The sequence below is a fragment of the Panicum virgatum genome, chromosome 8K (genome assembly GCF_016808335.1).
Source record: "Panicum virgatum strain AP13 chromosome 8K, P.virgatum_v5, whole genome shotgun sequence".
Classification (NCBI taxonomy): domain Eukaryota; kingdom Viridiplantae; phylum Streptophyta; class Magnoliopsida; order Poales; family Poaceae; genus Panicum; species Panicum virgatum.
Genome location: NC_053143.1, coordinates 15,070,657 through 15,142,185, shown reverse-complemented (window position 1 = coordinate 15,142,185; position 71,529 = coordinate 15,070,657). Strand labels below are relative to the sequence as shown.

Here is a 71,529-nt window from a genome sequence, read left to right as displayed (position 1 = left end):
TCTTTTATGAAGTAAAGTGAATTTAATAACTACTCTATAAACGATTGCCCAGAAAATAAAGTTAAATAAGACCACCACAACAAACACATGCTATATCGGACTACAACTTTATAGAGAAGGAAAGAAATATGTTTATATCATGTTGTAACAATATCATTTCTGCATGCATATAGAAACGGTAAATCTACTCGGCGGTGATTACGAGTTGGTGCCCGCGAATACTACCACTCCGGAGAGTGTCTCCCTTAGTTGTACTGGCTTGAATCAAGACCCGAACCAATGTTCGGAAGAGCCCAAGGCTACCTTTGAACAGTGCCCAAGAAGGCAAGCCCCGGTGCATAATCCCATTATTTTACACATTATCTTCATCTCACTATTTGTATATGTTGTAATAATTTTTATTGCGCATTTATGTTTTCTAGGAGTTGATCGAAAACCTTAGGTGCATGATCCCTAGGTACCTATGTTTGTTATCCGGATCTTTTTCTCGACTAGTTGCCCCGCTAACTAGGTACGGTAAAAGTCGAGAGGTTTCCTGCCTTTCGCGAGATTATAGGAGTTGACTTACTTTAATTCCTGCTGAAATATAAGGACAACGGGCGGGGTTGTGTAGTTGCGATACCCCGCTGGTGTAGTCAAAAATGGCTAAGGTCGCGGGGTGTGGCTCATTTCGTTAAGCGTTTGAAAGTACTAGCCACATGCCGAGAAATATGGTAATCGGTAAGCAGAAGTACCTGATTGGACCAGCGAGTGGAACGATCTCGCACCCTCTTGGTAGAAGTAGGTTTTATTTTTTGTCCGGATGTACGGGTGCAGAGACGTCGGGCTCTGTAGTCGGGGAGGGTGTTCCGGATCCACGGACTGGAAAGAAAGGGGAAATGTTGTGTGGGTGACTTGGTTCCCATACGTGTGGTCTAGGTTCCCCTGGCCAGGTTGAAATCCGATTCAGAATCGTCCGCCTCTCACGGCATGAGACTGCTTAATGTTTTCGGTCACACAGAGTAACAAGTGGAACATGATGATGATAATACTGCTGGTTGATTAAATGATTGTTCTACCATGTTTGTGTAGAGTTAGTTGCAAATTAGAATGGTTAATCCAACTAGAAGATGGCTAGATAAAATCTGAAAATAAGGACCAACTCTTAGTGGCATTTTTGGCAAACAAACCCCACAAACCAAAAAGCCTTGTATGTCTAGTTATCGGACTATGTTATATCCGGTGACGGGTCAGTCTTGCTGAGTATTAGTATACTCAGCCTTGCTTGTGGCACTGTTTTTCAGGTACTAACTTCGAAGATCTGTTTGCAAGTCTTACTTGGCCGTGTACCTTGCCTCCGGGCTGGTCTGTTGAGTGGGATGGCCCTTCAGCTGGTGCTGACCACCCTCCCACTGAGTGACGCTTTTCGTATGGGCTTTATTGATACGTCACTCCTTTCGTTAGATGTTTTATTGCTTCCGCTGAGACTATAACACTTGAATAATTTGTGTAGTTCGGACTTCTGTAGTACTTTGCTACTCTGAACATGGTTTGTAATAAATTTTCCTTTCCGCTCCAAACTCTGAGATGTATGAAATGTTCTGTGTTGTAATCTCTGGGCTCAACCTCGTGTGAGTGTTGTCTGCTGATCCTGGAATAGCGTGGCTTTTATCGAGGCTTCACTCGAGGAACTACCGGTGAGTGCCAATTTGGGTCAGAGTTGCTTAGCAACAAAGATCAGTGCACCCGGGCCCAGTAGTTTTGGGTGGTTCCGCCACAGTCCAGCTGAGAAACCTTTGTATGGCCGTGAAGTGGTTTCTGTGCCGCCTCCAACATCTCGTAATACGCCTTTGCGGATGCCTCTGGCTCCTCCTCCTGCGGTCCTTCACCGAAATGTGCTTCATGATAGTCATGTAACATGTCTCCAACCCCACCATCAGCATCACAATCACTGATGTGTTGCCTCACGACCGCGTCCCTCATACGGTGGGTTTCACCATGGAAGGTCCAACAGGTATAGTCCGGCGTAAATCCATACTTGCAAAGATGTTGGCCCATAACCTTCTTCGTTTTCCGTTTCTTATTTCCACACCTGTTGCACGAACACCACAAGAAACTTGATCCTTCAGCCTGACTCCACGCAGCTTCCAAAAAATCGTTGGTCTTTTGAATCCATTCATCGGTTATCGTAGCCTGACTTGGACGGCCCGTGTACATCCAATGACGGTCATCCATCCTCTAGACCGGAGTGAGTACAATAAAAATCAAATGCATCTACGTGTTGTCCCTACATTCTAATAGGTGAAGGTAGGTCCTAATCCCACCCGAGGATATATAGATACGGTCAGTTTTCATGATCCACTACCATCCGAGACAAAATTTCGGCAGCACCTCCCCGCTGTTCTAGAAATACACGTCCCGGAAGGGAGATTGTGTATCCGGAGAACATTGGGGAGGTGATGCTGAGACTCTTCTCGGATAGGAGTGGACCATGAAAACTAACCGTATTTACGTATCCTCGGGCTATCCAAAAAATGTGGACAATTCAGAAAAGAAACAATTATAGATATGTAAAGATCTGCATATCTTCAATTGTATCTCTTCCAAACGGGAGACACCTAACTGGGTTGCGGTTGCATGATCTATGAACATTATCAATAACGGGGGCGGTTGCTTTGCTTACCGAGGGTCGGCGGTGTAGTTGTGGCCGGCGTGGAGTGGACTTGTGGTTCCGGCTTTTTGCCGAACCCGTCACGGGCGGCACCGGGGGCCGGGACGGGCGCCGGTACCGGCACGGGCGGCCTCCAGCGGCGGGCGGCTGGGCCCCGTGGCGTGGACAGCCGCCGAGAGCTGCGATGGGGCCGGGAGTCGGGCCGCCGGTGCTGGCTCCTGGGCGGGGGCGGGCGCTGGGGGCAGGGACCGGCCACTCTGGGGGCGGGGGCGGCTGCCGGGGGCGAGGACCGGCCGCTCTGGCCGCTTCGAGGGTGGGGGCGCGCGCCGGGGGCGGGGACCGGCCGCACCGGGGCACTCCGGGGGCGGGGTCGCACGCCAGGGGCTGGGGCGGGGACCAGCCGCGGCGGTGGCGGGGCGCGCTCCGGGGGCGGGGACTCGGCGCTCCGGGGGCGGAGCAGGGCCGGGGGCGGGGACGGGGGACGGGGGCCGGGCTCCGGGTCCGGGCCGAGCTCCTCCTCCTCCGGTGGCGCGGCGGCGTGGAGGCGGCGGCGCGATGGCGTGCGTGCGTGTGTTGGGTGTGTGCATGAGTTGTGTGTGTGCGCACGGCTAAGGGTTTTGGTGGGGGGGACAACGAATGTTTGCCGAGTGCCAGATCTGGGCACTCGGCAAACTCACAACATCTTTGCCAAGTGCCCAGATCTGGCACTCGGCAAACTCACAACCGCTTTTGCCGAGTGCCCTGGTCCGGTGCTCAGCAAAGTCAGGATTTCATTTCTTCAATTCCTTTCAATTCAAAATTTATTTAAACATATTTTTTTAATATAATTCAACATTTCATTACTAAATTTATATTTCATGCAAAAAAATTTATATCATGCTTCAACGAAAAATATTATATTATTTCAATCACTTTTAGCTATATTTCAATTTGTATGAACTAATTCTCTAGATTATAAAAAAAATAAAAAATATGAAATAAATTCGAAAAATAACCAAAATTTAACATAGACCAATTTATGAGGTCTATTGCGTATATAAAAAAATTAACATACTTTAGCCAAAAAATTCCATTATTTCATGCAGTATAAGCTCAAAATCAATTTACATAGTAGTTAAAAATTAATATTATCAAATGGGCTCAAAAAATAAAAAAAATAACCATAAACCAATCCATCATGACCATTACCTACACAAAAATTTTGAAGTCATATCTCAATTTGATGGTCCGTTGGACTGAAAAACTTAACTGACTCATTCACATGTCTCTGGAACTTCTTCGGGATTCCTCATCCTGTAACCAACATATGTGATAACTTTTGCGAAATCTTCTCATTTTTTTCCACAACCTTGACTTATGATATCATGCTTTCACTACAAATTTCATAATTTTCAGACTTTGTTTGAGTTTTATAGAATATAAAATCTATTCGGCCACAAATTTCGTTACTATGTTTCCTGAATAAGATGTTCGATTTTTTCTTTAAATTCTTGGACAAAGCCTCAAATTTGACTCAATAACATGAATATAATTTTTCCATTAATTATCCACAAATCGCACAACATTTTGCAGTTCAAATTTGAATTATCCACAAAATATTTTGTTAATGAAATAAATAATCTAAATATAGTAAACATAAAGGATAATTTGCCAAATTTAAATATGATGTCCTTCATATAGTATAAAAATAAAAGAAAAAGTTTGGAGGTTGTTGGAGAAAGTTTTTGTCTTTGTTTGCCGAGTGCCAGAGCAGACACTCGGCAAAGTTTCCTGAATGCCGAGTGCCCGGGACATTACACTCAGCACTCAAAGACCTTTGTTGAGTACCCCTAGCTAGAACTCGGCAAAGCAAGGTTTGCCGAGTGTCACCTAGCTGGCACTCGACAAACAATAACGGTAACGGTTGTGGTAACGTGGGAACGTTCATGGCAACGGGGTAACAGTCATGGCAATGGGAGTGTGCGGTGCATGTGACGGTGTTTGCCGAGTGTCCCCTAGTCGGCACTCGGCAAACAAAAACGACCGTGAAGGCCACCCCACGGTAACGGTCGTGTGCGGGCGTGTGCGGTGCACGTGATGCTATTTTCCGAGTGTCTTTTTTAGACACTCGGCAAAGATGGGCTTTGCCGAGTGCCGACAGGCCATCACTCGGCAAAGAGGGGCTTTGCCGAGTGCCAACTGGCCGGCACTCGGCAAAGATTTATTCCACCGAGTGTCAGTTGTTCACCGAGTGCTTTTTGGTAGGCACTCGGTAAATAGTACATTTGCCGAATGCTCGAGATGCTGCACTCGGCAAAGACCCTGGCACTCGGCATACGTCGGTTTTCTGGTAGTGCTTCAGCCCGCATCGAAACAAAGGAGTCATTGACAACCATATAAGACCATGATGCCGCTGCAGCAACTCCAAAGCTTGCATTCCATAATTCCCCCATAGTTCCTCTACTTACAAGTTCCGAATGGGATCTTAATCTATCTTGCACGGTCAACATGCTCTTCAATTCCATCATGGCCAACAAATTGAACTACAATAATGAAACTTTAAAAAAATTCAAAGAATGAACATACTAGAGCTCATATATATGAAACTAAAAGGAGAACCAAGCACAGAGCACATGGCCAGCCGGGCCGTGGAAAAAGCGTTTCTGCTCCCATTCAACACCGGGAAGCTAGCAAGCGTCCCCAGCTCGCACTGAACCATCATACTAGGGTCCTGTGTGTTAAAATCTTTAGATCGCCTAGGAGTAGATCAGTGGGAGTATTCTCTGGTTCTTGAAGAACATACCATCAATGGTCGAAGACGAACCCGACGGCAATGTCCAGAACGCCGGCAGCGGAGTCGTGGACGAGCCGGAGAGGTTTGAAGTGCCTTTCAAGCTTGCTGTTTCCATGGTGTGGCCTCGTTCGTCGATGGAGGCAGCGCACAGGCAGCGACAGGCTCGCGGTAGCGCTAGTGGCGGCTTCCCGTCGCTTCAGCGCCTCCCTCTCGATCGGACTTGGGTTAGAACGGTGGGACACTGTGGCAGCGACGAACCTCGTGTATTGTGCCATAGTCCCCACCTCCTCTATATATGGCACTGCGCGACGGGGGCCCACCAGCCATCTATTGGGCTGGGCGTCGCTGATCCGGGCGCGAGTCAAGGGCCCAGTTGTCGTTGGGCCAACTGGTGGAGATCAATACTAACATTCTCCCCATTGATCTCACCTTACACTTTTAAAACTTTACAACTTGATGTAACCCTTTTTACTTTCTCTTTAGTTGCTTTGCTATTGGCCTCATCTTATTACAGATCAGTACGTAGAGCGTGCCTCATCATGACGGTTATTAGTTACCGTCAGATTTAACAGCCACAATGTACCTTTTTGTATTGAAACAAGACCTTAACCTTCCTTTGGGCCCTTTAGTAATCCAGAAATCATAGGCCTTCCGTAAAACCCATGTCGACTTGGGTGGTAGGCCTTTGGTAAGCGGATCCGCAAGCACTTGCTTGATATTTTGATGCTCAATGATTTCATATGATTCTGGATTTTCTCCTTTGCAACATATATAACTCCCCGTCAAAGTGTTTGACAGCACACTTGACATGTTGCCATAGGAGTGAAAACATTCGAATGGTATACTGTTGTTGTCTACCATTATCAATTCCGGGTAACGGTTTCCTCAACCATTTTGCCTGCCCTGTAGCCTCATATCATGCTAAACTTTGGGTACACAACCCATGATATCACAACTATTTTGCTTTTGGAGCTTTTCCACAATAAAACTCCAAGCGCGAGTGTTAGCTACTACTGTGGGCTTCACTAAACATCTCACCAAAACTTAATTCTATTTACTCACAACCTTTTGAGAGTACATGTTCCTTTCTTACTTAGCATGAGGCTGATAATATTTTGCAAAATTGCAAAACATTCTATAACTCCATTCTAGTGATCTATTGTTGGACTGGACTTCTGCCAAAATGTCCCGGATACTTGCGCTATGTCAGGGTAAATTCTTTTGAGCACTAATTTTGCTTCCAACAGTTGAAGCACATGGAACCTTTTCCTCTTGATCGATCATATAACGGTTCCTGGAATCCTGAAAATTCCAAAACTATTACCCTTGACAATAGGACAGGCGTAGGCTTACTCGCATGCATACTATATATCTTTCAGAACTCTTTTCTAAGTATGCTCTCTGCTATAATCCTTAATACCCCCCTACTTTTATCCCAGTGAATTTCCATTTCTAGAGCGAATGGTTTTTCACCGAGAATATTTTATCAAAACTAGAGGTCATAATAACATTCATTGAACTTTGTAGGAAAATAATTTCCCATCTTCAAACTTGGCATATTTGCAATTTGTCGTCTTGACCTTTGATTAAAACCCAAAACTTTCTTTGTTCTCATAAAACTTTAGATACCACTATTCTGATTTCATCAGATGGTATTCGGATGTTCTTTTCTTTCCACAACAAAACCATTTGGTTATGTCATATATATACACTTTCTCGTACAAATCGTCATTGGAAGATATTTCACCAACATCCATCTAATGCAATTCTAAAAGTAGTGTGCACCAATGTCACTATGATTCTAAAAGAATCCTTTCATGAGATGGTACAAAATGTCTCATTAGAACTTATCCTTTGTCTTTGCATAAATCTTTTGGCCACAAGTCGTGCTTAGTGACTTTCCATGTTCCCTCTTAAGTCACATTTAATCTTGTAGACCCATTATAACCTACTGTCTTGGCTCCGTTAGGAACTTATTCTATGTTCCAAAATAAATTGAAACTTCTAGGTCTCATGACATCTTTTATGGCTTCTTGCCACCTCGATGAATGAGACACCTCAATTTCTGTCATTCAATCAACACCTCAACATATGATGAGACAATTGTAGTGCTTGAATCATAGGAGTGAACATACAGTCTCACTTCTCTTCAAGTCTTAGTTCTTGACATACTTACTCCCCCAGATTATCCCATCTATTGTAAAGATGTAATATCTTCGAGCTTGTGTTTGGGTTCAGTCTTTACAAGCCTCGGTTCAGTCTTTACAAGCCTTATAGGGTGCTTCAAGCAACACCTTTTCTTTTCGGTTGATTTGAGGCTTAAATATCTTTTTGTCCTATTTGGAGCTGAAAACTCCAAAAATTTACTTGTTTTTGTAATTGGGATATCATTGTTATGACCGTTGTACTCCCTTTTCGGTCATATTCTTCTTTAATAGATCATTCTTACTTTAAAAAATGCATCGCATTTAACTTTGCGGGGAAATTCTCTCTAAATCTTAATCTTTCTTGTCTTTCTAATCTTCCCCCCCCCTTGAAATATGGCACAAACTTTATTGCCATAATTTCGAAACTATTTTTTTAACACTTGTGAACGAGGAGCCTTTCATTACTAGAACTTTATTCATATGACCAAGTCATACAAAATAATGGGAGCACTATTTTCTCGTTCCTTTTCAAGAGCTCCTCATAGTTCTTGATTTGTTGCACTTTCAAGAACTCATCAAGTTCTTCATTTTGCTATACTTTTGCAAGTCATGCTTGCAATCTTGGTTCGCATACAACTTTCTTTTTATCCTTCGATTCTTTTCAAGTCACTGTCCAACAATAGTGCATGTGAATTGCTGGGATAACTTTAAAAATTCCCCCAGAGTTCTTTACTTTTATGTGATACTCAAGTAGCATATGGGCCATCACAACTTTTCCTGTCATGCAGGATATAAGTGACACAAGTGCCAAAAACTTTCCCGACATACGGTATAAAACTTTAAATGTATTAGTGATATATGTTTAATTCAACATTGGTCAAACTGAACATGCATCAAACTCATTTCAACCATTATCTTTACTGTTGTTGAAGGACGAAGAAACTTTGGTCACAATGACTAAAACATGCATATATACTTTATTTTCTGATTAAATCTTTCCGTTGGTTCCAATTTAATCAGAAAATTTAACGAATTACAATATTCGCAAAACTTTAGTGAGAGAAACCAAAAACTTTTCAAAAACAGTTGCATCTCTTTTCCATATCAACTAAAAGTCAGAATGGAACAAGCACTTTTCTTTCTTAACCTCAACTATACAGCTGAGTAACCTCTAAACTTTATCTGTAGCGTTGATCAGAATCAACTTTTGTCCATTAATTTCTCTCTACTTGGGAAGAATTGTATGTCTTAATTTAACGTTTGTCAAAATTAAAACATACAACTTTCCTTTACTTTCAATTCTATATCACCGTATGGGCAGAAATAGAACACATGACTGGAATAAAAATTATAATATTGCCAACATCAACTTTGGTCAGAAAATGACAACATCATAATAAACTTTAAATTTCTTTTCTTCTAAGAGCAAGCTAATGCTCAACTTGATACTTACAATGGCAAAATGGTGCCAAAACATTCTTTCTTTGATATACAACAGCGGAAGCTTTTCTTAACCTTAAACATAGAGGCTCCTTTTTCCCATAGGGAAAAACTCATCTGAGTCTATCTTTCTTTATTGCAGCGGAAAACATTTCTTTCTTTTCAGAAACAATTCTTTGTCTTTCTCTTTTCTCTGAAAAATTGATCATTCTGAGGCAAAAAGTCAGAGATTTATCATTGAACTTAAAATTATAATATTGTTATCATCAACGTTGGTCAGAAAATAACAATATCATAAATTAACTTTAAACAAATATCTTTCTACTCCTCTATTTAAATTTTCCCATTGGTTTTAATTTAAATAGAGGATGAAACATCAATAAAAGGCTCCTGAAAAGAACAAAATCATAAACTTTTCTCTACTGTGCTTGCGGCCCATGCACAAAATAGGCCCGCTAGCGACTCGGTCCCCTCCTCTGGGCCCGGAGCCCAACAGCCAACGGCCAGGCCGCCGAAACGGCCCGCCGCGACGTCTCCCTTCTCGCCCGCCTGGGCCGGAAAACAGCCCGTTAGCCGCCCGGGCGTTCTTGGTCGTCGGATACGATCCGACAGCCCTCCGTCATCCTCGCGGAATCAAAACGCGGCAGCCGGCGGCACCCACGCAAAACCCTAGCTCATTTCTCTGCCTCCCACGTTTTCCTTTGGCCTGACCGGCGACGCCGCCGACGGCGCTCCTGCCGCCGCGCCGTTCGGTCCAGGCGGAGGCGCCATGGCGTGCTGTGGTCGCGCGGCCCCGAGCCCAGTCTTTCTCTCCTCCCCTTCTTTCTCTTGCTTTTGCCCCATGCCGCAGCGGCCATGGATGGCCGGGGAAGGAGGTGACAGCGCCATTGTGGCGTCCCTCGCCGGTGCATGCGTGCAGCCGGAGCCGCGCGTGGCGCCGTCGAGCAGCACCTCGGTGGTGCCCTTTGGGGGGCCCGTGCGCGCGCGCTCAGAGGCGGCGGCTCGGCTTTCCATCGCAACTGCGGTGGTGCGCCGGAGATTCGGCGCCTCTGGGGCGTTCGCTGGCGGCCACGGCCGGCGGTATTGCCAGCGGCGAGGCCCAGGTAGGTCACCGCTGCCTTTTTCTTTTAGGGTTAGGGTTAGCTTTCAAAACCCGATCTGTGTCTTTTGATCTGTTCTTTGATTCTCTCGATTCGAGTTCGAATCACTCTCTCCCAACTCAATCTACTCACTAGAGAAGGCTCTTGATACCATTGTTAAAATCTTTAGATCGCCTAGGAGTAGATCAGTGGGAGTATTCTCTGGTTCTTGAAGAACATACCATCAATGGTCGAAGACGAACCCGACGGCAATGTCCAGAACGCCGGCGGCGGAGTCGTGGACGAGCCGGAGGGGTTCGAAGTGCCTTTCAAGCTTGCTGTTTCCATGGTGTGGCCTCGTTCGTCGATGGAGGCAGCGCACAGGCGGCGACTGGCTCGCGGTAGCGCTAGTGGCGGCTTCCCGTCGGTTCAGCGCCTCCCTCTCGATCGGACTAGGGTTAGGACGGTGGGACACTGTGGCAGCGACGAACCTCGTGTATTGTGTCGTAGTCCCCACCTCCTCTATATATGGCACTGCGCGATGGGGGCCCACCAGCCGTCTATTGGGCTGGGCGTCCCCGATCAGGGCGCGAGTCAAGGGCCTAGTTGCCGTTGGGCCAACTGGTGGAGATCAATACTAACACTGTGCACCCTCTTCTGTGGTAGATGTACATGAACAGTCCCCAGGCATGGGAAAACCAAAACCCTCGATCTTTACCGACCTTTCCCATCGATTGTTAGTTCGTTACAGGCGAGCACTGTAACCACGCATTGTATCACTCCTTTCTACTTTAATTTCATGCAACGTCCAGGATTTTTTTTGTGTGTGGCCCAGAGCATGTTGCACTACCAGAAACTTGTAATTTGCCATGTGCCAGAATTTTTGCCGTGCGTCTTATTACGGGCACTGCCGTGCGTCTTATTACGGGCACACGGCAAATCGGTGCTTTGACGTGCGTCATAACAAAAGTGCACAGCAAAAGCTTGACTTTGCCATGTTCCTCAGGGTCACACACGGCAAAAAGGTATGTTCTCTGTGTGCCGTCGATGTGGCACATGGCAAAGTGTCTGCACGTGTGCAGCGCATGCCATGGCGTCAGGCCAGGCGACGGCCACCAACGGCCGTTAACCTTTGCCGTGTGCCATGAAGTTGGTATTTTTTTCATTTCATGCAAGTTTGGAGTAATCAAGCTATTATCATGCATACTCTGCATATGTCTTTAGGTGGACAACATTATTGACGACCTTTTAACTATATATTTTGTGTGAGACAGTTAATTAAAAAATAACAAAAAATTGAGAACTTCGTTTATTTGAGCTTGCCTGTACGTGTCATACTATCTGATGTGAACCGGCACAAAAAAAACAAAGGTCAAAACAAGATGTTCTTGCATGTACGTGAACTAACTACAGAACTGTAAAAACATGATCAATCGGTACTGGATAAATAACGAAACTAAAAAGAAAAACTAAAATCCAACACGGATATGAGTGAAAATCAAATTATGGTTCCTGGCCAGAAAAATGGTAATATTACACTTGCTGAACCAACCATAGTTGTGTACCTCATTGAGTATAACAAATTGTCCAGCAGGTCTTTATTATTTCTGGATCAGGCAATTTTGTCTCTCCTTGCTAGATAGATAAATCTGTCTAATTTGTAAGATCGAATCAACAGTTATCTGACGCAATACACAACTTCAACTACAATCTATGCATGCATGCCTTCCTCTTTTCCTACAAGCCTGTTAGCAATCAACGGCTATCTGACGCAAGAACACCACTTCAAGATGAAGACTACAATCAATGATGGGCCAGTTTTACTGACAAAGAAAAATAACAGTTACATTGCACAAAGTTGCTGGTGGCATGCATCAGTTAAAGATCTAGCTAGATGCCTTCCTCTTGTCCTACAAGCCTGCTAGAAATCTCTCTTCCAAAGTGATTCTCACTTTGTCTAAAGGTCTAAAGATCCGGGTTCGTGTCGCTGCATGCATATGAACGGGAAAAAAAAAAAGAGAACAAATTCTTGTTTTGCTTTGGCCTACTGCTCTTTAGATCTCCTTTCACCTTTTGTCTTTTCCTTTGCATCACTCTCCCTTGCAGAGCTCCGATCTTTCCCTGATCACACCTAATAATTTTGATTGTAGTGAGCTCGCGATGAAGTACACTGAGCAAAGATATCAGGAACCCTAAAAAGTGCACCCGATCGATTTCGATCCAGTAAAAAGCTAGCAAGCACTTACTGATCAATCATTTCCTATATAATTTGATTCCGTTTCATCCAACACGCTGCATGTGCAGAGATCGATGCAGTGAAATAGTGCATTACTTGGTCACAAAGCATTCTCATGTGAATGTGATTTGCAGGTTGCAAATAGAAAAGATGCCCTCAATGCGTGGCAGACTACTGAATTGTACGTCCCATCTATCTTGCGTTGTTTGGCATCTTATCTTTTCTAGAAAGAGACTTCACATTGATTTCATGCACGGCTAGAAAGCAGGAAAAAATATACTGTTTCATAGTACAAGATAGTGCAACAACAATGATCATGTCCTTGTAGTTGTAAGAAAAAAAATTTCCATCTTAAGTTCAGGTAACAATAATGTGAGGTCCTTATTACATTTATCCTTGTAGTTGTTACATATTGATCCAAGAAGGGGAGATCCAGTGCGTTATTCTACACCTCATTGTAGCAATTTATTCTACACCAATATAATAGCTAAATTGAGCAGAATTACTGAACAAATTTTAGTAGTTTAGTAACCGGCAAGCTATTATATTACTGAACAATGTTCAGTAACTTGGTACATTTAATTAGTTCAGTATTGGATGATTATTTTTGCTAGTAATAGAAGGTGGGTGTAGTATAATATTCTACACCTACCATATAGCGATTAAAATTAAAAAAAGTTTGAAGCAATCACTTCCAAAAATAGGAGTCGACACATAATACTGCTCGTAGACCCTTTTTTCAAAAAGAGAACTTGTGAGTATTGGTGACTGAAGAAGAATCACAAGCCGATCTGATCTAGTGTTGTTCTTGATATTCTGTTCATGCATGTCCATATATACAGTTAGTTGCACGTACGCAGCTGCATGTAGTAGGCCCCTGGTGTAAAAAGGACCGGTCGAAATATCAGTAGAAATCGATGATGAACACTTTGCGAGTTGGCGTCACATGGCTAGTAGAGACGACCCATGCACGACAGAGGGTAAAGCCCCTCCTCTCCAAAGGTAAATTTAAACTGATGAAAGATACTGCACGGTAGGGACCGTAAGTGATGCACGGAGTGGCACCGATCAGAACAGGAAAAAAAATGCAGAAGATTAATCCGATGTTGCGTTGTTGTTAATATAACTGCGTACGTGCAAGCAAGCAAGGGCTTTTTGCAAAGGTTAAGATTACATTAAGATTACAAAACTAGTAGGATTTGGCCAGATGCATGCTTGGAAATGGATCATGATGCAAGCATTGTTGTTTGATTTTTGCATTGGTGTGCATCATTGCTTGCAGCCTTACAGCCTGCTGCTACCTAGTAGATCATCAAGGCTAGATAAACCACATGACGACGAAGATCCGATTAAGATGGTGAACTCTCGTAATTGTTGTGGATTATTACCTAGTACTTAGCTAAGATATTCTAGGCTAATGCACATGATCCAGCTAGGCTGCTGTTAAAAATTGAGAATTATTTAGTCTCACTTGGCGAGGTGCATGTTCTCTTGACATGATGGGCGTACGGTAGCATTATATTGGTGGAATTTCTGCCATCGGCAAGATGGTTCCATATATCTGGGTGGTCGAGTTCATCCAAATACAAATCCAGTACGGATGCAAATGGGTTCATCCATGAACCCATAATTAGGTCATTTTTTGGATGGTTTCCACTACTGAAATCAACTTGTTTTCCTGCAGTTATTTTTTTCCCCTAGGGTTTCTCCGCGAAACCTGTCAAAGAAAATGTTTTATTTGCGGGCTCCTTAATAAACCAGCTTTTATCCTACAAATGTGTGCATTACATGGAAAACCCACAAAAATTATCCAAAATGTGTGGCAGGAAAAATCTAGCACGATTTTGAGTTTTTTTTCTGAAAGGAAGATTATTTCTACAGAGTTATCATACGGCATATCCGAGATCCATTCTCAACACACCCTTATGGACAGCAACCAGAGATGAACAGGGTAACATCACGTGAAGAACCACATGAGAAAGGGAAAAAAACAGACGAGCGAGGGAAGACGTGTAAAATCCATGTGGTGCTCTGAGCCTTGCAGCAGTACATGTACATACAAAAGGCGGTTAACCCATGAAGTTGAAAGCGAGCTTCTGCAAAGCGGCGCCTCTTCTTCTTCCCTCCCCTGGTCCGGTGGAGACGCAGACGCCCCTAGAAAAGCGCGCGACGAAGTGCAGCACCACACTACCAATAGCTACCCCCCGGAGATGAGAGAGAGAGAGAGAGAGAGAGAGAGAGAGAGAGAGAGAGAGGTAGCTTTGCGAAAGCACAATGCCAGCACAAAAATAAAGATGGAGAAAGTGCAAGAGAGAGAGAGAGTATGGATACGATTACGAACTCATATGATACAAGCTCACGCTTTCCGATGCGCTGTGTGGGGTTCGCTCGCCGGCCGGACGGCCCCAACGCTTTGCACATTTTCGCTTTAGTTCCTCCCTTTCGATCAGCGGCAGCAGCCAGCAGCGGTGGTGGAGCGATCCAAACTTGCAAGCCCCATCTTTGCATGCCCATTGCATTTCACTGCTTTTGGTTACATGTGCCCTTTGGCATCAAGACACTTTTTTTTTGTTAACCTTAACTTCCTTTGTAGCTAGAACGACACTTTGGATTATTAACTATATATAAACGATCGAGGCAGTTAGCTGTAATTCAACTAGAAGGTGTCTCCCTGATCTTTACATGTACGTACAGTTCCTCTTTAATTTTCCCCTTTCTTGGATAAAATTTTTGTTTGCACTTCAATTTCACTGGAAGTACGTAAGTCGAGACGTGCGATTAATTCTTAATTCAAACATAATATATGGTTTCTCGACACATTTTGATCGACGCTCAAGTTTCGGTTACATATATGCGGGCGCAATCCGCAAATCAAGTGGCGATGTATGGTTACAAAAAATGAATTTACGGTCCTCGACGAAAGTTTGGTTTTGAATTTTGGATCACTGTGCTTTATTTGTCTTTCCTTTCCTCAATTTCCTCTTTCAGATCACCAAAGCTTGTTTTGTTTGCGGCGCTTTTGCGAACTATAGTAGCGAGAGCGCTCCCCAAGATTCCTTTTTGTTTTTTGTTTGGGCTTGGCGCGCATGCGTAAGGTGACGGTGAACTACTCATGCATCCATGTGAAGCTAGCTGTTGGAAACTTCCCAGGACAGCAGGGAAAAAGGGTGAAAAAGGCGCAGGATGTAACCTACCAATTCGTTTCGGATGAAGTTAATCATTTGGGACTACTGTACAGATCAAGAAGGTTCAAATTCCATCGATTCATAATACATACAGACCCTTTTTTTCAACAAAAAAAAAGTTGTGTTCTAAAGACCATAACGTAGTACAAATACAGGATTAACTCTGAACAATTTAGAATTTTGCAGTGGCATAACGTACTCCCAAAATTGCTCCTGCGTCTATAAAATATACTACATTTCTCCGAGCTTCCAAACGGGACGAAAATTGATGAATCTTTATGCAGGTATTGTTCCTGCATAAGATATATACAGTTCCCGGAACAGAACGCAGGAACAGAGGCCAGGGACGTACTGTCCCGTCCATGTCCAGTTGTCCACCCTGCACGACGGAATGGGAGCAGGCCCTTCCAGAACCATGCGTGCCAGGGCATCAGAACTCCGAGGCAGCAGCCATCATCCAGGACGCAAGCATGCAGATCAGATGCAGGGCCAACGGCTGCAATGATGGATCCCCTCCCCTGCAGGGCTGCCATCCTGAACCGAACAACCCTCCGGCCTCGGCGGCAGCGACGACCCATCGGCGGCGGCGGCGACCACGCACCGTCACCAGTCACTAGACATCATCACCGCCGCGCACCTCGGCCGGCCGGCTGCCGAGCAGCCACCCGTCCGCGTTCCCCGGCCGGCGTCCTCCCCAGGGCCGGACACAATGATTCGCCCATGATCGCACGCACCAGCAGCCGAAGCAACACCCACACCGCGTGGAAGGGGGGCGGCACCACCGCTGCGCCGCCTGCTGCTGCACGTCGCAGCAGAGAGCTGCAGCGACCTGCTGCTGATCCCCCCTCTGACCACCACTGGAGTTTGGCTGCAGAGAGTGATATGGATGGAGATGCATGGTGGGCACGACGGCTAGTGCGCGCGGCAGTGGTCGCAGCCGCAGCGCCGGCCCGGCCGGCCGGCCAGGGCCAGCCACCGTGCGCGAGCTCGAGCTCGAGATCGATCGACCCAACTGGCAGGCTGCATAGTGAGCAGGCGCGGCCAGTATGGCCGGCCGGCCGTGTTGCCAGGTAGATGCTGCTGCTGCCTCTGGACGTAACCTATTACCTCCATCGATGAGGAGGAGCGGTGGGGAAAAGGGGGCATGATAAAGCATGCAGGCGGCGGCGTCTCTTCACTCTTCAGCTAGGAGCTATAGCCATGTTCTGAATTTGCAGTGTACATACGGATTGTGTTGGAAATAAATATTTCAGTTAAGATATTGTGATCTTCCCTATTAAGGAAGCGTTTAAACCATCTAAACGCGATTAAGGAAACTTAATGATAAAACCCTAATGGGCTGTGATCAGCAGGCCCATTAGGCCCGTTTCCAGAGGCTGGCCCCCAGCCCCACAGTGCCTATAAATATAAGGTCGTGGTTAGCACCTAAAACATCAATTCACGTCATTCTAAAACCCTAGCCACCGCTAGTCTGATCGCTAAGGGCACTGGAGGGGTTTGGAAGGCCAAGCACTCCCGTTGGCGCCCGAAGGACGCCGATTCGCTGCTGCATCTTCTACACCGACAAGAACGCCTACTTCCTCTACGGATCAGGCGTAAATGGCTGCTGCAACTGCTAACGCTGGTATAATGTTTACCATTTATTCCGCATTAGATTGATTTGTCATGAACTAGGTTATGTTAAGATCTTGGGTTATTAGCCTCTAATGTTTAAGCCTGGCTAATTCTAACAATCGGTATCATGAGCCATCTTAACCTAGTCATGCACGATCAATTTTGAGCTATGTTTATGCCTCTGATTTTCGTCGGTTTAAGATGCATATGAACTGTGCAGATTAGATCCTATTGCACAGTTAAGGTTGATGCATGTTTTTAGATGCAATTAGATCCTGCAGAATGGCTTTTATGTGTTAATCATGCGTGATTAGATCTAAATCATGGTTAATTAAGTTTCTGATCACGAGATTAGATCTAATCTAATTCGGTTTAGGTCAAATTTAAGATTAATCTTGATCTGTTATGAGTTAAGTATCGGATTAGATGCAATCATGCCTGAGTAATGAATCAGTTTAAGTTAATGTCATGATTAAATCGAGTAATCAAGGTTAGGGTTTACTTGCTGACTGTTTTCCCCAATTTATGCCTCTGTTAAGTTAATTTCCGCAAATTAGATCCAAACTCATGAGATTGATGCATCAGTAAGCATGTAGAAGAAGGGGAAAAGAAATTTCAGATCACATCAAGAAATCCCCAAATTTTCTATGAACCCTAACCCTAAGTGAAGCATCAGTTGCTTACCTGTCGCTTACCACTAATGCACGGGGCGCATGGCTGCCGAGCTCCGGGGCGGTGCATCAGGAGGGTAGCCGTCACCCGCGCATGAGGCGGCGGCCGCGCGGGACGAGTCCGCCCCACCAGCACTGGGTGCGCGGTGCCCCCCTGGCACGCGCTCCGGCGCATGAGAGCCAAGGCGGCGGCCGGCACTTGCGACCGGGGTGGGCACGCTGCCGTGGCCCGCACACGCGCTCCTAGCGGGTGCGCAGAGCGGTCACCAGGCGGCGGCCGAGCCCACGCACAGGCAACGCGGGGCCCGCTGGCGCGCAGCTCCCGAGCGTGGCCCAAGGCGGCGGCACATGCGCTTGAGGCGGCGGCCAGGCCCGCGCGGTTGACGCTGGCACGCGCGGCGCTGGCGCTCCACGCGGCCCACGTGATAGCACAGCTCCCGCGCGCAAACCAAAACGGCGGCCAGCCGGCCCGAGCCGCAGAGCGCCCCAGGCGCAGCTCCCTGCTGCGTGCGAGCGGTGGCAGCCAGCACCGCCGCGTGTCAGGCGGGCCTGCCTGCACGCACGCGCTGCGACGGCCAAGGCCCCGCGCGGTTGATGCTGGCGCGCGCGGCGCTGGACTGGAGACGAGCGGCGGCTGTTGTCTGAGGAGAAAGTGGAGACTGGAGTGAGGAAACTAGGGTTCACACCGCCTCCACTGTTTTATACAGCATCAGATTAGTTCGTGGCCCTCCGATCGTAACGAACGGCTGAGATTGTTCCACATTAGGGTTTTGCGGGATGGGCCAAATGGGCCAAATGCGCAGTTTGGGCCGCGCGCATGGGGATATTTTGGGCTGTTTTCATGAGTTTTAGCCCATTTAATGTTAAAGCCTTATTCTATTACTGTTTCTTATGATATTAGCTCAATTTAATTGCTGTTATGTTTAAAGGCTTTAATTATTTCTGTTGCACTTATTATTACCAGCATTATGTTATTTAATTTCCATGAGTTATGTAAATGTTTTTAATCATGTTTTAATTGCATTTATTCACTGAAAATTGTGTTCATCCACCATAAGCAATTAAGATGCACTCTATTTAAATGGAACCATCGGGAAGTTTATTTAGAGCACTTGTAATTAATTCTGACCATCGTTGATTTAATTACGAGTTTTAATGATAAATTTCGTTTGTTTTCCCCATCGGTGATGCAAATTGAAATTGATGTATGATTTTAATCAGACCATCATAGGGTTAATTTCATACTTCTTATGCGCATCTTAATTGTGAGTTTAATTAAGTTATTATTCTCATGATTTTCAGTGAACACTGTGACGGGCTACCTGAAGTCCATTGAGCCCCTGAATGGCACCAACTATCCAAGCTGGTATAAAGATGTTCAGGTGGCCATTGCTGTGTGCGAGTATGATCTCGCCTTAAGTCAAGACAAGCCAGCAGAGCCCGCTGATCCCAATGGTGATCGTACAGCCATTGAGAAGTGGGAGAGATCAGACAGGATGGCCAACATGATCATTAAGAACACGATCACTCCGGCCATCTGTGGTGCTATTCCTGATAAGGACAAGGATGGTAATGATCTGAGCGCCAAGGCATACCTTGCCAAGGTGGAGGAGAACTTTAAGAGTTCTTCAAAGACTTATGCTAGCACCCTGATCATGAAGATGCTGACTTCACAGTATGATGGGCAAAGTGGAATCAGGGAGCACATTATGAGCATGTGTGACATGGCAAATAAGCTGAAGACACTGGATATGGCTATCTCTGATGGTTTTCTGGTGCACTTCATCATGACTTCTCTGCCAGTACAGTACAGTCCCTTCAAAATAAGCTACAACACTCAGAAGGCGACTTGGAGCATGGCTGAGCTCATTAGCTACTGTGTTGAGGAAGAAGAAAGGCAGAAAGCTGAGAGGATGAAGGATGCTGTCAACATGGTCAGCGAGCGCTTTGGGCGTGTTAGCATGAGCAACACTCCTAAGCATCAGGCTGAGTCTGGCAGCAGCAGGCAGCATAAGAGAAAGTTTAAGGGACATAAGAGCAAGGCCGTGTCACATAAGAAGACCTCTAATGAGAGGCTGTGCAAGTTCTGCAAGTCACCTAAACATGAGCAGAAGGATTGCCATGGATTTAAGGAGTGGCTTAAGAACAAAGGTACAATTACTGATTATGTATCTTTTATTGATGAATCATTCTTAGTGAATTTTTCTCCCAATACTTGGTGGATTGACTCAGGTGCCACTGTGCACATTTCCAATTCACTGCAGGTATTCAGTTCGATCCAAACTATAAGAGAGGGGGAGCGAAGTCTAAGAGTGGCTGATGGCAATGAAGTGAAGGTTGAAGGCATTGGGAGCTTCAATTTGGAGTTACCAGGCGGCTTCAACCTTAGTTTGCATGATGTTCTTTATGTTCCCAGTTTGAAGAGAAACCTTATTTCTGTTTCGCGTTTAGATAAGTCGGGACATATTTGTGAGTTTGGCAACTCTGTGTGCAACATTAAATTTCATAATTTAAGTGTGGGCCTTGGTCATTTGCAAGGCGATCTTTATTTGCTCTCTCTTGATAAAGTTTATTCTGCAATGAATGTGGATGATGTATCGCATAAGCGTAAGCGTGATGATGAGACTTCTTCGAAATTGTGGCATTGTCGTTTGGGCCACATTTCGAGGGGGAGAATTGAGCGTCTCATAAGAGAAGAGATACTCCATTCATTAGATCTCTCAGAATTAGATCAACAATGCGTTGATTGTATTAAGGGGAAATTCGCTAAGACAATTAAGAAAGGAGCTACTCGGAGTTCGGGCCTATTAGAAATAATTCATACTGATATTTGTGGCCCGTTCCCAGTAAAGTCTGTTGATGGTTTTGACTCGTTCATTACTTTCACAGATGACTTCTCTCGTTATGGTTATATTTACCCCATTCGTGATCGATCCGAGTCATTAGATAAATTCAAAATATTCAAGGCTGAAGTGGAAAATCAGGATAATGTCACTATTAAATTAGTGAGATCGGATCGAGGTGGTGAATATTATGGGAGACATGCTCCATTCGGCCAAGTACCTGGACCATTCGCTAAGTATCTTGAAGAGAATGGTATAAAGGCCCAGTACAGTATGCCGGGCGAACCACAGCAAAACGGAGTTGCTGAGCGTCGTAATCGTACACTGATGGACATGGTACGTAGCATGCTTAGTTATTCTACTTTGTCTGTGGAGCTGTGGATGGAAGCATTAAAAACAGCTGCACACATACTTAATCGTGTTCCTTCCAAATCCGTGCCAAAAACACCTTATGAGTTGTGGTTTGGGAAGAAACCATCGCTTAATTATTTGCGTGTGTGGGGCTGTCCAGCCGAAGCTAAGTTATTTAATCCACAGTAAAAGAAATTAGATGATAAGACGGTGAGCTGCTATTTCATCGGATACCCTGATAAGTCTAAGGGATACCGATTCTACTGTCCTGATCGTTTCATTAAGTTCGTTGAGACCAGGCAGGTTGTATTCCTAGAGGATGCAGGAATCAGTGGGAGCTTTCCGAGGAGGGAAATAAATCTTGAAGAAATACGGGCTGAGCTTCCCATCCCGGTGATTCCAGAAACAGTAACACCTCAGTTAGTGCCGCTGTTCGTTCCTTCCGTTCAGAGTACACCATCTGTTCAGATTACGCCTCCTGTTCAGAGTACTAGCGCTGCTCCGCCTGTTGAAGTAGCTCCTGAGCCTGCGAGCGAACAACAAGCTGAGCAAATGGCGCCTAATGCTGAAGTTGAGAACCCTGTCGAGGTGCCTCAGACTGCACCTCAACCAGCACCTCAGCCTGTTGAACCATTAAGAAGATCACAGCGGGCTAGGAAACAGACAGTTTTCCCTGATTGTGAGACATACTTAAGTGAAGACATGTATGATATTGGGAAAGCTGATGATCCTAACTCGTTTAGAGAGGCAGTATCATGTGAGAACTCTGCCAAATGGGTTGAGGCCATGGAAGAAGAGCTTAAGTCCATGAGTTCCAATGATGTTTGGGATCTGGTAGATATTCCTAATGGAGTCAAACCAGTAGGCTGTAAATGGGTCTACAAGACTAAACGTGATTCTAAAGGGAATGTCGAACGATTCAAAGCAAGGCTTGTAGCTAAAGGTTTTACACAAAAGGAAGGGGTTGATTATAATGAAACTTTCTCTCCTGTGTCTAAGAAAGATTCATTCAGAATCGTTATGGCGCTAGTGGCTCATTATGACTTAGAGCTACATCAGATGGATGTCAAAACTGCGTTCCTTAATGGTGACTTGGATGAGACCATCTTCATGGCACAACCGGAAGGTTTTGTTGTGAAGGGCAAGGAACATTTGGGATGCAGACTTAAGAAATCCATTTACGGGCTTAAGCAAGCGTCAAGACAGTGGAATCTTAAATTCGATCAAGTGATTAAGAAATTCGGATTTAAGGAGAATGATGTGGATAATTGTATCTACACTAAGATAAAGGGTGGTAAATTTATAATTCTAGTGCTTTATGTGGATGATATCCTATTAGCGAGCAGCGATAAGCGTATGCTGCATGAGACAAAGGGATTTCTTTCATCCAATTTTGATATGAAAGATCTTGGTGAAGCCTCTTATGTTCTGGGCATTGAGATACACCGAGATAGGACCAAAGGAGTACTAGGATTGTCTCAAAAAGCATATATTGAGAAAATGCTTAAGAGATTTAATATGGATAAGAGTAAGGCCACACCTGTTCCATTAGCGAAGGGCGATAAGTTTAGTGAAGCCCAATGTCCTAAGAACCAATTGGAATCAGATGAGATGAAGGACATACCTTATGCTTCAGCTGTTGGAAGCCTGATGTATGCACAAGTCTGTACGCGTCCTGACTTGGCATTTACTACCGGAATGTTTGGAAGATATCAGAAAAATCCAGGAAAGGTCCACTGGGTTGGTGTCAAGAAGGCATTACGTTACTGCCAAGGCACTAAAGACTTCATGCTCACATACAGAAGATCAGATAACCTTGAAGTTGTGGGTTATACTGATGCTGACTTTGCTGGATGTGTGGATAGTAGGAAATCTACATCAGGATATATCTACACGTTAGCTGGTGGAGCTATATCATGGAAAAGCTCTAAGCAAAGTTTAGTTGCAGCGTCGACGATGCAAGCTGAGTTTGTGGCATGCTATGAAGCAACTGGACAGGCTGTTTGGCTTAAGAATTTTATTCCGGGCCTCAAGGTAATTGACAGCATTACGGAACCTATAACGTTATACTGCGATAATCAGTCTGCAGTATTCTTTTCGAGTAACAACAAGTCAAGTGGTGCTTCCAAACACATTGACCTTAAATATCGTGTTGTGAAAGAAAGATGCCAGGATCGAACCATTAAGATTGAGCACATAAGAACTAATTCTATGTTAGCGGATCCGCTCACTAAAGGCTTACCACCGAACGTGTTTAAGCAGCACGTTACTAATATGGGTTTGGTGGATAGTCTTTAGGTCCTGGTTTAGGGCCATTATGACTCCCAACTAACGAATAAGCGTTCTACCGAGGTGTTTCAGTGAGACTGTGGGTAATGGGGTCCCAGTAGTGCATCAAGCTACTGACGACGCATTGGTCCGGTACTTTCTGTTACTACTAAGGGTGAACATTAGTATGATACGAACATTAGCCTTAACCGTTCGATCAAGTGGGAGAATATTGGAAATAAATATTTCAGTTAAGATATTGTGATCTTCACTATTAAGGAAGCGTTTAAACCATCTAAACACGATTAAGGAAACTTAATGATAAAACCCTAATGGGCTGTGATCAACAGGCCCATTAGGCCCGTTTCCAGAGGCTGGCCCCCAGCCCCACAGTGCCTATAAATATAAGGTCGTGGTTAGCACCTAAAACATCAATTCACGTCATTCTAAAACCCTAGCCACTGCTAGTCTGATCGCTAAGGGCACTGGAGGGGTTTGGAAGGCCAAGCACTCCCGTTGGCGCCCGAAGGACGCCGATTCGCTGCTGCATCTTCTACACCGACAAGAACGCCTACTTCCTCTACGGATCAGGCGTAAATGGCTGCTGCAACTGCTAACGCTGGTATAATATTTACCATTTATTCCGCATTAGATTGATTTGTCATGAACTAGGTTATGTTAAGATCTTGGGTTATTAGCCTCTAATGTTTAAGCCTGGCTAATTCTAACAGATTGTTCTTTGATCTGTACAGGTCAACGAGATAGGATGATGGTTTATCCGAAATTGTTTTCCCGGCCTGGTTAATGGTTCACTTCTGTCTAGGAGGACTACTCTAGATAAATCAGTGGTGAAGACATAAGATCGCTTGCGATATAAACCAAAAGGAGAGGGGTGAAAATGGTACGATTTTTTTAAAAAATTTACAGCTCAGTCTTGGGCCGGGGACCATGTTGCTTTGCATTGTCTCTGCTATAGATCGACTGCGAGGTGGTCCAATGATCAGTTTGGACGCTGTATCTGTACACATGTCCAAAGTCCACATTAATCCAGTCCTGGGAGGACTAGGACGACTATAGATGCTCTAAAACGAATCCTACATCTATATGATCACGAACCACTGGGGTCTGACCGTGTCACACCATCAGTAAAATATAACCCACACTAGGAGAACCACCTCTTGCACTACGGGAAACGGCTCAGTTGCCGTGTGCCCCCATTTTGCCGTGAGCCAAAACGCGGGCACACGGCAAAAGGCTTGTTTGCCGTGTGCCAAGCAGGCCGACACATGGCAAAGAGGCCGTACGAGTTTTTTTGCGATTTTACGAGAGGTTCAGTTGTTTGACAGCTACATTGTTATACTAAAGGCGGCAAAACCCCAATAATTCAATTTGTTCACGCAGTTTGACCCCAAATGTCCAAATGGAAATCTATTAAAATATCAAAAATTCCATCAACGTACTATGAAGATTTAATTTTGTGAAATCTTGAAAAGGGATGAACCAACTTTCTAAAGCAAACAATGATTCGACGGTCCGTCAATCGGAATCATAATTAAAGTCCGGACAAATTAATCAGAACCCGAGTAAATCACTCCAAATCCTAATAGGGACCTGCACAATCAATACCTCGGACGATCACAGCACGGCTTTGTACACGGAGTGAAAGAGTATAAAAATAGTGGTCTCATAGGTTGGTAAAATTTTTATTACCCGTAACAATGCACGGGCACTATGCTAGTACGAGGTACTTGTGAGATGGATACGGTCCAAGGCAAGTCCCAAAACATTCTAGCACACCAATGCAAGGTCCCTATAATCCGTCTAAAATCACAAGAAAAATGAAGGAAACACAATTTTTTCCCTGACGCCAAGCAATTAGGTGGGGAATCACAAAGGACAAGATCGAATTGTAAAATCCATATTTTGCTGCAAAACCTTTTGAAGCCAGTTAATTAACCACATCTATCTATCTCATCTATCCGTGGCACGGCCGCCGGCGTCGCTTTGCCGTTGCCGGGCGGACGCCGGGGAGCAAAGCGGTCAAGCGCCGCATTTTGCTTCCGTCGCAGCCGGTCCAGCGCCACCCGCTTTAGCTCAGCTCGCCTCCTCCCCTCCCCCTTTTCTTTCTTTGGCTGGCCCCTGCATGCCCCCGCCCAGCCGGTGCCGGCCGCCTTTGGGTGACATGGAACCCAGTCCCTTCCGTGCCACTCACCCCCCCTTTATTAGGCTTTATTAGCATCTCATCTCCAGAATAGTATTTTTATTATCTTTTTTGTTTACGGAAGTTCAGGTTCCAAATTAAGTTATTCGTTGCTTCATCACATGATGAGTAGCCCATCTATCGATCGAGTATCTTCGGAAAAATGGTTCGAAAAGTTTTGATTTTCTATTAGGCAATGCCTTGTTGTACTTCTATACTACTAGGGGTGGTGTTTGGTTGATGCGTAAGTTTAGGTGTGCCACCTCTAAGCTTTCGTATTAAAGAGTTCGTCTAACAATATGGAAAATTTGGGGCTGCAGAAGTGTTGCAATGATCAATCAAACAATATAGGGTTTGTTTTGACGAACTAAAGTTAAGTGCTAAACTTTAGCATATATTAGCGCTCATAAATATGCTCAAGTTTTTAAGTCTTGACTAAAAATAGGCAACTCCATTAGCACTTCCGTTTGAATAAGTTATTGTTAAAGTTTAGCACTGTCACCTATTAGCACTTGGATTCAAACAGAACCATATTGCAAGAGAAAACTAGCCGTCAAAGTGCGATCCTGCGACCGTTTCAAATCAAACCATGCCTTATAGTTTGATATTTTGAGATGGAGGGTTCACCTGGCTGCCATTCGACCGATTGAGCACCGCGACAACCCCCCGAGTGCGCGCACATCTGATCATTTGTTTTTTGCTTGCTCTTTAATCATTGCCGGAATTCATAGATAGGCCCTCCTCTTGCCTTGACGGAAGACCGGAGTGCACTCCTCTTTTCCTGTCGGGGCGCCCGTGGCCCCTTACCACAATTGAGTAACAAAACCCTCTCTCCCAAACACCCTCTTACCCCAATACCACAACCATTTCAAGCAAAGATAACAAAGTGGCATCGTCGTCCTTGGAGAATTCAAAGCTAGAAACTCCCTACCACAGTGCTTTCCCGGCCCCAATCTCCCCTTTTTTCCCATAGCTGCTTCCTTGCCCACAAAAGGCCTTCAACAGTTCCCTTCCCTCTCCTCTCCTCCCAAAGAAAAGCAAAAGGAGTAGCGATGAGAGAGAGAGAGAGAGAGAGAGAGAGAGAGAGAGAGAGAGAGAGAGAGAGAGAGAGAGAGAGAGAGAGATGTGAACTCGCACAGAATCACACAAGCACTGAAGCAGAGAGCAGAGCAATGGCACAAGGCAGAGCAGAGTACATGAACACTGAGCTAGTGAAGAGAAGGCAGACACCCTTCTCCCACACGCCATATATACTTCAAAAGACAAAGCCCTCCTTGCCACCGAGAACATATTCGATCCCTCCCCGACCTGACCTCGTCATCATCTTCCACCTCCTGGCTTCACCCTCAAGCCTCCCTCCTTCCCCCTCCATCTTCTTGTGAAGCTTCCCAAGATTCTCGCATGCCTTTCTCCAGCGCCCTGCCACGTCCTTGCCTCTCAGTCGAGCTTACTAAACCACCTCGGACGCCCACGCCCATGGCGGCCGCGCTTATCCTCTAGCTCCACTCCCGCAACCACAATTCGCAAGGCCACGGAGGCAGGGATCTCGACCCGGCGTCCAGATGAGGGCTCCGCCGCCTCTGCTCCTGCTCCTGCTCCTGCTCCTGCATTTCGCGCTCCTGCCCGCCGACGCCGCCGCCGGTGGCAATGGCAATGGCGTCGGCGACGCGGCCGCGCTGCTCGCCTTCAAGACCGCGCTCAACTGCCGCCCGCGCGCGCTGCGATCGTGGGCGGCGGGCAATGCCGGGTCCGTGTGCGCGTGGACGGGCGTGCGCTGCGCCGGCGGGCGCGTGGTCGCCATCGACCTCGCCAACATGAACGTGTCCAGCGGCGCGCCCGTGGCGGCCCGGGTGGCGGGGCTCGACGCGCTCGAGAGCCTCTCGCTCGCCGGGAACGGCATCGCCGGCGCCGTCTCCGTCTCGTCGCTCCCGGCGCTCCGGCACGTGAACGTGTCCGGGAACCAGCTCGGCGGCGGGCTCGACGGCTGGGACTTCGCGTCGCTGCCGGCGCTCGAGGTGCTCGACGCCTACGACAACAACTTCTCGGCGCCGCTGCCGCTCGGCGTCGCCGCGCTGCCGCGGCTCCGGTACCTCGACCTCGGCGGCAACTACTTCACCGGCGAGATCCCCGCGGCGTACGGCGGGATGCCCGCGCTAGAGTACCTGTCGCTCAACGGCAACAACCTGCAGGGGCGCATCCCGCCGGAGCTCGGCAACCTCACCACGCTCCGGGAGCTCTACCTCGGCTACTACAACGTGTTCGACGGCGGCGTCCCGCCAGAGCTCGGCCGGCTGCGCCGCCTCACCGTGCTGGACATCTCCAACTGCGGCCTCACCGGCGGGATCCCGGCGGAGCTCGGCGCGCTCGCCTCCCTCGACACGCTCTTCCTCCACACCAACCAGCTCTCCGGGCCCATCCCGCCGGAGCTCGGCAACCTCACGTCGCTCACCGCGCTGGACCTCTCCAACAATGCGCTCTCCGGCGAGGTCCCCCGCTCGCTGGCGTCCCTCACCTCGCTAAAGCTGCTCAACCTCTTCCTGAACCGGCTCCACGGCCCCGTGCCGGAGTTCATCGCCGCGCTGCCGCGGTTGGAGACGGTGCAGCTCTTCATGAACAACCTCACCGGCCGCGTCCCCGCGGGGCTCGGCGCCGCCGCCGCGCTCCGGCTGGTCGACCTCTCGTCCAACCGGCTCACCGGCGTGATCCCGGACACCCTGTGCAACTCCGGCGAGCTCCACACGGCCATCCTGATGAACAACTTCCTGTTCGGGCCCATCCCCGGGTCGCTCGGCTCGTGCGCGAGCCTGACACGCGTCCGCCTCGGCCAGAACTACCTCAACGGCAGCATCCCGGCCGGCCTGCTCTACCTGCCGCGGCTCAACCTGCTGGAGCTCCAGAACAACCTGCTCGCCGGCGCGGTGCCGGCGAACCCGAGCCCGACGGTGGCGGCGGCGTCGAGCTCGCAGCTGGCGCAGCTCAACCTGTCCAACAACCTGCTGTCCGGGCCGCTGCCCAGCTCGCTGGCCAACCTCACCGCGCTGCAGACGCTGCTGGCCAGCAACAACCGGCTCGCCGGCGCCGTGCCGCCGGAGGTCGGCGCGCTCCGGCGGCTCGTGAAGCTCGACCTCAGCGGGAACGAGCTGTCCGGTCCGGTGCCGGCGGCGGTGGGGCGGTGCGGGGAGCTGACGTACCTCGACCTCAGCCGGAACAACCTGTCCGGCCCAATCCCCGAGGCGATCGCCGGCATCCGGGTGCTCAACTACCTGAACCTGTCCCGGAACGCGCTGGGGGGCGCGATTCCGGCGGCGATCGGCGCCATGGGCAGTCTGACGGCGGCGGACTTCTCGTACAACGACCTGTCGGGGCAGCTCCCGGACACGGGGCAGCTGGGGTACCAGAACGCGACGGCGTTCGCCGGCAACCCGGGGCTGTGCGGCGCAGTGCTGGGCCGGCCGTGCAGCTTCACCGCCGGCGGCGCGGCGCCGGCGTCCGTGGCGGGGGCGACGCGGCGCGCCGGGGCCGGCGAGCTGAAGCTGGTGCTGGCGCTGGGCCTGCTGGCGTGCTCGGTGGTGTTCGCCGCGGCGGCCGTGCTGCGCGCGCGCTCCTTCCGCGCCGCCGGCGGCGGCGGCGGCGGCGCGTGGCGGTTCACGGCGTTCCACAAGGTGGACTTTGGGATCGCGGAGGTGATCGAGTGCATGAAGGAGGGCAACGTGGTGGGCCGCGGCGGCGCCGGCACGGTGTACCTTGGCCGCACCCGCTCCGGCGGCGCGATCGCCGTGAAGCGCCTGCAGGCTCGAAGTGGCGGCGGCGGCGACGACCGCGGGTTCCGCGCGGAGGTCCGGACGCTGGGCAGCATCCGGCACCGCAACATCGTGCGGCTGCTGGCCTTCTGCTCGAACCGCGACGCCAACGTGCTGGTGTACGAGTACATGGGCGGCGGCAGCCTGGGCGAGGCGCTCCACGGCCGGCAGCACCAGCACCAGCGGGGCGGCGGGGCGGCGCTGGGCTGGGCGCGGCGGCGGCGGATCGCGCTGGAGGCGGCGCGCGGGCTGTGCTACCTCCACCACGACTGCGCGCCCATGATCGTGCACCGCGACGTCAAGTCCAACAACATCCTCCTCGGCGGGGACGGCGGCGGCGGCGACGGCGACGGCGACGGCGAGGCCCGCGTGGCCGACTTCGGCCTCGCCAAGTTCCTCCGCCCCGGCGCCGCCACGTCCGAGTGCATGTCCGCCGTCGCCGGCTCCTACGGCTACATCGCGCCTGGTACGTACGCGCGCTCCCCTCGCTCGCCTTCCCTGCACGTTTCGTTTCTTTTTCCTTTAAACTACGTGGCTTCTTCGATCGGACGGCTAGGATTCGATTGAGCGGATTAGCACCCGATCCATCTGGGTGTCGCGTTGCACGGTGGCGTGTACCGTGTACGACCCGGTGCACGACGGGGGTGCCTGTCCCTGTCCCGGGGGGGTGGCTCAGTGGCTGGCTGGGTGCGGGACCCACTGCCCAGTGGGGAGGTCAATGGCGGTGTGTCAGCGAGCGTCCGCGACCTGCCGTGTGCCCGTGTCCCGTGGGGGGCTCGGTCCGGTGGTCTCTCGTTCGGGTCAAAGGGGGGCTAGCCTGCCCGGCGCCGCGGGCGCGGTGGTCGCCGTCGTGCCAGGCCGGCACGTCCGTGGACCGCAGGCCAGTCTCGCGTGAGTACCAGAGTGACCCGGCAGGTGTACGTACGCACGCCACGTACATACAGCGGCGCCCCGTACAAGCGTAGAGCAAGTCAAATACGTGCCGTATTTTGGCAGGGGGAAAAAGAGAAATTTGAATGATTTGGGGATTATTGTGGAAAAACGGCAAGATCTGGGGGCGTGGCTGCCTGCCACTTTAGTCCACACGGGCCGCTGCAGGGCGGCGAATACGTACGTATACGTACATGGCAGCAGCAGCGGCGGCGGGGCCGGGGCACGAAAGCGGCCAAAAAGAGGTCCTCTGGTCAGGCTCGGTTGGGAGAAGGGGTCGTCGACGGCCGCCGCACTCGAGCGCCCAATAATTTCCCGGCGCGGGGCCCTCGTCTCCGGTGGGGCCGGCGACGGTGACTGGACGACGCGGGCGTGGGCCTCCGCGGCAGCGGCAGCGGCAGCGGCGTCGCCATGCCATGCCATGGCATCCCTCCCGCGGAGGGCGCGCGCGCGGGCACGGTCGTGCAGGCGCGCGGCGTGTGCGCCCCGCGACACGGCAGCCTTGGAAGCCGCGCGTTGGACCGTGCACGGCAGCCGGGCAGGCACGGCCCCGCGCGGCGCGGCGGCCGTCGGAGCCGGACGCGCGTGTCTGTCCCCCTGCCGCAGCGCGCTGCGGCGGCCGGCGCGGCCTCTCGGCCCGGCGCGCCGAGTGGGAGCCGGCTGCCGCGGCCATGGCCATCGCCATGCCAGATCAGATTATCAGAATCATCATATCAGGCCAGGCCAGAGACGCAGCAGCAGCATCGGAGTCGCCCCCAGGATCCAAAACGCCATCAATGGCTAAAGCCTCCTGATGCGATGCGATCTTGCTCGCCGGCAAGGCCGCGGTCCCCGGGCTCCGGCTCCGTCCCCGCTGCCGTATCTTTGACCGGCAGCATGGGCGGCGGTACGCTACCACGCTTTGCGAGTCGCCACCCACAGCCCAAAAAGCCTTCGTCATCCGCCTGCCGCTCCGGCCGGCCGGCCGCCCGGCCTGGGGCTTCGCCAAAGCGGCACGCCACCGCTCGCCGTTACGTCGCCGCCAAAGAAAGGCCTGCTTTTTTCTACTGTTGCAGCCACCACGGCACGCACCCTTTTTTTATTTTCTATTCCATCTTTTGGTTGGTAACAGTGAAGAAGATCACCTTGGATGCAAGTTCTTTATCTCCCGTTTCGTGCTCCATGCATGCGTGCTACTTGTATTTTGGCTCTGTTTAGTTCCAGCGTAAAAAATTTTTGCGTCGGAATTTTACTAATTTAAAGTACTAAATGAAGTCTATTTACAAAACTTTTTGTACAGATGTGTTGTAAATCGCGAGACGAATCTAATGATACTAATTAATCCATGATTAATCAATAATTTGTTGATGGTTACTGTAGCATCACTATTATAAATCATGGATTAAGTAGCCTCATTAGATTCGTCTCCCGATTACAGCCCATCTATACAAAAAGTTTTGTCAATAGTCTTCATTTAGTACTTCATGCATATGTCAAAACATTCGATGTGACGGTTTTTTTGTGTTTAGGGTGTTTATGGAGTGGGAACAGAACCTTTGTATACGCGCCCAAGAAGAGATTTGGGTTTAGGGCCAGGATCTCGGCCGGGGATGGGCGAAATGGACAAAGATTATGGCGGTGGACGGGGGATTTTCCTTGGGTTTCGACCCGCCATGGTTTGGTTCGGGAAAGATTCCGATGGATTTGACGGGGCCGTGCCACGCATTCCCCTTGGGATTCGTTGCATTGCGTCTCTTGCTTCATAGGTGTGCCTGCTAATAGGTCTTGTCGTCGATGCACAGGAGCAGCTAGCCAGCCAAGTTTGTGTGCTGTTCTATTCAAACCAAACATGCGTGTCCATTCATATTTAAAATCTGCTCAACTCTAGATACACTTGGATTTGCGTTGCTCCTTTTGAGACAGCACGATTAGTATGTACGCCACTGTTACTTTAACTTGAATAGCTAGCTAATGAACCCTGTACGTATTTATTTTTTTTCTTTTTTTTGTTAAAAAAATGCAGAGTACGCGTACACGCTGCGGGTGGACGAGAAGAGCGACGTGTACAGCTACGGGGTGGTCCTGCTGGAGCTCGTCACGGGGCGCCGCCCCGTGGGGGGCTTCGGGGAGGGCATCGACATCGTGCAGTGGGCCAGGCGCGCCACGGGGGGCCGCCGGGAGGCCGTGCCGGCGGTCGCCGACCGCCGCCTGCTCGGCGACGCGCCCGCCGACGAGGTCGCGCACCTCTTCTTCGTCGCCATGCTCTGCGTCCAGGAGAACAGCGTCGAGCGCCCCACCATGCGGGAGGTCGTCCAGATGCTCTCCGAGCTCCCGCCGCAGGCGTCGCCGTCCACGACGTCCTCGGCGTCGTCGCTGAAGCCGCCGGCCCCCGCCGGGGAGGAAAGCAGCGGCGGTGGCAGCAGCAGCAGCAGCAGCCCAGGCGGGAAGGACGGCCCGGCGGTCACCTGCGGCTACAAGCTGTTCGTCCCGGACCTGCTGGCCTGAACAACAAAACGACGACTCATCAAGTCATGTAATGCAGATTGGAGCTAGCAAGCGTTCTACAGCTAGTTGGAGCTGGGGATCAATCAATAACATGTAACTTTATTTAAAATTTTTTGTAACTTTTTTCTCCTTTTTTTGGTTGGTCCATCAAAGGTGTATAGGGTTTGATCATATGCTACCACCTAGCAGCAGCAGCTAGTAAGGGTTTGTGCTGTCCAAAGCAGTAGCATTCTCCCTAGCAATAGCTTCCATCATCATAGCTCTGGTACTTTGTAATCTCCTGGTAATCTTTAGCCACCATCCATTGTCCTCTGCCACTAATCCTTCCTAATGAGCAGAGAGTAGTCCCGGTACTTGCACGTAGCTTTTTGTATTGTTTGGGCCATTTTTTTTGTCAGCAAGAGGTGTGCTCGCTGATCATCTGTTGGAAGATTCTTGACTGGGGGCTTCGGTTTCAGGGAAAGCATCAAAGAGAAATGCAGGGAAAGAGCGGTACTTGACAGTCTTTGAAAACATCTCAGTTCCCAACGCTTAAAGCACTCCTGCTAGTGCTAGACAACTGAATTGCACAACTTTCATGGAAGCAAAGGAGACAGGATGAACCACTAAGAAAGAGAGAAAAATTCAGAGATTCATGAACAGATGATATGTGGATATGGACAGCACGGTTTCAGGATTTGCAGTGTCAGCATGCAGTTTCAGAATTCACAAAAGAAAATCGTAATCGTTTCGACCATCGAGCATCTTCCATAGCTTTAATCATGAGAGGTAAAGGTTGGATAGAAGCAGCAAGGTTTATTAGGGGTCAAAAGACACCATGTAAAGATGCTTACTTTACTGGAATGCCTTGGTATACTTTACAAGTCATTTAGCCAAACATGATTGACAGCATGATTGATTGCTAAGAACCTGGCAAAAGAGTGTCAAATTAACTGTGAATTGACATGGCAACAGCTCATGCAGCTACGAAAACGAAGTGAGAATATTTCTGATTACCTCTTGTGGCACGGTCACCGAGAAATCTATGACACCAGAAACCAATCCAGGAGACTTGGGTAGTCTCCGATGGAGTAGCGGCACTTGGGATTTCGTATCACCTGTTTGTGTTGGGCTTTTCATCTCCTCTGTAGCTATATGACTGCTATCAGCAATGTTCCTGCTGTAGTGCTGTGTGCATCTATGTTTTCAGCATAGTATCAAAAAGGGGAAGCATCATAGGTGTTGTAGTGGACAATATCTCAGAAAAAACATGTGCAGAGATGTGACAATCATTTGGGAGGTCAGCTTATCCAAAGATTGAGGAAGAAAAAAAAATTGGTCAGAACTCAGATGCTGCTGTTTTCACTCGAGTGTTTGTTGGACACGGAACACAACATCAGTTCAAACATCTACCAGATCATGCTGCTATCAGCACTTGTTAAAATTGCTGCTGTTTCACCAGCAAATCTTTATCTTCCTACAACAAAAAAGAAGTGATGGTGACACTGTTTCCCTTTGAGCTCTTTTATTGTGCACAATACTACCAAATGGTAGTACGTAGTATAGAAAAGATTCAACCGTCCATTAGAAAGGATAGGATTGTCATTATTAGCTTAATATAAATTGAGAAGAATTTTATTTTATTTGCAATCTATGCCCCATCAATCGGGGGTCGCTCGTTCTAGGCCGCCGCCCGTCCGGATGCCCTCCCGTCGTGGATCTCATGAGCGCCGGGCCGCCGGTCGCCTCCTTCCAGGCCGCTGCACGTGCTCCCTTGCCCCGCGCGGGCCGTTGACGACGCCGGCCCTGTCCGGTAACCGCGCGTGGCGCCTCGCCTTGTGCACCATTCGTGGCACCGCCCTGACTGGCGGCCGCCTCCTCCCCCTTCCCGCCGGCGTCGGGCATCCTCCGTGTCGCTCGTTTTTCCCACTACCGAGGATCCTGTGCAGCCATCGCCGGCGCGTCCTCTCTGTACAGGTCTTTTGCGACCTCCCCTTGCCAGTCACAGTCTCTGGCCCCCGCCGTTGGCCGGGCGCCGTCGGCCCTTGCTGCACGCGCAACCGCAGACGCCGCCGCCGGCAGTGCAGGCTCTTGCTGCGTCCGCCGTCAGCCTTGGCTGGCTACCGTCCAACAGTACTCTGTGCATACAGGCGGCGACATCATTTCGGCCACTGGAACTGGTGCTTCTCTTTAGCATGTTCAAATTCCAAAGTTCTTTTTGCCTTGTCCATTATCAATGTGCACTTTATGATGTATGATTTTCGTCATTAAACCATTCATTTCAGGGCTACAGTAATGTATCTATTTGAAATGTACAAATTGATGCCTCACTCAAGAGTTTACTGAAGTCTCTTGATCTAGAGAAGTATTTGATAAGTTTCCAGGGCGAAGAGACATTTTTGGTTTATGTCTTAATTTCATACTAGGTGATACCTTGCGCGTTGCTGCGGGATTTCTTAAACAAAATTTGAAAGTAGAAACACTAAGATGATTGCATAGAAACATTCACAGAAAATTGGTAGAAGATATAAATAGATGGTCCTAGTGGATAGTGATGTGGCGTCTGATATAATGGGTTTATGTATGATGTGAATAGCTTGCTTGTTGAGAATAATAGAGTTAATGACTTTAGTGGGTGCCTTCTATATATAATATATATAGGATAGAATTTTACTTGCATGTTATTTTAATATCAGATCTAGTAAAATTCAATAAGGTAATAGAAGAAACACCAATAGAATATTTGACCACATTATATAAGAATCGGTGATGAAAGAATAGCGTATGTACATGACTTTACGTTTATAGATTAATGATTAAAAGTATTGCACATAATAGAGATGACATTGATTTTTTTTCTTTATCATGATCTGGTAAAAAATCGATAAGCTAATAGAAGAAACACCAATAGAATATTTGATCACATTATAGAAGAATAGATGATGAGAAAAATAGCATCTTACATTAATAGATTAATAAAGATTAAAGTATTGCAGATATTAGAGATGATATGTATATTTTTTGTAATTAATAATGAAACATGAATAGATTGCATGAAAGGATTGCAAGTTAGTGGGACACTTATTGGGGAATGATGTGGACATCTTGCATGAAGAGAGAATTAGTTAGTGGGTGCTATCTATATAGGATATATAGATTCTGAATGTGACTAGTGACCATAAATATTCTTAATGGATACTCTTTTTTTTTAGGTTGGCATGAAAGTGTTGCCTTACATGAATGAAGAAGATATTAGCTAGGCAACTTGCTGATTTTGGATCTGTGCGATGGCATCATCAATTTGCAGAGTTAAATAAACTGACGGGCAAGATTCCCATCCATTCAGTCTCGACGTTGGTAGAGTTTTAAAGCAACTAACAGCTTCTTGATGTATGGTTATCATCTAGTTCTCGGCACCACATTTTAGGGGTTTTTGGGTTGTTAGTACCCTTTGTTTTCTTCTCAGTCAGCTCTGACCTAAAGCTTTTTATTTTTCCTCCTGTGTGCACATTGCTCGACTGTTTCCAAGTTGATTATCCAGGATCTTAGAGTTGTGCTCCAGCAGATCATTGATCATGCAGAGACGCAGGACAAAGTTGCGGCTTCAGTTTCTTTCTTTTTCTTCTTTTGGGGTGTTCACTCCTTGCTGGCCAGAGAGGCAGCCACCACTAAACTGGCCCTTTTTTTCATTGAACATTCTCGATCTATATATTGAAAACAGCATCAAATGTAAGTTTAAATCCTGTACAATATTTTCTATCAAAGCAGCACGCCCCAAGGCTGCGAAACTCGCCATGACGGCCATGTCCGTGGGCCGCAATCACGTATGAAGAAGCAGCCCTCCCGCGATGGCCCCAAAGCTGGAAGATGTAGAAAAATAGATTTAATTCCATGCATCTGTTTATTTCAAATTTAAAATTTAAATGTTATTAGCAGTATCAAGCAAACAAAATTAGCCTTTTGTACTGACAAAACACATAAAAATGACAAGATCCCAAGAGGTAATCTCTCATTAATTTGCAGTTCGAAATATTAATACAGCTACACATGCAAATTAAAGATTTAGATTTGCTTACCTGACTGATCAAGACCAAACTGCAACAACTATACCCAATCAGTAGATTGATCCAAGGCAATATAAGAACTGTAATCCTGCACACATGATACGGAAGGAAATAGGGAACCTTCATATTTGATAGTAGAAATTCCAATTCTGATAAGGTAAGAGACACAAAACTCAATCTGAAAAGAGAAAGAGACAAGAAACTGCTGAATTAGTGATCTGCACAAAACCTGCTAGGCATATAAATAAACTAGGTACTACCCTGAGTTGTGGCTGATGAGTAAACAAATCTTTAAGTACAGCTGAAACTATACTCAAATATTTGTGCCCATGTATTAAAATAAGCAGAATTAAACACTGATCCCCTTATGCAAGAAGCCTTTTGCCATGAATCAGCTCAATATGCTAAAATTTGAGGTTATAAAACGAGTTTCGGGTATCCAATCGGGTTTTGAGTATCTTCATTTTCACCTGAATCGATGTTCGGTTCGGGTTTGGGTTTCGGTTTTGGATGCCAAGACACTCCACCCAACCCGAACCCAACCCATTGCCATCCTTACATGCGTGCCACCATGGCCGCCGCCCATGCCGGAGGTTGCAGGGGAGAGGGAGGAGGGAGGAGGGAGGAGGGAGAGGGCGCCGGAAGTTGTAGGGGAGAGAGAGGAGGGAGAGGGGCGCCGCAGGTATAGAGAGAGAGAGAGAGTGGAGGGAGGGGGCGGCGCAGGATGGGGAGTGAGAAAGGAAGAGAGTAGAGCGAGTGGGTTAGGATTAGGGTTTTGTTATATAGTCGAGTGCGGTTATGGATTGTGAGGTAGGCCTGATTTTTTAAGGCGGGCGTCTTTTACATTCCGCCTCCATAAATGATTAATCGAGACGTGTATTTTTAACTGTCTCAATTAATATAACAATCATCTTAGATAATACACTTTGCAAGGCGATTTTTTAACTGCCTCGATTAATAGAAAATGGCTGCCTCGGTTAATGCTTGACCGTCTCGGAGGTGTTAAAATTCCTGGCATTAACACATTGTTGTTGCTGCTGCACCTGCCCTTTGGACGCGGAGGGGCGGCAGTGGAAGGGAGGAGCAGTGGGGAGGGGAGGACCGGAGGGCGGCCGGGACATGGAGCGGAGAGGCGGCGGGAGCGGCCGCGCTCGTGAGGCTGTGGTGCGGCTGGGGAGGGAAGGAGAGGGGCGACAGGGTGGGTGGGAGGGGATGAGAGAGAGAGAGAGGGAGAGGAAATGAGAGTATTATTGATAAATAGAAAATTCAAAATTCACAAAGAGATTCTTATTCTAACAAATATTCTAAATTAAAATCCCAAATATAAATACTCCCACACACACAACTCGATGCATCGACCGCATTCGGTAGCACATAGGCCTTATGTGGTTAAATTACATTCTTATTGCGTATATATATTTCCTATAAATATATAAAAAAATCTCTTATAAAGATCTTAAGACACGTGCGTCTTTACAGTTATAGAGAAAAAAGATGGGCCGACACCACCTACCACCCTTAGTGTCATCTAGATTTGTAATTATTTTTTAGTTCATCAAGTTTTTCCACGTACCCTCATCCCAGGTCCAAATCAAACGTTTCAAGCGTGCTGTGCTTTGGAGCTTCCGTAAATATACATTGGTCTGAATTGTACTAGAAATTAAAAAATTGAAGCTAAACTAGTCAAGCGGACTAGCTATGGGTCTGCCTGAAATTAGGCATCAGCTTCCAACCTATTTCCGAAAGGGAAAAATCGGTGGCCTGTCATTGCTCCGTCCTTATTCCCCAGCCCTTGCAGAAAGGGGAGGTGAAGGCGACGAAAACCCTCGCGTGGAGCCGGCTTCTCCTTTCCTCGCCTGCGCGATCGTCGCCGGCTGTCTCCTCTCCTCCTCCGCCGTCGACGACCGGATCCTCGTCCTCGGCGGATTTAGCCAGGTTCATGTCTTCTCTTTGTCTTACCTCTCCGTCAATTCCTTTTTCTTTTTCTCTTTGCCTAGTCGAGGTTCCTGTGTAGTCGATTTTGGTGCTCGGCGGGGCAAAGTGTGAGTTCTTAGAGCTGAGCGTTCTAATCCAAGAGCCCTTCGCCGCCGTTTGTGAGTTCTTGTTCTTGCCCTACGTGAGCTGGGCGCGCGCCTTCTGAAAATTAAGCGCGGAAATTTCTCGGGTTACTAGGTTTTAGATGCTCCGGCTCTGGGAATTATTGGAGTTAGGCTTTGCAAATTTGCAGTTAACAAGGCTGCATGCTTGGGTAAACAGGGCTTCGTATTGTTCCCCCAACTGCTTGTGGTTTTCAAGCGGAAGGACTTCGTGATGATGCTCTCAATCTCATACGTGCTCACTCATTCTAGGCTTTGATGTGTGAATTTGGTTAGTAATTGGGGTGCTCCTTGGCAACCGGAGCCCTAGGAGCTAATTAGGTCTATTGCAATCTTGCGAGGCTTAGATACGCGGAATCGAGAACAGAGCGTTGATGAACGCTTCAGCGTGTCATGTGTTCTTGCAGAAGTTGTAGCTAGTAATGCCCTGCTTCAGTATTTTCTGATGAGTGACTTTTGGGGGTATTAAGTTGAATACCAAAAGGTTCTTGTTAGGCTTGGTGTCTCACCCTGTTCTTCTTTGCATATCTGGTATATGCCTGCAATTTACACACAGCTTAACACTATGAATGCTGAAGTGTGTTCTCTTGGAACTCGTAATGCACTCCCCTATTCTTCATTGTATATCTGGTGTATGCTTGCAATTTACAACACAGCCTTAACATTACGAATGCTTAATTTATGAAACTTTTTAAAAGCTATCCCTGCATGAGCTGTTTCACTGAGTTATTTTTTTTTCTTGATGCTTCATTTCTTATAATCTTCTGCCTATAGTTTGTTACTCCCCCCCCCCCCCCCAACACCCTTTACTATATGTTTGCTTGTCTACTTTGGTGGCTGAGTTGTTTCTGAATTTTCACTTCATATCTATGGTCTTTGCTAGTTTGCCATTTGAAGATCAGTGCATGCATAACTATGTTATCCATGTTTTTCAATTCCAAACAATCATCCAAATTTCTTTTGTACTAGAACCCCTAAACTCTCCATATTTGGTTCATGGTACCTTCTTAATTTCCAAAATAACAAATTTCACCACCTGAAGTACAATTTATTTAGGAATTTACAAAATCTACGTTGTAATCTAAAAAGTGTCAGGGCAAACAATGTGCAGGGCAAATCTTAAAGGGCTTTATATTAGTATGCTTTAACATAAAACAGGGATGGTCCATATTCCCCATATGAGATTTGGTCATGAAACAGAGACTTTGCATAGGGATCAGAAGGTACTCGTGAAACTGGGATAAGGGAACAAAAGAAGCTGCACAACATGTATTCCCTTTTCTATATTCCCATTGTGATAAGGCTGATACCGTATGACACCAGCTCTACTAACTTGATATATTTCTATAGCATCAATAATGGAGCTGCTAGCCCAAACACCTGATTTTACAATGTATGACTAATGATGTTTTAGGGCTGCTACATCATTCATAATCCTTTTTCCTATGATTGACTATTCTCTAAATTATTTTAATTAAACTTCAGTTTTGCTCTCGACCTTCATGTATGTTGTGTAGTTCAAATCTACAAAGTAATTGGAGTTTGTCATTTGTAGACCAACTGCATGCCACATCCAAATATCTTAACTTCTCTGTATTTGGTTTATGGTGCCACCTCAATTTCGTATGTTTGTTTCTAAGTTAATAACAGGGGTGCTCTCTGAGATTTGGTTATGAAATAGAGTTAAACTATGGATCCTTATTCCTAAGACACTGGTACATGTATGACACCAATTCTACTAGTTGATCTTTGTATATAGTATTAATGAATCTACGAGCTCAAGCACCTGAATTCACACATTAGATTGATATGATTATCAGTAGGTATAATGTGAATTTGAATAAAAAAGCTCTAGAGATCTTTTTTCTTGTTTCTTCATTTTAAGCTTTTGCCTAGTACATATTTCCAGAAATACAAAACAAGGAGCTGATTTTAATAGCATCTTGGCCTTTATTATGATGTTTGATGAAAATAATAAAATATTTTTCTATCTTATACAGTTCATAAAGTTGACTATTTTTGTTACTAGAAAATACAATGTGATGTGTGCCCCAGTTAAATTTTTATGATAGTTTTTTATCCAAATTAATTGTCGTGTTTTCAATCTTGTGCCAGTTAATACATGATAATGTTCACCGCATTACTACCCAACCAACTGTAGTTGAAGTTTATAGGTGTTAATTTATTTTAAACATGGAGCTTGGTAGCATTTTAACATAGTTATTTGTCTTTCAGTGTCCGCCTCTATTATATTATTTTAAGTCGAATCACAAACCTACATTACAAATTTTAGGAATTCTTCTGAGCATTTGGCATCTTTGGTGTTGTCAAGACAGCTATGACTTAGTGTTGGCGTGGAGTTCGATTTCAGCCTACTCTTTGTTCACTGTTTCTGTGTCATGTGAAGTTCATCTTAGGTACTACCATTGATGATTTATTTTTTCTGCCGCTGCATTATGTATATAAGTTGGTTCGTTGGTTGCATAGCAAGTAACAGTTTGTGTTGTCTTAGGCCCTGTTTGGAGAAGTATCCCGGGGATATTTTGAGGGCTAAAGAATATCTAAGGAAATATCCCTTGAGCTGTTTGGATTCAAGCATTATTTGGCCTTTAATGCACTTGCTACCTCCTTATCTCTCTCTTGCTACTGGATCTGGGATGCTATGCTACATCGTTGCCCCTGGCTGTGGGCGCCCTACTCCTCCTGCGCCCTACCGCTTACGTTGTAGCACACCTCCAACTGCTGCTCCGGCGGTTGCGCCCGGGTCAGGTTGATCCGCCGCCACCAGCGGTGTCGTGGCCGCACAGGGCTCCGACGCGACCGTGTAGGACAGCATCAAGCAATAGGAGGACATGCGCCCGAATGATGTCGTGGATCCGAGCTGCATCTAGGGGCTGAATCCGCGGATGGGAGACGGCGGTGGCGCGGCTGGGGGAGGCAGAGGCGGCACTGGTCGGGGAGCCGGCATGGCTTAGGGGAGCAGTGCGGAAGGGGACCCGGTGCGCGAATGAGACGAGAGAGAGAGGGTGGGCTCCACTCAAAACAGTTCAAATATCATCCTTTTCGGGGATAGTTTTTTGGGTGGGCTATTTGCAAATAGCTCTTCTATTTGGCTCCTACTATTTGGGGTACGCAGTTACAACACATCCTGGTAAGGTCCCTCATGATTCACGAACTTGATGACCATAGACCAAGCTCAGAAACAAACTAATACTATAAAATAAATGCACTTCCGTGCAACACCAATGAAAATTTGACGTCTCATATTCACTCAATTGTTACAGATATGTACATGTCAAAAGATGTGAGGCTTCAAAAATCCGCCACCTACAAGGCTTAAGGCGCCTGTGCCAGTCTTACATCTTTTGTTTGGGCCATTACTATAAACTGGCCTAGGCCTCTTAGGCTTGTTGAGAAATTTACATGATTTACATACATATCGCTTTGGCACCTGATCAAAATCACCAATACCAGCACACCTAGTGTGCTGCCACACATGGCAAGAGTCACAAGACAGCATTCTCTCACCATCATCATCCGTGGCTCCACAAGAGCAACTGACTGTCCATTTGTCCACGCCTCTCTCCATCCGGTAAATTCCAACCCTGTGTTCACCCCCAGCACACTTGCCTTGGATGCGAACAGTCCCATTTGCTCCAAATAAGAGTTTGACTTGAGTTGACTCACTTGCTATTCCAAAATCAAGAAGCTGGTTGGCTACAAAAGTCTGTAACATCAGATAGATGTCACGAAATGTCTTTGTTGCCTCCATCTTCAGATCAGCAACAGTTGCTGTTTGCGGAAGTGTTAGGAGCTCCTGTGGTATGGAAGGCGGATCACCAACCTGGTCTGACAGCTCTACATGGCACCAAATGTGCAACATGGATGGATTTTCTGGCAAGAAATCCTGTTCCAGATCATAATGCTTGGTGAATTGCTTGCAGTCCAAAAGGATCATGGCAGATCTCTTGGCATGCTCATAGTCTTTTTCCGGCTGGTAAGGATTCATTGTATGTGGGTAGAGGAGAACGTCATACAAGAACTTTATGTCACGGCGAAGATGGTCTTGGGTCGGCATGGATACATTGGGCATCAAGTTGGTTTCATCCGTAAGCCTGCAAATAATTATTCAGAACTTTCATGTTGAAACAAGAACACAAAACAATGCCGGTATCTTAATCACCCACCTGTACTCTAGTGTTTTGGTCTCGCTGTTGCATCTCACTGCAACTGTCATTCCATCAATTGTTCTTGCAGCAAGGGTCTTGAGGCAGTAATCAACCAGCTGAGGTGAACCGATTGGATGGGATATGGCTGCCTTTAAGGTTCGCATCGCCACCCACCTTGTCCTATCGACAGCTCGAAGAACCTTTAGAGCAATGTCTGTTGCTCTCTTTATTTCCTCCTCATCCCATGTGTCTTGAACATGGGCATGTGATTGTTCTTTTTTATGCATTGACCCATACTGGATATGCACCCTCTTGCTGGTGGCAAGCCCCAGCACATAGAGGAAAAGTTCACGAATTGTGGTTAGAGGGCGATTTGAAAGGGATTGGTAGAATGAAATGGTATCTTGTAGCTGGTTTCGAGGAGATCGGGAATGTGGGAAGAAGTGCAATAATGGAGTTGAGGAAAGGTTGTCTATAGCTTTAACGTATTCTTCTGATGTGATTCCAAAGCTTCCTTTGCTGAGTTTGAATCCCCATTGGCCATACCAAGAATGACCAGTGGTGATGGCATGTAATATACGGAAGTCCGTTCCATACTTCTTAGAGACATCCATCAATGAGACCTTTCTGTAATCAAGTTTTACATGTCAGTTCATACTTAATAGAGACCTCAGTGCAATTAACTAGAAAACTAAATTGAGCTCAGGCGAAATTACAATTCATATTGTAAATAGCATTGTATGATGTAATGCAGTTCATACTTCATACTTCATATCCAATTCTAGTCAGATGTGCATCATATTCCAAACTAGCTGTTTTCATGGTTCAGAGAAATTGCTGAGGTATCCTGGATCTGCATTCAACATGTGTCCACAACTCCAGAATTTTATATCTAAAGGGCACCATTTTACTAATGTTATCTTCCAAAGCAAGACGTTCCAGGTCATGTTGTACTCTTTTTGTTCAGTTCTGTTGAATGCTGCTGTAGCTGGTTTAAAGCAGCAGCCAAGAAAATAGTGCAGGAACTTTTCATGTTACAGTTAATTTATGTTCCGGTTTATGTGAAGCACTGAAGTCTAGTCTATTATATTCCATAACAAAAATTTACTGTTCCTGCGTTGCTTGTGCCAAAAACAGAGCGCACTAGGGAATCTTAACATCTGCCACTGTCAATCTGTTTCATATTTTGAAAAAATGGAGAAGCAAATTGAAATTTGTCTGATGCGCACAATCAATACAAACTCATTAGAGGTTGTCAATCCGCACAATCAATACGAAGTCATTAGAGGTCGTCAAACCCAATGTCATGCTGTGTGCTTAAAGGAAATAATTGAACCGAGTTGGCTTTACCTGACTCTGAGGTATCTGCAGAGCCGATCCCAGAAGTCCATCAGTTGAATCCCCGTCAGAAGACTGGAACCACCCTCTCTGCCATTTATCCGGACAAGGTGGCCAAACCCATTGTCATGAACAATGCCATGAAGCAAATGACGTGGATTATCTAACTGCCTATAATCCCAATCTTCCGGATCATCATAAGACATCCCATGGTTGCATGACGGGCACCTGATTCATGACGAAGATGATCAGGACTAGCAGGCAATTGTGCCAGATGGAACACCACCTGCACCTTGAGTTGCTTATATGAAACAAGTACACGTTACAGTACTACTTTCCGGTTGTTTGGGATTATTGTTGACTACAGGAGTTGGGTTTGAATTTATACTGCAGGAATAGTTGATTGGTGATAATAGAACACAGCTGATTAGCTTACCTCGTTTCAAACAACTGGGCCATAAGCCCACAGTGCTTGCAGGTTTTGTAGTCCTGTATGGCATATTCATTCCGGATTATGAAGTGGTACCTCCTCCCACAAACAGGGTGCCTGCTCCAGCCTATCAAGAAGAGTCAAGACAAATGCAACAACATTGAGATTCTTCGGCCATAACAATCACCAGCGCGTTCAATAGATTTTGTTTTTCGTTTGGCATCTGTAAAAGAAATCGCAAACTTTCAGGTGAACCGGCCTAATCTTGCTTGGACAAGCTAGGCAGAGAATGTGTATGCAGAGTCATGAGTCCTATTCTTGATTTTTCTCCCCCTCTTCTTTTCCTACTAGAAATCATAAACATCCATTCCTACAATCCTATGCCTTAGATCCACGCAAAAATAATCATATGCACCCCCAAGAAGCAGAGGGCAATTCACTAACGAAGAAGATGGAAAGAAAAAGAAAAGGCACGCCAACGCCACGGAACACACTAGCACTACTAATTCGGTGAGCAAGAAGAGATTGAGGCGGCCACGGCGGCACGCCGACTCACCGGCGACTGTGCAGTGCTCGCAGTAGACCCGGGCGGCCCCGGCCCTGGCCACGTCCTCCTCCACCACCTCCATCCGCAGGGCCGCCCCGTCCCCGTCCCCGGCGCGGAACCCGACCCGCCACGCGCCGCCCGCCGGCACCGCGCAGCGCGCCAGGAACGCCCGCACGCACTCCCGGAACGCCCCCCGCGGCGGCGGCGGCAGCCCCTCCGGGAACGCGCGCATGTCCAGCGGCCGCGGCCCCGCCGTCACCCGCGCCCGCTTCGGCGGCCGCGCCGTGATCACCGCCATCTCCGCCGGGTGGGTGGCTCTCGCTCGGCTGGCTGACTACTGGCGCGGCGTCAGATCCGATCGGCCTGGGGGCCCGGGAATCCCCGGCGGTTTGAAATCCGGGACGGGGGCGGGCGGGATTTGGAAATTTTCGTTGGGGGATGGGATCGCGCGCGCGGGATTTCTGGCGGTTTCGGATCGGGAAGGGGGGGAAATTTGGGGGCGGGGGAGAGGTTTTATAGGCGGCGGGAAGCGGGGTCGGTTCGGGGTCAGAGATGACGAGTGGCAGGCAGGCAGGAGTGGCAGGAGATGACGAGTCTGCTCCTGGTGGGGACCGCGTGGAGGCGGGAGTGGCAGGCAGACACATCAGCCGGTTGCTGTGGGAAAGCGGGAAGCGGGAGGGGGTTGGGATGGAAATTTTCCGGGAAGGTTCCAGGAGGTTGCCGCCTTTTTTTGTTGCTTTTAAGGATAGGATTCGGGCTGGATGCGGATGAAATTGGATTGTGATGTTATTTTTTACTATATTTTAATTCGGATACGAATGCGAATGCGAATCTCATCAGATACGAACACAAAACGGATAGTTCAAATCCGGATTCGGATCCGGATACTTTCTCGATTTGAAATATAAAACTATCATGAGTATTATTTTATTTTGTCAATAATTTTATAGTAAATCAAAATCTTATACAAGTAGGGAGTAAATGATTAGAAGATAGTTAATAGAAAAATAATATATTTATCTATGCATAGCTTTTATATTAAATATATAATACTAATTATAAATGTAAAATAAATAAATATTTAAATACTTAATAATTAAGATATATAAAAAAGATTTTATCATTAAATAAATAATTAATTTGACTCGTATCAAATAATTTTAATCATTAAAATAAATATATTAAATAGTTAAAGTTAATTTTATATCATTACTAATTTTAATAAATATATTATTAGTTATCTAGTTTTCTAAGTAATTTAAATAGTGTACATCATTAAGTAATTAGGAATAAAGATAAATTTAATATTGTCTCACTAGTCACTTTTTCTTTGCGGATACGGACGGATACGGATGTGATCGGATATTCCTCGAATACGAATATGGAATCGGATAGAGAAAAGTTCTTAAAATCGGATTCGAATGCATCCATATGACATTCATATTAAAATCGAATACGAATACGAATATCTATATTTACATTTTAAGCAGATACGAATACAAATAATTCGGATATTCAGACAGACATCCAGATCCCTCCTTAGTTGTTTTGATGTGGCCGTTGGGGCATTGGGGGGAATGCGGGGTGGGCTCGAATGGGCTGTGAGATTGGTGGTGTTTTCCTTTTTCGTGTAACTGAGCTGGGTCAGGATTAGGGAATGATGGAAGCCCAGGCCCACGAAGCCGTAATTGGATGAACTTGAAACTCTTGGGCTTGGGTGCGGTAGCACTGTACATGGAAATTTTGTAGCCTTCTATATTATGAATTTACTAGCCATAGTAGTAGTATATGCCCATAAGTTGTTATGAGGAGTTACCTAAATATATTGATTAGTATAGTACGTGTAGGATTTCAATTTGTTTTATGTTTACTCTCTAAACGCTAGTTCTATATGATCTCAAATCCTTAACAAAAGGTCATCTGGATTCTGATTAGAACTCGTATTTACAGATCAAGAAATTATTGTTTGGTTTAGTAATAGTATATATAAATATAGATATAGATATAGATGTCTCGAATCCCTAAGGAGATTAACCGTTACCGATGACAGCGTGGGTATGCGTACTATGGAACATGGGTTAACCACATCACGAAAGGTAATATCCGTCCAATCTGACATTGTTCTGGTTCCCCATTGTCTCGAAGAGAAAGGTGACAGCCCTGTATCGATGTGGTCTTTATTTAATTCAGATTAGACTAAAAAAATCTCCATCTACGCCTTCACTCTTATAAAACAATATTATTCATCTACATTATTATTTGGGGCATTTGCGTTCTTACTCCTACTTTGAAGTGTAATTGTGATTTTGCCCTTATATTTTTAACTTTGTAATTTTGCCATTTATTATTCACAATTCAATGCGATTTTACCCCTAGTCAACGGTCAAAACAGAGGTAAATACACAAAAATTAAGGATAAAATCGCAACAACTTGTGAAAAATAAAAGGCAAAATCACAAAATTAAAAAAATGAGGGCAAAACCATAATTGCACTTCAAAATAAGGGTAAGAACACAAAAAAAAAACTTTATTATTTTTTCTGTGGCATGTAGGAATAAATAATTTCTTTGAACAATAGGAATAGTTATTTTGTTGCGAGTAAATAGGGCTGCATGAGTAAAACCACTAGGACATTTGTAAGCGCGGCAACGTTCTAGCCCATGAACTTGTTGGATATGTGCGTACTTGTATTAGGTCCACTGAGAGCTTGGCGCACTATCGAAGTCTATCCGCTGGCCCCATCCCATGGGCGCATCAGCTCCATTTAATGATCACAACTGGAAACTTACATCAATTTTGTTTGCCTAAAAAAAGGGAACGGATCTTATCTTGCCAAAGAAGTGTACTAGCTAACTTCCTCGAAACTGTTTGGTCGGAAAGCGTTTGATTACATGACGATCTGTTTCCTTATTATTGGTCAAAGAAGTGGCTTTAAATTTATAAATAATAAAAATAGCCTAATTCTGCGTAGATGTTTGTTTTAATAGCCATAAGAACTTGAGAAGAAGTGAAGAACCCCTTGCTGCTTACTTGGTTTAGCACAAGCTCTGGCTATTTTTTATTAGCAAAAAAATTCAGTTTACACCTCGAACAAGCATAAAAGTCTGATTTTCAAAGCATAAAAGTCTGATTTTCAATTTTCAACTACAAAATCAGATAAGGAGACCATCCAACAGTTGAAACTAGATAAATTTGACTGTTTGGGTGGTTTGAAAGGTCATTTTTATGAAAATTAAAGGTATGCAAGTTTAAACTAAAAAATTCATAATTAATTCATTTTAAACAAAAAGTACAAAGCAAGTGCTATCACATTTAGAAAAATACTACTTAGAGCATCTCCAGCAGTTTGGCAAATCGAGTTGCTGTCTTTGATTTTTGGCAAAAACGTTAAAAATACTCCTCCAACAGTTTGGCAAAAGACTTGGTAATTTTTAGCAACTTGGGAAAAACCAGCCTCCAGCGCGTAAATATACGCGCGCGGTGCGCGGTTGACATCTTGGTTTCTAGTCAGGTGGGAGGGTGAAAAAAGAAATAAATAACAGAGAAGGGTTCCTGATTTAAGTTTTCAAGAGGTGGAAGGGAATAAATATAATTTTGTTTCTCTCTCAGGGTTCCTGATGTAAGTTAGATCTGGATTTGGCAAGTGAATTATGCCAAACTGTTGGAGATAAGCTTTTTTTACTTGGCATATCTTTTTAGAAGTTGGCAAAACATAAGATATGCCAAGTAAAATATGGCAAACTCTTGGAGATGCTCTTATAATTTATCGGGATCTAAGTTTTTCAGGTTCCTAGTATTTTTTGCTTGTAATTATGCCTATTATTTTTGAATAAATAAGATTTAAATATAACAACAACCTATAGGTTACATTCTTTTAGAAAACTTTGGTACTTATTCATATTTTTCCGATTTAAAATGAATTCATTTTTAGTTTTAAATTTAATTAGAATTCTATATTTTTTATAAGAGTACAAAAACCTTTTGAAACTATGAAAATGGCCAAATTTGTCCGGTTTTGACAGTCGGATAGTCCCCATTATCCAGTTTTGTAGTTGAAGTATGGCTGGGCAATCGGGTAACCTGAAAAATTCGGGTCGGGTAATTCGGGTTCTTCAAATTTCGGGTTTCAAAATTTAAAACCCGAAAATTGATTGAGAAAATGAAAACCCGACAATTCAGGTTCAGGTTCGGGTATGCTCGAAATACAACCGGGATCTGCTCGTGGAGCAGTAGTTCGGATGCAGCTCGGATGTGTGGAAGCCGTCTGTCGCCGGGCACAGGCCACATGAGGGCGCACCGGCCACCGCCGCCAGCGGGACGGCGAGAGCGGGAGCTGGGGCGTGGAGGAGGCGAACCGGTGGGTGTGGGGCACGAGGCAAGCCGAGGCGCGCACAGCGGCACTAGTGCAAGCGGCGCTCACCGCTGAGGCATGCGAGCGCAGCTCACGCGACGGCCAGGCAACGCAGGAAGCTAGGCTCGGGGTGGCGGCCAGCAGCAGCCAGCGCACGCGAGCGCTCGGGCCTCTTTTCGCCTAGAAGCAGCTGGGCGGCACTAGAGATGCGGGAGGATTGGAGGAAAGAGAGATCGAGAGAGGGCCAGAATGATGGTTTTTTTTGTTTTCTTTTTCTTTTTCTTTTTTTGTCTTTTGACGAGAGGTGATGGAAGGGGAACAGAATGGCTGGAGATAAAGTCTTCATCTTGATGGGCCGTGCAAGGCAAAGCGGTAGCGGGCTAGATGGGCTGTAATTGCAAGAACTTATGGTAGGTCTTCCACAATTTCGAGTTTTCGGGTACCGTATGTTAAAATCCGAATTATCCGTAATAATTTCGGGTACCGTGGGTTGAAATCCAAATTAGCGTTCAGGTTTTTCGGGCTCGAGTTTTTTCGGGTTCGGGCTCGAGTTTTTCGGGTTCGGGCTTCGGGTTTCGGGTAATTTGCCCACCCATAGTTTGAGGGTGCAAACTTGATTTGTTTTCCGTTTTTATTAACATGTTTGAAGAAGGAATGTTTCTAGAAGAGATGCTGCTTTCAATTATTAGATGTGGTAATTCATTTCTTCTATGTATTTTGGATTACTCCCTCTATTTTTGGTTACATGTCGTTTAGGCTCCGTTTGGATGTCGATATTGGAGCCCTTAGCATTGAATTGGTTTCAATGCCAAATCATACTAGTATTGGTATTGGGTTACAATATCAAAGTCATTGTTTGGATGCAGATGAAATTGCTATAGATGGAATCAAGGAGCAAGCGAATACTGATTCGTGTTTGGATGTCCATACCTGTGGCATTTGAGAATTGACCATCTCCTTCTCCTCGCCAGAGAAGGCCACCGTCTTCATCCGGGGCGGAGCTCCCCCGCGCTCGCCCACACCTCGCCGGCGAGGAAGGAGAAGAAGGCAAGGGAGGACGGGGGCGGCACAGCCCGTCAGGGGAGGGAGGATGGTGGCGGCGCGACCCGTCGGCGGAGAGAGGACGAGGGCGGCGCGGCTCACCAAGGGAGGAAGGATGGGGGCAGCGCGGCTCACCGGACTGGAGGAAGAAGAGGAAGGGCACCGGACGGGAGGAAGAAGAGGAGGGGTGCCGGCCGCGAGGAAGAAGAGGAGGGGCGCTGGTCGCCAGGAAGAGATGAAGGGAGGTCGCCAGGGATGGAGATGGAGGAGGTCTGTGGCGGCGGAGATGGAGGACCGCGGCGGCGGGAGATGGTGGAGGGCGGAGGCGGGCTAGGGAGGAAGAAGGAGGTGGCCCACAGAGGAGGGAGATGGAGGAGGGCCGCGCCGTCGCCAGCCTTGCTTAGGCCGCCGCCATCGGCCGCCGGCCGCCGTGCCGTGGATCTTGGAGGGGTGACGGGCAGGGAAGGAGAGGGGAGGGGGGGAGAGGCGCGTCCTACACGGGCTCGGCCATGGAGATGGAGAGGACCACCACCGGTCGTCGCTCCGCCCAGCCGCGCGCGGGCCTCGCCGCCGGCCAGATCTTGCGCGCAGGCCTCGCCGGCGGCATGACCTTGAGCTCGAGGATGGGGCTGCTTTTTTTTTTGACGAGACGAACGAGGAGGGCGAATGCCTCACGATACCGAGGGGGGAGGGGTCTGAATCGGGAGGAGGCGCGCGCAGGCAAGTCAAATGCCCCGTGGTATTCGCTCATGATTCCGTTTCTTAATTCGTTTGACATCCAAATGGTGGCATTGATGGGAGCCAATTCCAATTCCGAATTCCACCCTCCAATGCCAACATCCAAACGCAGTGTTAGGTTTATCCTAAGTTAAATTTGACCAACTTTAAGAAAAATAATAACATTTATAATTGCAATTTTATTTTATTGAATTCACTATGTAATATATATTGATAGTGCATATGTTGGGTAGTATAGTTGTTGCTATATTTTCTATGGATTTGGCTAATTTTAATACGACATATAAATAAAAATAGAGGAAACACTTAGTACCGCCCAAATTTGTGTTGCTATAAAGATTTGGTACCAGGACGGCCCAAGCCTACCTTGGCACGACGGCATGGAAGCGACATCTTTTATCAACACTAGTTGGGCCATTAGTTGAATTCCGATAGTTGGGCAGTGTCTGATGGCTCCATCGTTCAAAAATGAGCTCCACTGTGGTTCGGCAAACAATATTTGTGAATACATGAAAGTTATATATGTATGAAATCAATACAGCGTGCTGAACAATATAGTTTTCATTTTCAAGAGAATCTCTTTTCTTTTTGCGAGGATTCAAGACAAATTTCTTGCATTGATACAACTGTCATTAAAAGCTGCTGAAATTGTCAGGGCTACAAAAGACTAAAAAAAAAACACAAAGACTACAAAAGGCTTGGCTAATCGCTACACATATCCTATGATCTCGCTTATTCGACCAGAAGGACGAGAGACAGATTCCATCCCCAAACTCAGAACGTTAGCAGTATCAGGGCTGCATAAGAAAAGACTGAAAGCAGCAGATGATACAAAGAGAAAGGTCAAAAACTGCTGCTAATCTTGGAGATGACTACTCGCAGAATAGTATCTCGTACTCCCAGTCCAGGTGTTCTGACGATGCACAAAAAGAGCAAGCACAAGGTATCCATCTCGCTGCCTTCAGGCTTCCGGCACAAGCACAGCCGGTGACATGTCAACGTCTCGCCGGCTCTGCATCGATTTGCGTCGTCTCCGGCCCACCTCTGTACCGCAGATAAGCACGAAACGGATTCGCCCGCCGTTCTTTACGCGGCGTGCCGGCCGGCCGGATTCGCCGTCGGTGTCGATCCTCCGGTCTGAATCTGACGATCACTGACGGGCGGTTCGTCTTCCTGGCCGGCGCCCTTTGTGTGCTGCTTTTTGTTCCTGTTGCTTCCTAGTGAGTGCCATGGATTATTGATCCTGCTTTTCCGTGCGTGGATATGGCTCGTTGTCATGGAGTGCGATCCTTTAATTTATTGCCAGGGGGCGCAGCCAGGATTGGGTCGTGTAAGGAGTGATGCCAAGTTGATCCGATTAAGTTGTCGAAATGACTGTTTTTGAAAGGACAATTTTTAACTTGGATAGATCCACGATTAGACCAGCTAACTGCTAAAGCATGCCTTGTCTACCGAATTGTCTTGAGTGCAGCAGAGCTTGAAACAGAGTGACTGAAAATGTTCTGAAGGAGTAAATTAGTCGCAAGTTCAGGGAGCTAGGCGAGATGACCACGTACAAGTTTCAGGTGCTCCTTGTGCAACTTTTGACAAGAACCTTAAATTTTGAAAATAAAAAGACGCACAAAGCACAACCTTCATCCATTCCTTGTGGCATATGGAAACACGAAGTAGTAAACAATAAAATTTGTTACCGAATCTTAAACACGAATGAGATGAAATAAGACGCGCCTGTGCAGATACTGTGGATGCGACAAATTGTATTTAGTGACATGGGGCGCGTTTAGTTCCCAAAAATTTTCACCTCGAAATTTGTGTCTCTCTCTTTGGACACGTGTATGGAGTACTAAATGTAGTTAAACAACAAAACTAATTGCACAGTTTGGATGTACACGGCGAGATAAATCTTTTGAGTCTAATTAGTGCATGATTAGCCATAAGTGCTACAGTAACCCACTTGTGCTAATGATGCAGTCAAAGGCCTCAAAAAATTCGTCTCGCGGTTTCCAGGTGAGTTCTGAAATTAGTTTTTTAATTAGTGTCTGAAAAATCCTCCCGACATCTAGTCAAACTGTTAATTTGACAACAAAAATTTTTTAGTTTGGGAACTAAACGCGCACATGGTCTATGCGCAGTTTAGATCGATATGCACGTTTACACATAAGACTTCTGTTACATCAGCCCAACATACACGCAGAACATTAATTGCTGCTGCTGGAACCAGTTGTGTATATGCTCAGGACGTCCGCAATGGTAATAACTAGTACTAGCTACGTAGTCTGCTGATGTGAAGGTGAGTGACAAAAGAAAATATTATTCTATACTATTGGACTCATACGCTCCCCTCACATGTTCTTGGTCAGTTCAGATCGATATGCACGTTTACGCATATGACTTCTGTTACGTCTGCTCAACATACACACAGAACATTACCACTGCTGGAACCAGTAGTGTACCTAGCTCCATGTGTCATACCAAAAGGAAATGGCTTCTAAATGTGCGTCATGAACCTAGCATTCTCTGATTCTGAGAAAGTTTTCAGCAAAAGAGAAGCAACCAATATCCGGGGTGGCCAGCGGAGGTGATTGTACCTTCAACCCACTAGGGATCTACCAAACCTAGATATTTTTTACATTATATTATGTGTTTTATTAATTGAACTATTTCTTTCAATAAAATGGCACGTGCATCTTGACATCGAGGCACATGAGGTGACTTTTTCCGATATTAAAATCTTCCCCTCCATAATTTTTCATTTTGACAAAGAAGAGTATCTGAAGTTTATAAAATAGTAAATGATGAAGCTTAATTTGCCAAATTCCTTGAAGGATAGATATATACAATATAATAAAGCTTACCCCAACCAGAAAATATTAAAATAAAACTGAAACACTAGGATTTCTAGGCACAAATAATAATGCTACGTTTCATGAGGTGTATAGGCCCTTCACTTTGCAGGGAACAAACTATAGACTTGCTTTCTAGGGACATGAACGCACGGTCATGTCATCCCCGTAATGTTGGCCACCAAGCGTTCCATAGTGTCCCATCACTGTGCCAATAATAATGTCCTGCCTGCCTTTACCAAGTTACTCATTCTGTCGATGTTTGGGAGCCAAAGCATATACTCGAGGCACTTCAACTTTACTTAATTATTGGTCTAAAAAAAACTTTACTTAATTATTTCACCAAAAAAAATTCTTTGCATTTGTATTCACCTGGGCCGCAACATTCCATTTTAGATGCTAGAACGGGTGATTGTAAGAGAAGATGTCTTGCAGAAGAATAATATGCTACTTTTTATGGTTATGATAGAATGTGTACCTGTAATATATATCTCTTAGTCAGTGTTCACGAATCATATATCTCTTAGTCAGTGTTCACGAATCGAAACTATAAGAGCAACTTCAAGAGACTCTCTATATATTCCCTTATTATTAGAAATAGATATTTTGATAGAAAAATACCCTCCAACCGCTTGTATAAGTGGCTATCTAAATGTAGCCATCCTTCATTCCATATTTCTCGCTAACCAAAGACAATAGATAAATAAAATAGCTTTTTAGAGTGCACACAAGATTATAGAAAAGCTGTTAGAGAGTTAAGCATATAGAAAGCGGATTTTATACATAAAGCTCTCCAAATGATAATTCAAATGCAAACTCAACAAACCAAGCGACAACCAAAGCATGGAGCAACAAAGTGTGCGAGTTGAGGGTACAATCAACTAGAATTTCCGGGAAAGGGAGGAGGTCTGGGTGGCTAGCTAGCTGCTCCAGCTTTGGAGTAAGCAGTCCGGGCTTGCATCATGTCGGACGGGCACGCTAGAGTGGAGGGCAGTCTAGCCGTGGTAGTGCCTCGGTGCCTAGCGTCCGCATGACGCAGGGGATACTCTAGCCTGGCCCCTTCAAAAATCTATAATTTTCATATCCTCGTTATTGATGATAACATATGTGTCTAGTACTTAGATCCAACACGGCCCAAATCCGATCAACATATGCGTAGTCTAGATCAAAGGAAAACTCTAACAAACGACCTGTCGCGCTGAAGCTTCAGCCCACCAGGCCGCCGGCCTTTCCTCCCACATCTGCGGCCTTTTCTACTAATCTGTGCCGATCGTTACAAATAGGCCAAAATAGATCGGGACGAGCCTCCTTCCAGAACCGACACCAGCAGCAACGAGTGGAGAGGGGCAGTTGCTCGGCGCGGCGGCGGCGAGGAAGAGGGGAGATTGCATGGCGGAGATCCATGTCGCGGTAGGGAAGTGGAGGATGGCGGCGGTGGGAATCAGGCGGAGGAAGCTACGGCCTGTGCAGAGGAAGTTGCCCGATGCGCAACAACCCACGGCAACAAATCGAGGTGAGCCTCCCTCCTCTGCTTTGCCTGTACTCCTGTGCTACTTGTGCTCCTACGCTACCTATCCTGCATGGGCTCCTATCATACCTATGCTTCCTTTTGCTGCTCCTATCCTGTGCTGCAAGTACTGTTGTGTTAATTATGTTATCTACGATCCTGCACAAGGCTATTTTTTTATTTCCCCTCTGCGATCAAGGTGTTGCATGTGCTCCTATGCATACGGTACTTTTACATCTCCTTGCTGAAATCGAGGTGTCCTCGTGGATTAGAACTAGCACTCCTATAACTTTATTAGAATCTATGGGGATTAGATTAGAACTCACGGGGATGAAAGTCCATTTTGATTAGAATCTCATGTACATATTTCCGATTAGAAGTCACGTGAAAGTTGTAGATTGATTTTTGGAGATTAGAGTATGCAATTTTTTTAGGATTACAACTCATTTCAAACTCATATAGGAGATATCCATTTTTGGGGATGGAGATGTAGCATATGTATTAGTACATTTTTTGTTAAGAAACTGGTATAAAAAACTACTATGCCCGTATGATGTAATGTCTAATATATGTCTAGTATAAGTCATAGGCCACGTCTAAATATGCAGCAACTTAATTAGAGGTAGATTTTTATTTTTATCAGTATGTAACAACTTATTCAGAGCATACAATTTTTCTTTCAGAAGCCACTATGCATGCATGATGGAATTCCTTCTTCAGAAGCAACTAATATAAATCATATGTGATAGGTCACATTCAAACATGTAGCAACTTAATTAGAGCTAAGTTTTTTATTTGGACCAGCATGTAGCAACTTATTCAGAGCACATGCATTGTTGTTTTCATTTATTTTTGGACCATTTTGTAACAACTTTAATGCATACATGTACTCATGTGCTGCCTTTGCTTCTTATGCTTCTGTGTTGTTCTTGCAGCCTATGCGCCTGTGCAACCTGTGGGGCCAGTGCTCGTATATAATATGATTATCTTTTGCATCTTCCCCCTGCTATTGTGTGTTGGAAATTGAGGTATTATAGTGGATTAGAACCTCGCTCTTGTGCTACCTTGTACTGCCTGTGCTCCTGTAATTAGATTAGAACTCATGTGCAGAGATGAAAGTGCATCTTGATTAGCTTATTGTATTTTCTTAAGTTAAGAAACTAGTTTTTTTTAGAACTAAGATGCATGAATGATGAAATTTCTTCTCCAGAAGCAAGTGATATAAGTTATAGGCGACTCACGAACATGTAGAAACTTAATTAGAGGTATATGTTTTATTTGGTTCGGCAAGTAGCAACTTACTCATAGCACGCAATGCCATTTTTTGGTTATTTTTGGAGAGTAACATCAGTTTTTTTCTAAGAATACTAGAAGTTGGTTTACCCGAGGTGATTTTTATTTTGGATCAACATGGCAGTGCCATATCATCAGTGTATGAGTCAAATATTATTTTTTTTATGTGTGGCAACTTTTACTTATCATGTGCGGATGTCTAAAAAATTGATTAGATGCTGCTTTTTTCATACTTTTCTAGCGGTAGTGATATGTGGCATCATAGAAACTATGCAATATATTATTGTGGTTCTTACCATCAACCTATGAATAAATTATGTGGCAGCTTATACTTTTTTCTTCAGCAATCTATATTAAAATTTGCTCTATTTATACAGTCAAACAGAACTTTTAGAGAGCAGTTTATTTTTGGATCATCAAGTAGCAACTTATTGGACACATACCCTGCTGTTTCTTTTATATTTGCAGTGTCATGAGAAACTTATGCATAGTATAGCATAAAAACCTATGTAAAAAATCATCTGCCAGTAGATGGGGATACTCAGTTATATCAAATGCATTTTTATACTTTTTCTATTTTTTCGGCATGGCATGGAAAAGCAAACTCCAAAGTATTGATGAAGATTTCAAATGTGGGAGACATCATTTACAATTTGTACCAACAACCTATATGGTAACTTTGTTGTCTTTTTTTTACCAGCAACTTGTATAGAACATGTGTAGCAACTTATAGGTAGCAACTAACATGCACTAAACTATGTGGCAACTTCTGGTTCTTTTCTCCCCTCACCAGCAAAAACTATTTTATGGTCAACTTATTTTCTTTGCACCTTTTCCTTTTTCAGGGTGTTAGGAGAAAAGGGCTAGCAAAACCGATTGACCTTGGTGAACCTGGTTTAAAGACCATCATAAAGGACTAGTGCTTATTTTAGATTTTCAAAGGCAGGAGAGTGAGCTCACATGATATGTTGACAATAATTAGTTTTATAATATGCTACATGATTTCTATGTATTACATATATTGTAAAACATTTTATTCAATACAAGTTCCCTCACATGTTTACATAAATTGTGATATGAAATTCCAAATAGTTGCTACTCAAATCCATATATAACTTGGTATATTGTAATAACATTTAGTTGCTTAACAATCTATATAAGTTGATACAAGAATTCTATATTAATTATACAAGTTATCACATTGGAAAACATAAGTTGTTATGCCCATTAATATATTCAAAATAAAATATAATTTGCTACATGATCTATATAAGTTACTACTATACATATAATATAATTTGATAGTTTTATATGTTGTTACTTGGTGAACAAACAAATTGATACATATACTCAACATAAGTTGACAGTACTATTATGTAAGCTAACTTATGCGCAAGTTGATTGTCTTCACACTAGGTAAGTTGATGTGGTACCAAAACAAATAAGTTGATATTTTGTCACTGTATAAGTTGATACACTTAAATTGATATATCCTATATATATACCTAAATTATTACATAACATCTATATAAGTTGTTATTGGCACTGTACACAAGTTGCTAGTATAAATAAAATGTTCTTAAAATATATGCAAAGCGGGTCTTATTTCGTAGGTCTCGTTATAAGGAACACAAAGTCGAAAACGGAATAAAAATTGGATCTCGTATGGGAGAGATATTATCATTTGAATAACTACAAAAGCATAAATATATAAACATGGAGTGCTATCACCCACCTACCTCTCACTTGCCACGTGATTTGATTGTCTTGTACTGCATGACGTTAAATTTAAGTTACCCCGTACGAATGGAAGGCGGACAAGGTCGCGCCCTCGCCTATCGCGCGTTAGCGCGGTCCTAGATCAAAGCCATCAGCTTATATCCAATCGACATATGCCGATGTCCTTCTTGTCTTTAGCATGTTACCCTTCATGCACTACGGGAGTGGAGACATTTGCCGTGTGCCTTGGCACATGGCAAAGGCCGTTTACTGTACACGGCAAAAGGTTTGCCGTGTGCAACATACGATAAATCACCTACGGTATACAATGGCCGGCAAAGGGGCCTTTTGCCGTGGGTCGTTTTTTGGGCACACGATAAAAGGTTTGCTGAGTGCTAAAAAGCACTCGATAATTTTTTTCAGAAAATTTATATTTAAATAGAAAACGAAAAAGATTTAATCCGAGGAGTATCCCACCATCCAGCCACTCATCCGCTCCATCGAAGTCGCAAGTTGTGGCATTTTTCGTGCGCTACGCGGCTGGTGGAATTCGAACCCTCAACCTCTCTCTTGTGTGTAACCTCCTCTACAACTAGACCACACACTCATTTGTGTCTATACTCTATTTTCTTTCCCCCACATATTATACTAAACTAAGTGTAAATTATTTGTTTGAGGCCTTAAATGAATTCAAATTAAAAAGTTGCCAACTACAAAGTTCCATAACTTTTTGAGATCTACGACTCTTATTTTGGCTGTTTTCCCATCCGAAGTCATTTACAAAATTTGAAGTTCACTTTGCCATGTGCCAGATCTAGAGCATACGGCAAACATCTTTTTAGAGTACCACATGTTGTATTTGAAGAGCATAAAAAGTTTCAAGGTGAGAAGAGAAAAAAAATTTATTACTTTGCCGTATGCTAAAAAAAGCACACGGAAAATTTATTACTTTGCTGTGTGCAAAAAGAAAAAAGATTGCTGTGCGCCAAAATAAAGCACACGGTAAAGCAAAGCAGGGCTATGTCGTGTGCCCAATATTTATCGTGTTTTTTTTGGATGACACATGGCAAAAGAGTTGTTTGCCGTGTGCCTGAGATGTTGCCCACGGTAAACTTTGTGCACACGGCAAATACGCCGTTTTCCGTTGTGATGAATAATATTGAGCACCAAGCATAAGTGCTGCACATATATGGAATTCGCCTAAGGAACTCGTAGCTCATAGCGCTTGAGCTTTATTAGTTAATTACACCACAAAAAGATATTCTAAACTATAGCTGAAAGTATCCAAGAACGCAATTCAATCTAATCATATATCTAGTTGAAAGCCCATGGCTACTATAGCTGTTGTCCTTGTTCCTTGCCCGCTGGCTTTCTAACTAACTATGGTCCTGAGTTTAGTAGCATGGTACAACAAAAGGTAGCCTAGATGGGGGACAAGAAGGCGATTGATGTTATCACTCACCAAGCTTGCTTTCTTCTTCTTCTTCTTCTTTTTTTTTGAAAGCACTCAGGAGCACTAGAGAGTCATTTAAGATTTTGTACGCCCACGTTGACCGGACTCAATGCAAACGAGACTGCTCGAGTAGTCTCGAAATGCGCCATACTGAGACACTCACACCACACGCACGCGCCCACACACCCACACACACGCCTCAGCATCCGGTGGAAAAATCCCGCATCGAGCAGAGCTCGAACGCGGGACCGGCAACCTCCACACCTAGAGTGCGTGCCAACCGAGCTACGCTCGGGTCCCCCAACCTTGCTTTCTTTGAAGCACCTTGTTGGAGCTATCGGTTTGAAAGACAGGTTTGGCATCCGGAGTGTGCAGCTTGGCTCCATGGCTGCTTTCCAGTTCCATATCCGGACAACGGAAGCTCTGGTAAAGAGGCACAAAGACTGGCTTGTCTTTTAGGAAAATAAAAACGTCACGCAAATTGTTATTCTGATATTCTCCCGGGCACATATCTAATGGAAGTCACTTTTATCGCTAGGATCGGACTGAAAATTGTGATATTCTTGATGTGGAAAAGTATTATATTAATATATATTCTGCAAAGAGATTTGCACGCCTTTTTGGGGCTACTGGTTTATGCCAAAAAATGTAATATTCCCTTCTGGAAGAATTGTATGTGTGTCACCAATGCAATTTAGTCCTTGCATTATCTTAGATTTGCTAGTTATTATCAATCATATATGTTTATAAACCTTCATACTTACACATTACATATAATTATATGTAAAAATTTGGAAACTCGTAACTTTTGCATACTAACTTGGATGATAACATTACGTGTTGATCTCGTATAACCCTCTCTCACTACTGCAGAGACCCTTTTCCATGCCGGTTAACTGGCACCGCGCAGACTAGGTCGGACCAACAATGCTCAAACATAAGTAGCAAATTTTTCTATGTCTAGACTCTAGAGGCCAGATAAGTCACACTTAGCTTTTCTTTGTACAGGTACATATATAGTAACAGGGAGTTCTGGTTTCTTTTAACCGTTGTTGTCTAAAATCATTAAGTTTCAACATTATTCGGACTATAAATAAAAAAATTAAAATTATTTTGTAAATATCATCCAAACATATAATTTTTACATACAATTTGTCTTCATCCAAGTCAGTATGCAAAAGTTACGAGTTTCCAAAATTTTACATATAATTTTGTTTGATTGGCAAGGATGAGGCGAGACGAATGAATGTTTTACTAGTAGTGCCGGCATCCATATAATTTTGAGGACTTTTCTATGGCAAAGATTATATTCATAAATTGCTTTGAAAATGGCAACAAGACTGATATAGAAATTTATTGAAATTGGTTGCAAAAACAATCCTTAAGCGGTTGTTTGCCAAGTGCCCAATAGAATACACTTGGCAAACCACCAGGCACTCGGCAAACAGCCGGTTTCCGGTAGTGATAGCGTGGAAGTTATGGTTGCAAAGAAATGATATGGTTTTCAAAGGTTATTTTTAAGTGGGCTTCAAGCATGATCATAGGGGTAGGGTTTTGTGTACGTGTATTCATAAGAGTTTTGAGTGTGCATGCGTTATACTGTGTAATCTCAAAAAAAAAAAAAAAACAGGGGCACGGTCTTCTCTCCAAATGGCTAGTTTCTTGTGTTTAGTCATAGTGCAGGGTGCTTTCTGTAAATCTCTTGCTCCTTCTTAATGATATAAGTCTTTCCAGTCAACTTGTAGAAATTTACTGAGAGAATAATCATGCTGAAAATATATATTTTAATTTCGGGAGATATGTCACATGGCATATACACAAAACAATTATATTTGGCATGCAATTAGATAAGGAAAAGTTGGGAGTTATCGACCATTGTCAATAATGCACAAATAAAATTAGATGCTCATTTGGCAAAAAGTGTGACCAAGACCGTTGTCTCTCTTCTTAATTAGTTCTCTTTTTGCAAACGCTTTATGGAGCATGACCTGTTCTGAAAAGCGGTATATTACTCTCTGCAAAAGCAAAGTAGACGGCCGAATAGCTTCTATTATTTCATCATGAAACCAACATGAGCACAAAGATGTCTTTGATACACACGACACGACAAATACAAACTTTGTTCATCTCTTGGAATTGCAATTACTCAAACAAATTAGATACTAGGATGTTTATTAGTGGCAGAGACCAAACTAATTTAGTAATCTGCTTTAATTTTATGATAAATCCATTTGCATTTACATAGCTACATAACATATATTTTCTCCTCCCAAGCAAGGAGCCTAGGTTCAGCTACCCAAATTAAGGTACTACTGCTCCATCATTGCAGGAGTTGAATTTACAGAACTACCCTTGAAGCTTGGCCTGCTAGCCAATATTAATTTCAGTCACCTACCACCTTTTGTGATTAATTTAACTCATACTCATATATATATATATATATATATATATATATATATATATATATATATATATATATATATATATATATATATATATATATATCTTCCCAAATGCAAAGCAAAAACCATAAAAGCAACAAAAGAAAAGGAAATAGAAAAGGTTAACTACACTTAGCACTAGGTTAATTGATTAATTGGCTGATATGCCCGACATTTCCTGGAGGGCCCACTTGTCAGGGACCCATCATGTTAATGATCTCAGCACTCCGAAATGTCCTTCTGGCCATCCTGCTCGCCGCCGCCCCGGACTCCGGCGACCTGCACCGTCGTCTCTACGCTCTTCGAGTACCACCTCGCCCAGAAGAGGTAGTTGAAGAAGTTGAGGAAGCTGAGCCCGGCGAGGAGCCAGTAGAAGAGGTCGAGCCTGTCCTTGTTGAGGTCGTTGTTGGCAAGCCAGCCGCCGCCGGCGCCGGCGCCGGCGGTGGTGCTGGTGACCCTGTTGACCAGGGACACGAGCACGGAGCTGAGGTAGAAGCCGAAAGAGTAGGAGCAGTAGGTCATGGAGGTGAGGAAGGCCTGCATGCCGGCGAGCGACTGCTTGTAGAAGAACTCGATGAGCCCCACGGCGGTGAACATCTCGGAGAGCCCGAACACGAGGAACTGCGGCGCGATCCAGAAGATGGAGAGGAGCCGGCCGCCTCCGGCGGCGGTCGCGGCGTGGCGGCGCCGGGCCTCGACGAGCGCGGCGGCGACCATGGAGAAGGTGGCCGCGAAGAGCCCCACGCCGATGCGCTGGAGCGGGGTGATCCCCGTGGGGACACCGGTGAGGCGGCGCACGGCGGGCACGAAGGCGGCCTCGTAGGTCGGGACCAGCGCGACGAGCATGACGTAGGGGATGGCCTGCAGCGAGGCCGGCGGGACGTGGAAGGAGGCGGCGAGGCGGGTGTCCATGGCGCCGCCCTGCTGCACGGAGAAGGTCTGCAGCTGCGCCAGGATGGTGTTGAAGACGATGGTGCACGCGAAGATAGGGACCACGCACAGCAGCACCTTCACCTGCTCCACCTCCGCCGGCGTGCACAGGCGCCACGGGCTCTCCTGCTTCCCCATCGCCGACGACGCCCCGCCGCCGGGGCCGTCCTGCGCCTTGACGCATGCCTTGTCCAAGAACCTTGATTTGCAGACGAAGATTAATTTAATTTGAAGCAATTTAGCAAAACCTCTCAGTGGAAAAAGTTTTTTCTGGCCATTTTCTCTTGTGTATAAACTGCCTATTGAGTATTGACCACATCTACATTGAAAGATTTTCTTTTCTTTTTCCTGCAAAAGATAGAACGAACTTGAAGTGTGTTTCACACCTAAACTTGTTGATGTGGCGAATGTTTGTGGGGTTAACCAACATCTCATGGGCGGTACCGGTAACCCTTGCGATGGCCTGCACGGTGGCGGTCGACGGGCACACCTGCTTCCTCTTTGTCACGGCAGCGACAAATACCTATATAGAAAGTTCCATTATTCCGGGAGTCACCATGAGCTGAAAGTAAAGCAGATCGATCGGCTACTACCAGCAATAATGTGCAAATCAGTGTCGTAAAAACTTTGTGCTTTTGGCGGTTTTAAGAAAATCAAGACGTCGAATTGGTCATGCGTTTTCATGTCATCTGGTGCGACCGCATGTTACACGCCCCCACTACGCATGATTGATGGATGCATTGCGACAGCATAACAGAATGGGCCTCAAGCTATGTGTTTAACAATCACACAGCACAGGGGCAACCTTCCAACAGCTAGTGTGTGTAGTTGTTGTTGACCCACCCAATGGAAAGCTGAGCCACTAGCTCTTGTCAACTTGTCCCACAGGTAAAAGGTTTCAAGCAGTAACTAGTAATTTACTTATTTTACCTTGAAATGCCATCTTTTTTTACACGAGCCGATTGAACGGGTAGATTGTCCTAGCTAGAATTTTACTTTTTCATGTAAGAGTCATGTATAATCTTATCACATATATTTAGCTGACATTCTTATCTTATCACATATATTTAGCTGACATTCTTTGTTCTGTAAAAGAGAATAAATCAGGCTTCGAAGTCATAACCTCCACCTTCACCTCCACTACTAATGCTCAACTCCTGTTCCTGATAGGTGATCCTGTGGCTTTTTTGGATAAAAAAAAACAAAAACAAAAAGCCTTGCCAATTAAACAACACCGGCGGCCATCAGCTTTGCTCCTAAAGCAAGCATATCTGGAGTCCTACTTTCTTCATAAGGAATCATGATACGTATGGTCAAACTTTTCCCTTTCCGAGTGTTGGATATACACCTGCCTGCTCATCCATCCACATGTATGCCCCTTTTGATTTTTTACTCATCTGCTAGTGCGTCTCTTGTTATGTATCATTGGATCTCGGGTATTATATGTATGTAGATAGTGCGTGTACGCTGAGCTAGGGCCGGCGGCGACTACAAATGTATGTGTTGACACTAGAATTATGCAGATAGTGACAGTATCCGCACGGTTGCGTCGTCTTAATTAAACTTATGAGCTAGTTTGCGCGCTTGCGGTATCTTTGGCCATGGTTTTTTCTTAATCTACATTTGACAATAATAATATGCGCTTCGACTCCACATATCCTTTAAATATATGTGATCGTCTACATACCATCCATTGATAGGAGCAAACGGGATATATATACACCTAGCTAAATGCATGGATCTCGCGACGAAATCAGCCGTCATCGATCGGTTATGGGAGGATGTTCACTTAGGTGTGTTTTATTGGATCTATATATAATATGTAGCTGATGCATACATGTGTGAAAACTAGGTCATGGATTTTGTCTAGACTTGGGCATGTTTGGTTATGATGGGTTTTCTTTAGCAATCTTGTTAAGCCATGCTAGTATACTATGCTAGTACCTACCATGTTTTGTTTTTTTTTTTGTTACGTTGGTGGATTGGTGGGCATACCTTAGCTATGGGAGTGAAGATGCTGCCCTGGGGCGGCTTGTTGCGGTAGAAGGCGACGCCGGCAACGAGGCTGACCAAGCCGACAGCCATGGCGGCGGCGGAGACCCCGAAGCCGACGTCCATCCCGGAGCGCGTCTGCACCCAGACGAGCACGGTGAGCGCCACCAGCTCGCCCACGCAGAAACTGAAGTAGGCCGCGTTGAAGTAGCTCGACAGCCGCCGGGCGTCGCCGGCGCCGGCGCCGCCCCGCCGGAACTGGTCCGCGCCGTGCGCGATGATGTTGGGCTTGAGGCACCCGCTGCCCACCGCCACCAGGTACAGCGCCGCGAAGAAGATGCCCGCCTTCACGCCGCCGGCCTCCTCGCACGCCCCCGCCCCCGCCGCCATCATGTCGCACGGCGGCGGCCGCAGCTGCGGCAGGTGCGCCTGCACCGCCAGAAGTATGAACCCCTGCCAGAAATCGAAAGCAAATTAAGATTTGTTTGGTGCATCGTACTGCAGCATTCGCTTGTTGCCATTGCCCGGCCGGGCCCTGAATCCCTGATGCACTGAACCACAGCAAAGATTGATCTCGCTCGCAGGGTAGAAAACAGAAAAGTGGATTGGCGTTTCGGGCGCGCACTGAGGCCGGGCGCACTAGCTAGACGGTTGCCGTTGGGGTTGGGGGTGATGATTTGCTCCTGTCCTTTCCTTCGCCTTTCCTTGCCTAGACGCTTCACAACGCTGCTCTGTCTCTTCTCACTCACAAAACTGGCTGCTGGCTACTATTTTGCCTACCATTATTTCGTCTTGTTTCAGGCCGGAAAAGTTGAGTGCAACCTCGCCTTTTGTTCATTGAATGTTTAATTTCTGCATCTTTCTGTGGTACCGTACCACTAGTTTAATTATATATAGAGAAAATAAAGAACAGTTGCCAGGAAAGAGTTTAAGTTAAACTATACATGATGATCCTATTCATGATGAGGCCCTCTTGCACAGAAACAAACAAGAATGCAATCAGGTAGTTTGTAAAGAGGACACAGGTGGCATCTTTATTTTGTTAGCTTCATTTCAGATATGATGATCATGGAGTAGCAGACTACTGCATCCAAATCATGCATTGAAGGGATTTTTTATTCAGGTCGGTATGGTTGCGCTTACGGAGAGCTCGACGAATCCAAAGATGAGCATGGTCCAGAAGCTGCCGAGGTAGGAGTCGGAGAGGAAGCCGCCGAGGAGGGAGAGGAGGAAGACGGTGCCGATGAAGTTGGTGACGATGTTGGCCGCCTGCGACAGCGGGAAGTGCATCTCCCCAAACACGTAAGTGATCAGGTTGTTCCCCACCGCCGCAATCGCCATCATCTCGAACGCCTGGATCCCTGCAGCAGGCATACACTTGATCAACAGAAAACAAGGAACCCAAGAACAAGGAAGAACAGAGCAAACCAGACAATTGCAAGCAATGATGTAGCTCTGAACTAAGATAGGAGAAGGGAGAAGTCCCACACAAACCTAGGACGAAGACGGCGGCTTTCATGCCGCCATGCTTCAGGTGGTCGCATGGCCTGCCTCTCCAGTCAACAGAGACCTCAGAGGCAGCAGCAGCCATGGAGTCCCCTTTGGAACCTTGCCTGGACTCGATATCCATCGTTCACCTTATTGTACTCGAGTTTGCAGCTTGCACTAGTGAACACCACTCCCTCCTACAGTGATCTCTGCTCCCTGGCTTCCAGTGTTTCCTCTCTATGTCCCTCTGCTCTAGTGATACTACAAGTCTATATGGTTACAGACCTTCTTGGTACCCTTACCAGCTAGAGCACACTAAGGAGCTAGTGTGTTGTGTTGTGCTCAACCTTGTAGGAGTTGAGTGCCTTGGTAAATTTCTAGGCAACTGGGCAGGTTATTTATAGGGCCCCTGGGTGGGGGAGCCAATTATCAAGGCATAGTTTTTAACTACTGTTTACCGGAGGGAATGTGAAAAACATCGATAAATATATTGAAAGCAACTTAATCAATATTGGGCTCTCACTGATGAGGAACTGACCTGATGAGCAATCTGATGTAAAATGTCGAAAAAAGAGGGATAAGATGGAGGATGCATTATCCTCGTTACTACCTTGGATCTGGTTCACTTTTATTTTGGATATGGACACAGTATGCACTCTATCTGGCATAGATTTCACTTTTAAAAATAAATATTATCTAGCAAAAATTTCCATGCCAATTAAGTATTTTGGGAGATGAGGGTTAATATCGCTCCATTTTGACAAATCTGAATGATATGTGTAATAGCATTAAAAGTTTAAATTTTTGATTGCATATTGTTCTTGGATCACAACTTTTCTGGAGCGGAGGTAAATCTCCACATAGTGAAGTATATACTACCACATGCCATCTCTTATGTGATAAGAGAGCATCTTCCTTTTTTATGTCCTTTCAGAATTTTGATCCAGACAGCTGGAGATAAATGTGAGGCTCCAGGCTTGTGATTCTGATTGTGATTGACGGTTTCCATTTACAAAGATGAACCTCTTTACCTGTTTTAGTTTTGTAGCATATATAGTTTTTGCATTTTTGAAGCATTTATCTTGTGCTTCCTCACCGCATTAGATCCTTTAAGCATCGGAACTTTCCTTTATTAGAGTTACACATTTACAAGTATTCATTCTACATATTGATGACTAAAACGGGATCTTTACCCGAACAGCTTTAATCAAATGTTATATCGATATGTGGTGAAGGGAAGGCTGAATGGAATTGATTGTGGTGAGCAGTTGCTCTCCATGCAGGTCTCTGTTAAAGGGTCAGATTTTTGTTTGTGCTTTGGGGCAGTGCATTGGCAGAGGCATGGGCCTTAAACCAACACTGGCCATACACCCAACTTTCCAATGGGAAGTGGACACCTCTAACTAAAATCTATTCCGACCTAGCCATGCTCAATCATGCAGCTTTTCCCACTGATGCTGGACAAAACAGTACAGCACATATATTCTCCTTAAGCTAGCAGTGGCTAATCCAATGACATCTATCTGTGCTTTGCCGACGCAAGTGGTATAAGACTTGGGAAGCAGAAAGCTTGGGCTACACTTGCTTCTTGTAGCTTGGTACCACCGCATCAGCGGTTAATCTCCATAATTTATCTCGAAGATACGACGGAGCATTTAAATATTCCCGACATAAACGGATAGGATATTCAGAATGTATCTAAATTGGGCAAATGTAGCTGTCGGATGCGTGCATGATCTCCACTCCCCTTCATTTTTTGGTATGTTTTCAAGATTTGCTATCCATGATGATGATGACTAGATATAGTGTTGAAGGACTGCTATTCTTGATAACATTTAGAGATCAGTAAGCTCATTTAATTCGAAAAAACATAACTAAAAACACTTATCATCCTTGATAGCATTTGCCATTTATCACTGCATGCGAAAAATAACATTAATGTACTAGCCACTTGTCAGTGCGAAATGGTTATCACCAATATGAGTACTAGCCAATTGTTCCGAGCTCATCAGAATCGCAACCATTAGTTCTTTCTCGCTGTCTCTGAAGAAAGATCTTGCATGAATAGAATATGTTACTACTCAACTATTTATTTGTTAAAGCTAACAGCTAAATTCAGTGAGGGTAATGATTGGTACCATATATTAGAATATCCTGTAGCGAACTTAGCTAGTGATCCTGCTTGCTGCAGATCAGAGTTGCCTTAGCCTCTACCGCATTTGCATGATATACACATAGCTTTCTACCTGCTAGCAGGAGCAGCAAATAGGAGATGATCTGTCCTCCAATCTCACTTAAAGTCAACTTGCAAGATGGATCACAATTCACAATCTGTAGCTTGATTGTTATACACATATGCCAAGAATTTGATACGGTTGTCTAGTTTATGTCCACAAAAGCAACAAGCCTTTACACCAGCATGATTATGCCAGTGACAGATTATATTCGGGGAAACTTCATGTAAAGCTTGTTTTGCCTCCCGGCGCTCCTGCGAGTCACAAGCTGGATGTGATTGCAAGGTGTCCACGTACAATGGCTGCTCCTGAAATTCATCTATACTTGTCTTGGGAAACTAGAAAGCTCGGTCACATGGGAAAACCTCATCCTAAAAGTTGAATTAAAAATCCACCTATGAGCCCCTTATAGACAATATAATGACAGTAGTACAACCCGGCCAGGTTCTGCACTAGCAGAACATGGAGAATGCACAAAATGCTAGGGGATTGCACATGAGCGTATTTCGTGTGAAAAGTTGGGGTGACTTGTCTTTAGAATTGCTGAAATACCATGACATGTAAACTGTGAAACTCTGAGGTGGCCTGCTAGCGTAAAAATTACTTTACTGTTTTCTGGTGCCATACTGCTGCTTTTACAGAAAATAGGAGTATAGTATCACTACTCAAAAATAATTTGTAGCAGCGTCCCTTTTTTCTCAGGAGGCGGATCAAAATGTGACACATACCTACAAGGGAGCGAGGTTACTGTAGCTATTGATATGTCTGAAAATACATTTTTAGGGATGGATCACCCGTCTTAAAAATGAACCCCATTTTTAGAGTGGGTGATGGTGTCACCCGTTCCTAAAAATTCCATTTTAAGAGGCATGTGCGTCATCACCCGCCACTAAAAATGGGCCAAAAAAATCTAGATGCTTCTTCCTCCTCTTGAGAGCCCATTGCTTGCTCGGGGGAGATGCTGCCCGAAAATAAAAAAGCTAAAAAGGAAAGGGAAGGTTCTAAAGTTGATTTCCGAGTTGGAGGCTGTAGGCGGTATGTTGATGCTAAGAGCAACTCTAGCAGACCCTCTAAATATCTCCCATCTTAAATTTGTAGGGTGGAATAAAAAACCATACTCCAACAGACCATCTACTAAGAGCATCTCCAGCAATAGCCCATGAATTGGTCTCTCTAAATGCTAAATGAGGGTTGTCTCTATTTTATAGGGGCTTCTAAATTTGCTTCAACTCCAGCAATGACCCTTAATTCTAATTTATAATGGAGGGCTCCCTAGAGAACCCTTAGGAATGGAGGGTGGAGGAGGGGATTGGAGACCTACCAAAAATAGAGGATCTAGCTAAGAGTCCACTGGAGTGCATCTTTTTTGTTTAACCCTCTAAACTTAATAGGGGGCTGCTTAGAGGGTCTGCTGGTCTAAAGCTCTCATTTTGAGGAGGCCTCCAAATCTCTTCCTCCACTCTATTCCTGGAGGGTCCCCTCTCCACTGACAATGGGTCCCACTCTTTAGATTAAAAGAAGAGAGAGAGATTTATAGACCATTGCTGGAGTTAAGGTTAAAAAACTAGCCCTCAAAAAATAGTTTTTTAATCTTAACTTAAGAAGATATCAGCTCTTGTTACTTATCGATGTTCCACTAATAACGGTTGGTAGACCGTGATAACTTTACATCTTAACTAATTCTAATATGACTCTAAGGAGTATGTTTGCTTGAGAGAGATTTTGCCTAAAAATTAAATATTACAAAGATGCATGGGCAGACAAGGAGAGAACCATGCATAGGCAGACAACTAAGCATGTGTACTTTTATAGCTGTAAACACGCACAAATCACGCACTCATTGTCCACCAAGTACATGTATGCACACTAGGCCTTATCTATACGCACATATTCCAAAGTCTAAAGGCTGCACGATAGTGTGGTCTTTCTCACACACTCATGCCCAAGTGCACCACACACTTTCATGAGCTTGTTTTGCTGGTCAAATAATCTTCTGTTTGTGTGCTTGTGAATTGTGATCATGTGGGTGGCCAAAAATAGGCTTCAAGTGGGCACGGTTGCTTGATACTTCAGGAAAGGTTTTGAGAGCAGCTACAGCTAGCCAGCTAGCCAGTGGATCCTTGCCTCTCCTACTAACTGCAAATGCCAAACATGAATTGATGCCACTCTCAAATTCCCCCGGTAAAATTCTAGAAATTTAACAAT

The 71,529-nt window shown here is 45.6% G+C and overlaps 3 protein-coding genes and 1 long non-coding RNA gene across 4 annotated transcripts; 2 read left to right on the top strand and 2 right to left on the bottom strand.

Annotated features, from left to right (window-relative positions):
• Positions 1-26,557: 26,557 nt before the first annotated feature.
• LOC120644031 (leucine-rich repeat receptor-like serine/threonine-protein kinase BAM1) lies at positions 26,558-33,056 on the top strand. The gene is made up of 2 exons (XM_039920565.1): positions 26,558-29,723; positions 32,190-33,056. Exons 1-2 carry the CDS (start codon positions 27,020-27,022, stop codon positions 32,669-32,671), a joined length of 3,186 nt encoding a protein of 1,061 aa, XP_039776499.1. The 5' UTR covers positions 26,558-27,019; the 3' UTR covers positions 32,672-33,056.
• A 5,411-nt stretch (positions 33,057-38,467) lies between these two features.
• LOC120644030 lies at positions 38,468-45,071 on the top strand. Its single transcript, XR_005663351.1, has 2 exons — positions 38,468-42,980; positions 43,068-45,071. It is a non-coding gene; the product is annotated as an uncharacterized LOC120644030 (long non-coding RNA).
• LOC120644029 (PHD finger protein At1g33420-like) lies at positions 42,046-45,780 on the bottom strand. The gene is made up of 5 exons (XM_039920563.1): positions 45,304-45,780; positions 44,754-44,874; positions 44,330-44,545; positions 42,998-43,606; positions 42,046-42,925 (listed from the first exon to the last, which is right to left on the bottom strand). Exons 1-5 carry the CDS (start codon positions 45,590-45,592, stop codon positions 42,106-42,108), a joined length of 2,055 nt encoding a protein of 684 aa, XP_039776497.1. The 5' UTR covers positions 45,593-45,780; the 3' UTR covers positions 42,046-42,105.
• Positions 45,781-62,769: 16,989 nt separating this feature from the next.
• LOC120644028 (protein NRT1/ PTR FAMILY 4.4-like) lies at positions 62,770-67,474 on the bottom strand. The gene is made up of 5 exons (XM_039920562.1): positions 67,097-67,474; positions 66,746-66,963; positions 65,606-66,055; positions 63,997-64,133; positions 62,770-63,809 (listed from the first exon to the last, which is right to left on the bottom strand). Exons 1-5 carry the CDS (start codon positions 67,230-67,232, stop codon positions 62,900-62,902), a joined length of 1,851 nt encoding a protein of 616 aa, XP_039776496.1. The 5' UTR covers positions 67,233-67,474; the 3' UTR covers positions 62,770-62,899.
• Positions 67,475-71,529: the final 4,055 nt, after the last annotated feature.

What these genes read in the sequence shown, in the direction of transcription:
- LOC120644031 (XM_039920565.1), top strand. Translation starts at nt 27,020, where the DNA reads ATGAGGGCTCCGCCGCCTCTGCTCCTGCTCCTGCTCCTGCTCCTGCAT. An exon ending in CTACGGCTACATCGCGCCTG is followed by an intron (nt 29,724 to 32,189) that starts GTACGTACGCGC and finishes AAAAAAATGCAG; the next exon opens with AGTACGCGTACACGCTGCGG.
- LOC120644028 (XM_039920562.1), bottom strand. Translation starts at nt 67,232, where the DNA reads ATGGATATCGAGTCCAGGCAAGGTTCCAAAGGGGACTCCATGGCTGCT. An exon ending in TTGGATTCGTCGAGCTCTCC is followed by an intron (nt 66,056 to 66,745) that starts GTAAGCGCAACC and finishes GATTTCTGGCAG; the next exon opens with GGGTTCATACTTCTGGCGGT. An exon ending in CGCCACATCAACAAGTTTAG is followed by an intron (nt 63,810 to 63,996) that starts GTGTGAAACACA and finishes CTGCAAATCAAG; the next exon opens with GTTCTTGGACAAGGCATGCG.
- LOC120644029 (XM_039920563.1), bottom strand. Translation starts at nt 45,592, where the DNA reads ATGGCGGTGATCACGGCGCGGCCGCCGAAGCGGGCGCGGGTGACGGCG. An exon ending in CGAGCACTGCACAGTCGCCG is followed by an intron (nt 44,875 to 45,303) that starts GTGAGTCGGCGT and finishes TCTTCTTGATAG; the next exon opens with GCTGGAGCAGGCACCCTGTT. An exon ending in TGCAGATACCTCAGAGTCAG is followed by an intron (nt 43,607 to 44,329) that starts GTAAAGCCAACT and finishes ACTTGATTACAG; the next exon opens with AAAGGTCTCATTGATGGATG.